Genomic DNA, 70,990 nt, shown 5'->3' on the forward strand with positions numbered 1-70,990 from the left:
ATCGCAATCTCAACACCTTCTTTAACAAACTTGGGATTTCACATCGTGTTTCTTGTCCTCATACACATCAGCAGAACGGTGCGGTTGAACGCAAGCACCGTCACATAGTTGAAACTGGCCTTACTCTTCTGGCCCATGCATCTGTACCTTTTCGGTTTTGGAGTGATGCTTTCTCCACTGCTTGCTTCTTGATCAACAGATCTCCCACTAGAGTCCTACACATGAAAACACCTCTTGAACTATTGTTTAAGGAAATCCCTGACTATACGTTCTTCAAAGTTTTTGGTTGTGCTTGTTGGCCTCACCTTCGGCCCTACAATAATCATAAGCTTGAATTTCGTTCCAAAAAGTGTGTTTTTCTTGGGTATAGTGCGCTTCACAAAGGCTACAAGTGCCTACACGTTCCTAGTAATCGTGTTTATATCTCTCGAGACGTTGTCTTTGACGAGAATCTGTTTCCCTTCTCAAATATGCCATCATCTCATTCTCGTGCCACCCACAAACTCCACTCTTGTTAGTCCTGGCCAATTTGATGATGCTGCATATTCTCCGCATTATTGCCTAACCACGGTGCGAGTACTTGTTCGCGGCGCTCGCGTGGAGGTTCTGGATGCTCCCGTCGACGCTCACGTCGATCGGTGCATGGCACATGCACCTGCACCACGCCCCGAGGCGCCTCCGTCGTCGCCTCTGGCGCCCAGGTCGCCACGGCCTCCCTCGCCTCCTACGGGTGGGCCGGCGCCTGTGTCGCCCCGGCCTGGCTCCCCGTCCGCCTCGCCCCCGCCGGCTGGGCCTGAGCCGCCCTGTGCGTCGCCGTGTGCGTCGCCCTGCGCGTCGCCTACGTCCTCAGCCCAAGCTGGGCTGTCTTCACCTGGGCCGCCACCAGCGTCGCCCGCGTGCTCCGCACCACCACCTGACGCTGGTCTCCCGGCCTCAGCTGCATCGTCGTTGCCGTCCTCCCGGCCGACGCTCCTCCACCGCCTCCGGTCCAACGCCTCGCTGCGTCCCCACACTCGCGATCGCGAGTGGAATTCATCGACCCAAGACACGCACCGACGGCACCGTAGCATGGATTGCTGCCCGCTTGGCTCAAGCGCAGTCCGATCCAAGCCGCCGAGCCCCGTCACTACCAAGCTGCAATGAGCATCCCGCACCGGCGTGCTGCCATGGACCTTGAATTTCAGGCTCTCCGTCGAATGGCACTTGGCAGCTGGTTCCTCCTCGTTCTGGTGTCAATGTCATTGACTCCAAGTGGATTTTTAAAGTCAAGAAGCATGCTGATGGCTCTATTGAGCGATACAAGGCTCGGCTGGTTGCAAAAGGCTTCAAGCAACGGTATGGGCTTGACTATGAGGATACGTTCGATCCGAGTAGTTAAACCCACCACTATTCGGCTGCTTCTCTCACTCGCTGTCACTCGAGGTTGGGATCTCCGCCGGATGGATGTTCGGAATGCTTTCCTTCATGGCGTTTTGGAGGAAGAGGTATACATGCGACGGCCTCCTCGGTTATGTTGATTCCGCTCGCCCTCGGCACCTCCGTCGCTTGGTCAAGGCACTCTATGGCCTCAAGCAAGCGCCTCGTGCATGGCATGCACGGCTTGGTGCTGCTCTACGCTCTCACGGTTTTGTGCCCTCTACGGCTGACACTTCATCGTTCCTTCTTCGGCGTCCGGAGGTTACCATGTATCTTCCGGTTTATGTTGATGATATTATTCTGGTTAGCTCCTCTCGCTGCAGCTACGGATCGTCTCATTGTGGCTCTTGGTTCGATTTTGCTATCAAGGATCTTGGCAAGCTAAACTATTTTCTTGGGCTCGAGGTCACTTATCCTGGTGATGGCCTTGCGCTTTCACGGCAGAAGTACTCGCAGGACTTGTTACGGCGTGCCTGGCATGCTTGAGTGCAAGGCTGCTACTACGCCTATGTCTTCCACCGACACTCGTCTCGCTACCGATGGTACTGCTGTCTGCCGATGATGCTACCGAGTATAGGAGTGTTGTTGGTGGTCTCCGATACCTCACCATCACTCGGCTCGATGTCTCCTATGCGAGTTAACCGTGTCCGCCAGTATCTTCATTCACCACGGGACACTCATTGGATCGCGTCAAGCGCATCCTGCGCTATGTTCGGTCTACTATCACCTTTGGACTTCATCTCGGGCCGGCGCCTTCGCTGTGCTCTCGGCTTTCGGTGATGCGGATTGGGTCGGTAACCACGACGACCGGCGATCAACGGGGGCCATGCAATATTCTTTGGTCCTAACTTGATCGCCCGGAGTGCACGTAAGCAAGCTACAGTGTCTCGGAGTAGTACTGAAGCTGAATACAAAGCCGTTGCTAATGCCACCGCGGAGCTCATTTGGGTTCAGTCTCTCCTACGTGAGCTGAGGGTTGTCCAGAGACAGCCACCTGTCCTTTGGTGTGACAACATCGGTGCTACATACTTATCCTCAAACCCAGTATTTCATGCCCGAACGAAACACATTGAAGTTGACTATCACTTTGTGAGAGAACGAGTTGCCAAGAAGCTTCTGCAGATCAGGTTTATCTCATCTAAAGATCAACTTGCTGATATCTTCACCAAACCATTGTCGCTTCCACTGTTCACGGGATGTAGACGCAATCTTAACTTACTCGAGCACTTCAGGCCACGAGTTAAGATTGAGGGAGGGTGTTAGACTGTATATCCTGTATTTGTAATCTGTAACCTGTACGTACCTCTTGGTACCCATATATATATTGAGGCAGGCCACGCCCCAGAGCGTTGAGCCAATCCCACCCAAACCAACCTGTGTCTCTACGTTTAACAGTGCGCAATATTTTACTTTATATATTTTTATTTGAGGGGAACTTTCCTTCTACTTTGTATAAGTTGGGTTGTGATGATCAGATCGGCTAGCTAGGCGGGTTGGCCATATAGGAAAAGCGCTAACGTGACACCGTTTTTTTGACGACGCCCGTTTGCACCTTGTGTTGTGGGTTACTGGGTGGGGTGGCGAGGAAGTAACCGGTGGTACCGGATGCGCGCATGGCCCATATCAGAATCTGTGATCCTGCCTTGACTCTGTCCCAATTAATCAGTAATCGGTTCAGGCAAAGCCAAAACTCTCCTGTTCCATCCCTGTGAGGACTATGGAGGAAATGCACATGCCGTCACGTAGTATTTGCGAAAATACCCTTCCGGGTATTAGTAGCAGCAGCTTCGAGAGTGCTCGCGCTGCTTCTAATCCGGCCTAGCTTCTTTGATTGGTTTGCAGCCGCTGGTCCCGTCCATGCTGCTGACATGTTGACTACACGGTGCACGTAATCGGCGACGGAGACGGAGACGAGACTGGCGTCCTCCTCCAGCTCGCCGTGAACTGGAACCCAATTGCTACTGCAATGCAACCTCCTCCATTTGCTCACCATCCGCTGTAGCTGCCCACCACACTGTACGCTCACCCAAAGCTGCAGCAGGCCAGCTGCAAAACGCAATGCAGCGGGCGGTACTATAAACCGCTCACTTCTTCAGGATGCCTCCATTGGCCCAGCAGCTGCCTGCACAGGATGCCCCGTCAGCCCAGCTAGCTAATCTAATGCCGGGGTGCGGCCTAACTAACAATCACCAGGCCCATGTACCAGAGACGAAAGGCCCGGTATAACGACCATCGTTCAGCGTCGCCAATCCCCGTAGTAGCCGCGAAAATAAAGCTAGTGCACTTACTTTTTTTTTTTTTTTTTTTTTAGAGTACGCGAACGCGTACCTTACTTTTATAGAAGATAGAGTATATTTACAAGAGAGGCATGCTATGACAAACAAAGCAAACCAAGCACCTCCCGAACACACGCACACAACTACTCTCTAGCCATTATCGAACACTCCCTCCCCTACCCTATGAGCTCGCCTAATTAGCCGAAACTCCTCCGAGATTCGAGCAACCAAGGTATGAACCGTGTATTGCCTCCGCAAGTTGCGAAAGCAATGACGCGTTCCTGTTCTTCCAAACTCCATGGCGAGACGGTACAAACCAAGCCGTCAAACCATTTCCCTGTCCTTGTAGCTGAACTTTGCCCTCTCCCTAGTCCACCAGTTTTGTATCGTGCTATCCGTCGTGGGAATCTCGATATTGATCCTGAGGGCCTGGCGGCAGAGATGCCAGACCTCCCTAACGAACACACATTGCACCAGGATGTGCTCGGCGGTATCTTCCTCTTGGAGGCATAGAAAGCAAGGGGACGAGTGTGCCTGCAAGCCGTGCCTCGACCTTCGATCCGAAGTCCAGATCCTATGCTGAGCCGCCAACCAGACGAACAATTTACTCTTGGGCGTACCCTTGCTCTGCCAAATGATTTCCCCCAGCTCCCACCTGATGCTCCCCTCCATCATCATGCTATAAGCCGAGCTCGCTGAGTATTCTCCACCACTCGTCCAGGGCCATCTGAAACGATCTGGACTGTCCACCTCTCTCACCACCGAGGAGACAGCTAGCCAGAGGCGAATGCATTCTCTAGCACCCAGGGTTGCTACATTGCCCTGGATGTCCATAACCCAACGGTTGTTCCGCAAAGCTTGCCTGGACGAGTTCTCGCATTTTTAGCTCTCGTAGAGATGTGCTGCGTAATCCCGAGCGCGAACTCACCGGCCGACCGACCGTGTATCCAGCCGATCTCTCCAAAACGAGAACCTCGCTGCCAATGCCAGCCTGAATATGCACGAGACTGTCAAACGCCTCTCTCGCCTGAGCGTCCTTGATCATCGGTAGCCCCTGCCAGGGCCTAGCAGGGTCAGTCCTCCTCAACCATTCCCATCTGATGCGCAACGCCAGGCCCTGCGTTCTCAAGTTCCTGATCCCAAGCCCACCAAATTCCTTTGGCTTGCAGATGCGGTCCCAGGCCACAAGACATTGCCCACCATTGGCTCTTTCCTTGGCAGCCCAAAGGAAACCCCTAAAGCTCTTGTCCAGCTCCTCTAACACCCAGACTGGCGCCTCCGATATGAGCAGATGATGAATTGGTCTTGCTGCCATCACAGCCTGAACAAGCACAAGTCTGCCTTGTTTGGACATGAGTCCACGCTGCCACGCCGGCATGATCTTAATGGCTGCGTCGATCATGGGTTGCCACTGTGCTTTGGTGAGTGGCTTGAGAGCTAGCTGAAGCCCTAAGTATTTGATCGGAAATTCTGCCATCTGACAGTGCAGCACATCGGCTACCAGGTCCCGCTCATGTCCATCTCCTCTGATGACAGTTGCCGTTGTCTTCCTGTAGTTGACCCGGAGCCCTGTCGCCTCTCCAAACACCTCGAGTAATTCTCGAGTTGTAACTAGGTCCGTGATCGTTGGCTTGATAAATAGAACCACATCGTCAGCAAAGATAGATATCCTCTGTATCTGTGAGCAATTCCCTACTGGCGCAAGTAACCCCTGGGCAGTGGCCCGACAGAACAGCATCGTGGCAACCTCCATTGCTAGGACAAACAATTGCGGCGAGAGAGGGTCTCCCTGCCGTAACCCTCGCGCATGCATGATTTTCCTTCCAGGCGTTCCGTTCACCACAACTCTGGTGCTCGCAGTCCTTAGTGCAATGAGTATCCAACGTAGCCAGGCAGCCGGGAACCCCATTCTCTGCAAAACCTCCAGCAAAAAGGACCACGATAGCGAATCAAAAGCTCGGGAAATATCCAATTTGAGAAGCACGCCAGTTTCCTTCCTGCTGTTGACTTTCCTAGCTAGCTATCGCACCAGGATGAAGTTGTCATGCAGGTTCCTCCCTTTTATGAACGCAGACTGGTTAGGACTCACCAGTTGCTCCATCTTTGGTCTCAGGCGATTAGCCAAGATCTTGGCAAAAAGTTTTGCGAAGCTGTGGATTAAGCTTATTGGCCTAAAGTCGCCCACCTCCTGAGCATCCGCTTTCTTTGGAACCAACGTGATTAGAGCACGATTCAGTTGCCCGAAGCCCCTTCCATCGCCAACATATAATTTCAGGATTGCCGCCATAATTTCCGGCTTGATAATAGCCCAAGATTTGTGGTAAAACGCACCCACAAAGCCGTCTGGCCCTGGGGCTCTATCAGCAGGGATTTCCTTAATAACGTTCCAAACTTCCTCCTCCGAAAAAATGCCTCCCAAATCCTCCAGAATATCATCCTTATTCGGCAAGCCAAGAGCCTGGAGATCAAGGCTGAAATCTCTGTTGTTGATCTGCCCAAGCAGCCCGCTGTATGCCTCAAAGAAGATCTCCTCCTTTCTATTCTGATCCGTGATTACCTCCCCGTTATGTTTGATGGAAGGAATGAAGTTTCGTCTCCTTCTACCGTTAGCCACCGCGTGGAACAGCTTGGAATTGGCGTCCCCATCCTTGATCCATCTCATCCTCGATCTCTGCCTAGCCATAGTCCTTTCCAAGGAAGACAAGCCCAGCACCAAATGCTTGAGCGATCTTCTGAACCACCATTCCTGAGCAGTGAGAATTCTGTTATCCTGTGCCGCATCCAGCCTGTGAATCACCAGATTAGCCATAGCAATCTGGAGCTTGATATTCCCCACTTTACTAGCACTCCAAGCTTGCAGGTGTGTTGCCAGATTCCTGTAACATTCATCTAATCTGCTGAAGGGGTCTGTAAACCTAGCATCACATCGCCAGCCCTCCTTGACAGCATCTTGGAATCCATCCAGATTGAGCCAAAAAAGTTCAAACCTAAATCTCCTTTTGGCATGATGGCCAGCATTCATCGACAAGTGTAGGGGGGCATGATCTGAAACTGCTGAAGAGATAGCTTGCAACAGCGAGTTGGGGTAGTTGAGATCCCAATCAACAGATACCAGGGCCCTGTCAATCTTGGACAGCGTTGGGACCCTGCGCTCATTGCTCCAAGTGAAGGTTCTACCATGCATATACACCACCTTTAGTTCCTCCTTACCGACAAAGTTCCTGAACACAGCCATGGTCCTTCGATCCAGATTCTCATTATTCTTCTCGCACGCATGCAAAATCATGTTGAAGTCTCCTATGATCATCCATGGTCCAGGGCACAGAGATCTCCTGACCGATAACTCATCCAGAAACGCTCGCTTGTCATGAGTATCCTGCGGTCCGTAGACCACCGTTAGCCACCATCTCCCATCCTCCCTAGTGTGCACTTCCCCAGTAATGGAGTAGGAGTCGTGCGAGATATGTGTAACTTGCAACACCTCCGAGTTCCAGGCTACCAGGATACCACCACGGGTTTCCTCCGCCGGCAGATAATCAAACCCATCAAAGGACGGGCCTAGGCATTGATTAACAATAAAACGGTCAATTACAGCCATCTTAGTCTCCTGCAGACACACCAAACTAACTCTAAGCGAATCTACCACCTCCCTCACTGAATCCCTCTTGGCAGAGTCATTTAAGCCACGAGGATTCCAACATAACACTTCAGGGTTTACTTCCATGGAAACAGAAGGCAAAACTCTCTCCCAGATGCACGCCTAAGCGCACATCCTGATCTCCACAGCGCCTTGGCGCTCCATCTCCTGGCGACTCGGCATTGTCTTACCAAAAACCGAGGCCAGGACCTTGATGTGTTGTTCTCTCACAGGCGAGTCGAAGAAATGCTTGAATTCCTGGAGCGCCGCTTCATCCACGGTTAAGTCCGCTGGCGTGATGCCAAGTGCCTTGAGGAGCACAGTCTCCGCCGCCGTGGCCTTACGAGGTGGCTTGCCAATTGGAGTCGCAGGGGGTGCATGGTTCGTTCTGCCACTCCGGCGTGGTGTGTATGGTTCTGCCTCCGGGCGCAACACTGAAGCAGCCTGAACCTCACGCAGTAATGGCGGCGCCAGAGTCTTGAGGATTCTAGCACAAAACGCTTTCATACGCCCCAGAGCAACCACTTCCGCCTCCTTCATTGGTACAGCAGCTGGCGGTACCTCAGCCAAGATCATCTGCATGTCGCTGTCATGCGCCAATGGGGAAGGCCCACGTAGTTCTCCGGGCGCGGCTTCCCGCTCAAGGTTTGAAACGAGGCCACCATCCTCACTGGGCTGGGTTTGCACCGTCGGCCCAACCCCAGGCTCGAGGTCAGGAAATTGAATTCCCGCATCTCCGGCCGCGGCTTCCCGCTCAAAGTTTGAAACGAGGCCACCTTCCTCACTGGGCTGGGTTTGCACCGTCAGCCCAACCCCAGGCTCAAGGTCAGGAATTTGAAATCTCGCGCTATCACCACATGACACAGCGCTGTCGCCATCCTCCTTGTCGCTAGTCGCACCCTCCGGCACTGGGCCCGCATCCACAGGAGCGAATATGCCAACAAGATCCTCAGATCCTTGGACCGTTGGTTCCTTCTCCAGCAACTTTCCAGCCAACCCGTTGTCGCAAGGTGCAACAACGATCTCCTGCTCCACATGCTGCCCCTGGTTGTCTTGTTCCACCACGGGATCCCCAACTCCAGCCGAAGGAGCCTTGGTCAAAAGCTGGATTGTCGGCTCAGCCACGACCTCTTTCTGCACGTTGCTAGCTGGGCTCCTTTGCACGACCTCCACCAATCCGCAATCGCCACGCACCTCCATTGGCGGAAGCCTCCAACTCGCCGATGGGGCCGCCGCCACCTGGCAGTACGATCTTGGTTGACCGGCCCCACCAATTGTTGACCGACTTCCTCCCCTCTGGTCCTGGACGCCCGACCGCCATGGCAGCCGCCTCACCGTCCGACCAGCCGCTCCGCCGCCATACCCTCCAGGGGGGCTAGGCATACCCTGGTCACTGATTGGCGACGCCGGCCACATGAGCAACTCCGGGTCCGGATCCTCCTCCACCGTGTCAACATGGATGAGCACCTTGTACTTGAGCATCAGTCTCTTACCCTCATCGGAGAACACACCCTCCGGTTCCGGCACCGCCAACATCCTCGCTGGCGGTATTCTGTCGAGATCGTCCGTCCATGCCGAAGCCTTGAACACCGACAGGTTAGCCCGCGATGCCGTCTCCGGCGCCACCTCGACGATGGCGCAGGACGTGCCCAGCAGATTCTGCACGACCTCCTGCTCCCACGCGTGCGGCGGCACTCCTTCGATGGCCAGCTGGACCTTGGTCCTCCAGGACACAGATGAAGCCTGGGCCTGACGCGTCCACTGCCTGAGCAACAGCTGAAAACCATGGTGAAGCACCTCCGGCCTCGACGAAGCCCTGTTCCTGAATTCCGCAGATGCAAACACCACGAGGAAGTCCTCCGGCTGAAAGGAATGCACCGAAAAACCCCCCGCCGGAATCCCCAGCTGCTCCACCAGCGCCTCCTTGACCATAGCCGGCGAAACCGGCGGTCTGTCGCCGACCACGCACGCGACCATGGCAAACTGAAGCCTCCGTTCCAGATCCTGCATCCTTGTGGTGCGGCGCACCACGCAGAGAGCGGGTTCTTCCCCCCTTGCCATCGGACTCCGTGCACCAGATCCCAGGGGTGCGGCGCACCACACCGCCGTCGATGGATCCAACAGATTCCTCTCTGGCTCCCGACGGGCCAGCTTAGCCAAAGCTTGCCTCCTGAGCGCATCTTCTTCCTCCCCGGGGCTGCGCGGCCTCTTACAGTCCGCCGCAGGATGGCCTTCCTCCGAGCAGCGCAGGCAAATCTGCTGAAAGGTGCAGTCTTTCTTCTTGTGCCCCGGTCTTCCACAGTTGAAGCAGCGCCCCCACCACGGCGACTCAGGTGAGGCCGACCGCCTTCCAGCCGCAGCAGCCGCAGCAGCCGCCCGCTGCTCAGCCTTGCGACGTCTCCACTTCGTCTTCCTCGAAGGCCCTTGCTCCTGCCATTCGAGCCTTTCCTGAACTGGGCGGCGGGCGGCTGTGGCCACCCCCGCCACCACCAGATCCCGCGCCGGGTGCTCCGGTGTTGCCGAGCGCGACGACGCCGTCGAGAGCCCCAGCCCTGAGACAATCGGGCGCTCACCACAGCTGGCCGACGAGGCCGATCCAGGACTCACCGGCTGCCAGCGACGACCTCTGCCGTCACTAGCGCGCCCGGTGCCTGAACCAGCGGAGGAGGAACCAGCCATGGATCTTACGGCCAGATTTTGAAGAACACTATAAATACCCCTTCTTCTCCTAGTGCACTTACTGATTCCCGATTATTGCCGTTGAGAATGTACAGAAGAGATCGTAATTCCTGACAGCGGTTCGTATTTGTGTTGGACCATTCTTGAATGGCTGATCGCGCGCGCGGATATCAGTTTGGCTCAACTTTGAGTGAGAGATGTTTTCGTGCCATGAGAACTGCGGAAACATATTTTGCACAGCCTTTTTATGATCGCGTCTCCTTCGGAGTAGAGTCAAAAGGAGAAAGGCAAAATGAAGAGTGTCACACCTAACGTGCTAATTGATCGGCCAACGCCAAGAAAACAGCGTAGATATGCGCATAAGATGTTATCCAGCTTTACGCATCTTAGACAATTTAATTAGTTGAGAATAAACATGTGGTTGTACGGCTAAGAGATCTCTAGAAGTTTGATCTTTTGATGTCTCATAAAAGATGGAATATTATTCAGCGGGAGATGATGTTTCCGTCAACAGTGACTAAGTCAATCTCAAAAATCACCGAATCAGTTTTTTGGACTTAGTCTTTCGAAGATGCTCAGAAAGATAGGGGGTGTGTGTCTTCGTGAAGGTTGAGTGTTTGCACGGACTTACGAGCATCTACGTTTTGCAAAAAAAGAGAAGACAATTTAGTTCATTTTGTTCCTAAGCGATTTTTTGTAGGCAATCAAGATCAAACATTATACCTGGAAACATCTCAACCGATCAATAAAATTTGGAGTGACACTTATTTTCCTAATCTATTATGTATAATACTTGTATGTAAACCTATAACTTAATTGGCCTTCAAGTTCGATATAAAACCCTGGAACTCCTCGTCATCATCCTTGCGAGCCTTCCAGCAAAACCACCCTCTGTTTCGTTCTATATGGTATCAGCCTAAAGCAGATCTCAACCTAGTCATCGCCATCCCTTATGTTGCCCACGATGTCCCATCTCGCCTCTCTCACAACACTCATGGCACATCGTTTCATCCTCCGCCGACGCCCCACCACCCCAGCATGGGTGGTCTATGGTAGAGCGCTCTAGTCATCCTCTCTTTCCAAGCCAACTAGACAAAGTGGGCAATTTACATGTGTGCCTCTCTATATTGCGCCAGCCTCCTCGGTCCCATCGACATCACGACGGCGGCCGCTCCTACCAACACCGCATGGTGTTTCGAGGACTACACCGTCCTCAACACCTTGCATGCCGCCATCAATGAGGAAGCAACTGACATGATACTTGCTCGGGATCAGACCGCACACCACCTCTAGCTCGGCGCTCTTGAGTTCTTCACCGCAAAAGAACAACATGGTGAAAATCATAGTTGGTAGTTCGAGGAAGCTTCATTTAGTTGTAGCATAATTCCCATGACATGGTAAATCTTTTCAAGGACAAGTAGTTCAGAACATTTACACACACGCAATCTTTTGTAATTTGAGAGGTATCAGCAATGGGTGTTTTTTGCCGTTGTACCTTTTTATTTTTGCAGTTAATGAACAAGCCCTAGCATCTTTTATAAGATGCCTTGCAAGCTAATCACCTCACATGTATCTCGTTGGGACTAAATTGCCCTCCAATCCGTTCTCTTATGGCTAGCGTGCAAGAAGCTCAAAGTATATCCCAAATTATTGACCATTTCTGTCGTGCCAAACTCTGAACTCTGAACTGGAGCAAATTGGGAATACTTTATAGCAAACATGTCACATCATAGGTTAAAGAAGATATCCGAGCAATCTTCCCTGCCCTAGATATAGACAATTCATTTATCCATCTAGGTCATCCTCCTACTTTGTCCTCGAAAAATAGATTCGCAGCATATGCCTTTATCTACGACAAATTCAAATCCAGGGAGACTGAATAGATTGAACCGGCCGACATTTGAGTTTGGATATCTCGCCACACAAGTTGCCTCGTGATGCGAGCCGTCGTTGACTACGAAGGAAGCGGGTACGGGGTTGCCCTACAAGAATACACCGCGGAACAACGCTATTGAGTACGGACGTACGAGGTTAATGGGCATAAAGCTGGGCTGCACGGACCGATGGCAGTAGGTAAAGGCGGTACCTGTCGTCTGGTGAAAAGAAAAAGCATTTACCTGGGCTCTGATTTTTACCAGGTCCTGGGCGATACATCTGCGGACGCACTTGAGCGATTGGCCCATCGCCGTTCCCACTTGACCCTCGCCCACCTACCTTGGCCTTCCTCGACGCATCTGCCCCCTTGCATCCTCTTCCCCAGCTTCAGCTGCACCGTGCCGCCATTTTTAGCCGGCAAGATCGTCCACAGTGCAGCCTGGGGAGCAAACTGTTTTGACACTGAACCTGGGGAGCAAACTGTTTTGACACTGAACCTACAATCTGTCTACCAGGTGATCGTGGGGAAGAAGAACAGTTGTGCTCTTCGGCAGAGAGAGACTGTCCTTGTCTACGGAAATGCTCATTGCTGCCTGTCAAGGGATGGAGACTGCGATCTTCTGGCCGCCCTCCGTGCCGGTCTGCCAGACTTTGGTCTGGTCGAATTAATTAGGCTGGCGGTGGGTGAGTGCTGCAATGGCAGTCCTTGTACCCCATCTGCACCCCTCATGGCTTAGCAGTTACTACAAACAGTTTGCCTTAAATCACTACACCAGGACCCCACCTATGGCTACGTGTATGTTACAACGGTTTGGCCATGCGCTGCTACGGAACAACTTCCCCCACTTCCCGAGCGAGCGAATAGATAAGACGTGACCCATAACTTCCCTTAATCCCAATCCTTCTCCTTCAGCTAGTAATACGCACCGTCCGCTAATAGCACCCACCCCCACAATTCCGTGCGAGCATCTCCGTATCGATCTATCTCTATGGCTGTCTCCGTCTCCGGGTCGCCGGTCGTGCTATGTTCTCATATTGTATTCAGATTTCGAGGATTAGGCAATGATTTGCGGCGGCGAGACGAACACCACTGCATCACCGACCATTGGCGAGCGAGTAGGTTCAGCGGGACTGCTGGAGGTCCGGCAATCCAATTCGGAATTGGACATCTTTCAATTTCTCTCTCACCCCATCCAATTTTCGTAGTCTTTTTTTTCGAGATCTATATACAGTATATTTTTTGCAGTCTTTGTTTGGCTTGATCTGTTACTCATTATCCTAGGTCATGTGCTTGGTGGATCTGTGATTCTCCGCCTGATGTTCCTGCCTGCCTTCATTTATGGACGCTCGCAGCTCCCTCCCGGGTACCCTGCAACAGTGCCAAATTCCCTGCCCTCGCCCAACTTCGCCTCTCTTAATCAGGTCACTAAGTCTTACAGTACATTGTCCTTCTTACTAATTTCACTCACGCTGCTTTCACCCAGCATCGCCTCCCTTAATCAGTACATGATTTGTTAAACTAAAGTTTATATCATCGCAGGTTCTGTTGTTGGCGTTATGCGATATGCATGTTGTGTCTGAACATCAAGTTGGGTTTATGGTTTGATTAATTTGATGGTGGTATGGTTGATTACCTAGTTATCGTTTTGTTTATCTGGTAAATATTGGACATCCCCTGCTTATGAGGTGCCAGACAATCCTTCGATTTGATATGTGCAGAAACACAGATCCGTTCTTACCTATATATGCACTTGAAGAACTATCTTACCGGACAAGTTTCAGTCTGTTGGCTACGCATGTGGAGAACAAAATAATTTCTCAGCTCAAATTCATCTTGCATTTGATGATTTGTGTATGAATGTCAACGGTATGCAACTTTCAGGGCTACGCTGACTTCTAATATTATATTAAATAAAATCCTTACTACTCAAGGAGGGAGACCACTGATATCTAAAATTCTTTTGACTGCCTAGATTATGTATTATCTATCTGTTTTTGTCAGGTAATCTTTAGATGGGGCTATATACAATAGTTTCGAAATTTATGCTGGTTTCTTATGACAGCGTGTTTTGTGCTTTTGCAGCTTCAGAGCAGAGTCAAATCTTCAGTCTTTGTGCACTGCAACTACGAGAAGTATAAAGCCACGGTTGTATAGAAGAAAGGTTCATAAAGTAATCAGAGCATGTGGTGCAGCCTGGTGACGTCCTTTTTTCCTGAGGACTGAGGTACTCATGGCCTCAAATATATCAGTCTAGGCATCTCACATACGTGTGCATATATATCTGAATTTAGTTACTTCTGAATAATGATGCAGTCTATGAAAATTTACTACTCTTTTACTAGTAAACGTAAAAGTTTTAGTCAAAAGAAAATTATTAGGCAATTACAATGCGACATCTTTTATTATGTCTTCTATATTCATTTAATCTTATACTCCGTGAACTATAAAAGGCTTTAAGCTACTTCGTGTAAATCAGACTGCACTCCCAATAAAAGCTCCCTCCAACGAATGCGGTAGTCTTGGAAGATTAATAGCATCTAAAAAGAAGAGTTCATGCAAGAATCTAGTCATACGTGTGCACATATATATATCTGAATTTAGTTACTTCTGAATAATGATGCAGTCTATCAAAATTTACTACTGAAGGACGCACATGTAATCGGCAAAGCAGATAAATGCTTAGCAGATTAGGATGCGACATCATTTAGTCTATCTACTATATTCTTTTAAATATTTTTCTAGTGCAAGTAAAAGTTTTAGTCAAAAGAAAATTATTAGGCAATTACAATGCGACATCTTTTATTATGTCTGCTGTATTCATTTAATCTTATACTCCGTGAACTAGAAAAGGCTTTAAGCTACATCATGTAAATCAGATTGCACTCCCAATTAAAGCTCACCCCAACGAGTGCGGTAGAACCAAGAGATAATAATGTATATATGACTAAAAATATTCTTGTTTTCTTGTTGTTTGACCTTGCTCTTGAGAGGGAATAAACAATAACTTCCTTATTTGTTTAGAGAAGTGGTCATGCATGAAGAGTAATTACCTCATGGCCTTCATCCGATGTATCTTGCAGCTATTATAAATTATACTATTTTGTTAACTTATTGCTTGACTTGGTAATGTTATGTTACTTATCTCAATTTGTTCTGTTGTTGCAGATTCCCAATACAAGTGGAGGTGATGCAAGGCTGAGAATAGTGCTACTACAGATAGTTAGAAATTAGTGTTCAGAATTTGATTTCCAATGAAATTAGTATTCATTGGATCGTCTTCTTTGTAAAGCTACAAAGTTAATTTAATATATGAGGTCTTTCCGTTTATAATATTCGGGCTAATGTGCACTCTCTGCTAAACAACTAATCCAATATATGATCCACCATTAACGGTTACAGCTGTCTAATAACTCTTCTAAGAATTTGCAATGATTACTATATCATTTCAAAATCCATTTATGCAGGTTAGCCACCAACGCATATGAAGCGTTGTTTGGCTCTAACTGTATACGTTGCTATCTTACAACGTTGCTATCTTACAACGCTTCTTTGTGTCGTTTACCAACGCATTTATATGCGTAGTTGTAGACCCTTGCAACGCCACCTACGGCAACGCATACTAAATCCGTTGGTGTAGAGGTTACCAACGCTTATATGGACATTTGGCAACGCAATGATGCGTTGCTGAAGGGGGGTTCCTGTTGTAGTGAATTTTGCGAGACGTTTGTCCGGCAACGGCTGCGAATTAATAGTCAACGCGGTCGCCTGCAGTGATCGTGTGCATATTTACTTAAACGGCACTCGGACAAGCTCCACCACCACGACTGAAAACTAAACTGCTTCAACGGATACATAAAATGCTTAATCGGATTACAGTGCTAATTACTTTACAAACGCCATCGCGGATTGGCTGCATAGTTCGCTCTAACACACATGTTCTTAACGCGACATCTACGTAGCTCTGTGACAAGCCTCCAAATTATTTCAAACTGTACCATCTACGAGGTGGCCCGCGGTGTCATCTCTCTAGTCAGATCCGGTCGTGCAGCATCTTCAACGCCTGCGCGATTAGGATGAGAGCGCAAATGCACCAGGTCGTGGTAGCAGAAGCAATCGTCCCGTGTATTCCACCATCTCTGCGAGGCGAGAAGGTGCCACCGGCTGCGGCTATCAGCAGGTTGATGCCGGTGCCGGTGATGTAGGCCGCGTACTCATCTTCCCACCACCATGAGTCGCACATGCCTTCCCCTGCCTGCAAAATTATCGTCGTGATCGCATAAGAATAGTGCGATCGGGACCTCAGGGAACAGGAGTAAAAGATTGATTACAGATTCGAAATGATCGTTAGAAAGCAAAGAGCTCACACGCTAGTTGGGGCACTTGTAGAACCGAATGCCGGGGTTGGCATCGGTGCCTGATACCCACCATCGAACCCTGATGTTCCCACATCTTGGACACATGATGAGCGGCAGCGGCCCTGGTGGTGTGCGGCTTCGGCGCGAGCTGGAAGAAGACTGCGACATGGAGGCTGAGCTGCTGCACATGCGGCAGCGCGGAACAGCTTAGACTGGTTCGTGGAGGCTGGCTATGGAGGGCACCGGCGATCAGTAAACCTGGAACGGGAGGTCGAGAGTTGAGAGGACGATATGATCTTCCAAATCGCCACAACGCTGCTTAAATAGTGCTGTCTCGGTAAAAAATCTTGCAACAAACGCCCGTTATACAGTAGTCGTACTCGCAACGGTCGTCTGCCACCCGCTAACGCCGCCGGGCTTCAGTAATTGACGCCCCGGGGACCATGGTGTATAGCTGTACCTCCAAATACACGACGCGTCCTATACGTCCTTTGACTGCTTCTCATACTGCTCGTGGTCCTACTATAAGCACAAATCTTGAAACGTTCTCAGCCTTGGATGCGGCCGGCTCAAATGCCGCGCGGTTCATCTAGGAGTTTTCCCCAAACTATCCACTTATAAAGCAAATTGACTCTCGCAAGTAGCCAGACTAACACTCATTAAATCAATGTTCTCCTCTATCCATGTGATCTACTACATGTCCAATATCATCTTCTTAGAAAAATTCATTGCAAAACTCATGGCAATCATCAGGGACTTCTAATGGACATGTGTCCAAGATGACCAAACAACTAAAAGCCTTTTCCTTTGGGCATGGGAAGATGTTTGTATTGGAAAACATATAGGTGGTCTCTTGGTATTAGGAATTTGTAGGCAATCAATCAAGGTCTCATCCTTTCAACATCATGGAGGTTGGCAAAGGAACCACCTAGCCAAACAGCTCAAATACTCAAGACACTTCCATTTGGAAAGCCAAGCCAAACAAACTAAAATAATCTTCCTGGTCCGCTATACTTAAGGTAAAACCTCTTCAATGACTACGTGTCAAATTGTTGATGTGACTAGTTTCATTTGGAGCTCTCTTTGTTTTGATGGTTGGGAAATTATCTATGGTAGTATTATATTACAACAACAACCTTTCACTTACCTTTCTCAAGTTAAGGATCTTTGGATTCCTCGCGGATTTTTTTTGGAAAAGAACCCACAACTGCAAATGAAATCCTCGAAACACACAATATAATATAAATGGCCAATATACTTTGATTTGGAAACTAACCCATGCAGGTGAGTTCTCACCCATGAGTACTTACTAGTACTTATTTAACAATCTTCAACTTCCCCCAAGACAAAGACCCAAAATTGTACGAATGCAAGTAACTTCTTTACCCAAGTAGGTATGAAGCGAAAATGGATGGAACCAAGAGCTCAAACTTTTGCATGGAGATTACTTTGAAAAGTGCTTCCAACGGGTAAGAGGGAAGATTGTTGTTCTAGGCGTGGAAATCTTGAAAATGAAATGCATATGCTGTTTTGCGCCCTTTTTCCAAGGTTGTTGGTTCAGCTATCCTTGTTGTATCAAAACTGAATGTATTGCATATCATCATCGATCTATTCCAGATTTGATCCAAGCTTTGATCACCTTGCAACATCCGCAAATTACCTCAAACACTCTTTACACTTTCCCATGGTGTCTTTGGAAAGTTTGGAACGACACTTTCTTTTGCAGGAAAGTGTGCAAACCTTCTCAAGTGTTTGCAGCAATAAATGGAATTATTTTAGGAACCAGAATGGAGGTCAAGGAAACCATAAAGAGACAAAGAGATGAAACATATGGGCTTGCAGAAATACACGCCCCTCCCTCCTTCCATACAGGAAGCACAACACACATCAGGAGATGCAACAATGTTAAAGCCGACCACCTAGCTTCATGGGCGGCCCCCGGACTTTGACAATGGGTATTCAAAAAAAGATACAAAGAAAATTCGAAAAATAGGGACAAAACCAAGACTTGAACCTAGGACCTACTTGTGCAGGCTCACTTACTCTTGCCAACAAACCAACAGCTAGTTTGTATCAACACTTGGATTAGATTTTATACAATGTAAACGAAAATTGATAGCTGTATCATATGATTTAAAAAGTTTGATTTTTTTTAGGTATACACCTGCATACCTATGAATACATGTAGGCCCGCCCATGCCTAGCTCGTCTAGCTCTCAGAGTTCAAATTAGCTCTTTAATGATCTGTTGGCTAGGTTTAGAAGCAAGTCCATGTCCATCCAGGGACATCTTATATGTAACCAGCATGCTTTCCTTCACGCTGCTATCTGTAAAATGCACTTTAGATGAATAAAGTATGATGTGTTACAAAAAAAAACCCCTCCCTCAACACGAGTCTCCTCTCCCCATCGTGTCAAAGAAATCACAACTTCATGTTAAAGAAAAACAACCCTCCTGTCCCCACCGCCGCCAAATGTTGTCAACAACGCGCCGGCCCGCACATCCCCGATGTGTCGGCCCGCACATCCCCATCGTGACCTGTTCTCCCCAAAGCGCTAGCTCGCCCTTTCCCTCCAAAACCTACGCATCCCCCTTCACTACGAGAATTTGTTGGAGGCGCCAACATGACTATCAGTGGCCAGTTTGTTACAGTCGTTGACTAGGACGCCCTTCTCTCCTCGCCATTGCATCTGTTATTGTCTTGGTCTTCCTTCTTCAATGACACACGATGCCAGACGAGGTTCATATAGTGTCATCCTTTATATTTTTCACATGTATTAGGTAATTTTGAGATAGACTGTTGTGAATTTTAGGTTTTGAAGTTTTATGGTTTGACATACTATTTGGTACGATTCGGGTCATGGATTTTGTTTCAACATGATTCCCAAGTGCACTTTTTTTGCAAGGCCTCATTTTTTCACATGCACGCATGTTCTGTTGCAAGGAAATAAATTTGTTTGGGTTGTATCAAAAAGATATTTCATAGCACAAAATATTTGCAGACCATAGCATAAATATTTGTGTTTGTCACAGAAAGAATGTTCCATGATGTCAAGAATATGTTCTATAGCACCACAAAAATGATGCTTCTGTTAATCTGTTAATCAAGAGGAATGCTTCCTCTGTCAAAACGTGTTGCCGTCGCTAAGGAATACACACGGGAAAAAAAATAGTGCTACCATCGATAAGAAATGCTTCCGATGGGGTGGTTCAGATCAAGGAATGCACACTCAAAAATAGTGGATCCATCTTGTGGGTACAGCCTGGTCCGATCGGAAGCAATCCATCCGAAGCCGATTAATTCCTAGCGGTACCTGGCATGCTATCAAGAATCAAACCTCATGTTTCACACCATGTGATCATTGAGGCAGATTTTTAGTGGAAGAGAACAGTATCATTGATAGCTAGACCACAACAGTCGATCACTTAACGAATATCGAAATCTCACTACTTTGGGTTTCAGTAGACGCACTATATTTGTTTAGGTTGTACTCAACTTTTGCAGATCTCTCATTTTATGCATAAGGTGTCAAGTGGGTCCTGGCAAAGTCCCAATTATAGTGTATCTTGTCATTTCTATCACAAATTTGAGACAAAATTTTAAATTAAAATTTAAAAAATGATAAAATGAACAATAAGAGAGATTCTGGCGGGATCGCGCTTATCTCTATATTTGTATGAGACCGACATTGCAACGTGCAGCAACATGCATGCAACAACGACCCGGTGCCCACCCACGTCCTCACACGAAACACGCGTGACCGCGACGTGCCTAGCTTCCGGCACTAGCGTTTTTGTGTTTCTGGATATGGAGCACGTACGTGTAAGCATTCCTGGCATCCGAGCGCAGCGTCTCGCAAGGTTAAAAGGAAGGAGACGATCGGCCGGAAGCACACAGCCGCGCGCGCAGAACCTGGTTAGCTACTACTGTATTTTCTCGGTGGAAAGGGTGAAGCGGCTAGATTGTTTCTCGCGCGCGAAGCAGCTGCTCGATCGGGCTCGGAGAAAATGGCCGGCGATGGAGGCGGCGACGGTGGAGAGCGCAATACGGACGCACTGGAGGGCGTGCGCGCCATCCTGTTTAAGCCGTCCGATTCCCTCGACGACTCGCTGTCCACGAGGATCGCCGGCGCCAACTTCAACGACGCCGGCCTCGGCCTAGCCGGGCTGCTCGCCTCGCTCGCCTCCACTGGATTCCAGGCGTCTCATCTCGGCGACGCCATAGACGTCGTCAACCAGATGGTACACACCACCCGCATTTTCACCACAGTTTGCCTTTTGAGCATGTGATCAGATCAGTAGTAGCCGGTATCTATTCTTCCTTTACTAACTCTCCTTACATTTTACTGGCGCTTTGTGCACTGAAGTTGGATTGGAGGTTGTCTCACGAGAAGCCAAGTGAGGGCTGTGATGAAGCTGAGCTTCACCCCAGACACAAAGAATCTGTCAAGTGCAAGATATTTCTTGGTTTCACTTCAAACCTCGTGTCTTCTGGCATACGGGATGTCATCCGGTTTCTAGTTCAGCATCACATGGTAAATACTCCAAGTTTGCACCACTTAGAGCATGTCTAACAGGTCCTGTATTCCTATGCCCCGTATAAAGCTCGCGTTTCGTCCCGTATCGAAAAATTGCTAACGGAAGAGCCATTTCGTCTAGCAGACCCCGTATTTCGCCCCTTATTTTCAAAAATTAAAACCCCGGGAAGTTCATCTTCATTGATCATACTACGGATCATACATACATTGCGATCATACCTACATCTATCCTACATCTATTCGTCAAGGATGACGAATGGGATGAACACGATGGAGGCCGCCTCCTCCTGCGCCTCCCGCGCTTGGAATTCCCGGACGGCGGCGATGGCCGCCGCCTCCTCCTCTGCCTCCGCCCGAGCCTTCTCGGCGGCATCCTTCTCGGATGCGGCCACCGCCTGCAGGAAGACCGCCTCCTCCTCTGCCGCCTCCGCTTCCTCCTCGCCGGCTCGCGGATCTCCTCCGCTTCCTCCGCCGCTGGTGCTGCCGATGCGAGCCGCCCATGCCGCCTTCGACGCGCGGTCACGCTCCCAGTCGGTGCGCCACTTCTCGAAGGCGACGCCGCTCATCGGCTTGAGCGGCGGGTCTTCTCGGTAACACCGCCCACCCGCGGCGAACTCCCGGAGCGAATCCGGCCCGTAAAGCGCGCCGGCGTACTGGAACGCCGCACGGCGACTCCCCTGGGCGGAGCGCTTGCACTGGCGCCGCCACGCCTCCTCCACGGTGTCCGGCGAGCGGGATCGCTTCGATCCGCTCGCCGGCGAGGCGGTGCTGCGGCCGCGCGCGTACATGCCGGAGCTGGGGTGGAATGCGGCGCGGGGGAGTGAGGAATTGCTCGACGGAGCTAACTACGGAGGCGGCGGCGCACGGCGGAGCTAGGGTTGCGAGTGAGGGGTTAACCCCTCACTCGCACCTGCGCCCAGTATAAGTAGGGGGCGACGGGGCCGATTTCCTGGGGCCCGTATTCCGCCGAAACGGGCCGGCCCGAATACGGGGCCTGCTAGACGGCCCATATCGCGCCTGCCCGTATCCCGCCGGAATTTTACGGAGTGGGCTGGTTATACGGGGCCTGTTAGACATGCTCTTATGTATGCAAACCTGAAAACATACGAAGTTCACATATATGTCCTGCTAATTTAAAATCTGTTAGTACAAGTACGACAAATCTATTAATATATTCTCTTTATCGAAAAAACAAGTACGACAAATCGCCTAGCTAGAGATGTTTGCTCCGGTTACTATCATATACATATACCTATAAGAATAACGGAACATAAAGTATAAGCATCCAAGTGTCAACCAACATAGCCATTGCTTACTCATGTACAAATCCGTTGATAGTTAATTTGAACAAAATCGTTTTCTTCAGGTGGATGTTATTGTTACGACTGCCGGTGGAATAGAGGAAGATCTCATAAAATGCCTTGCACCGACGTACCGAGGTGATTTTTCTCTACCCGGAACAATGCTGCGCTCAAAAGGACTGAACCGGATAGGAAATCTGTTGATGCCCAACGATAACTATTGCAAGTTTGAAAAATGGATCGTGCCACTCCTTGATCAGATGCACCTGGAACAATCTACCAAGGTATTAATTCCACTTGGCTGAGATTCGCATCAGCATGTTTGAATAATAAAAGTTTTTTTATATAATTAAAATGTTTATACTGTTTCATATAGATAGCATGAGCTGACGTTTTCCTTTTCACTTATTTCTCACTGATGTTCCTGTATAAACTGCGACAGTTTCATTAATAGAAATCGACGAGCGCAGATCTCCCATTATTTGGGTACCCTACTTTATGTGCTTGATTATGTGCACATGGAAGATTCTGATGCATAAATTAGAAACAAATTAGCTGAAACATGTTTCAATTAACTGAAATATTTGGAAACAATTAAGTCAAATATTTATCAATATTATGGAAAAGACTATTTTTTTGAAGCAAAACCGCCATTGCACAGAAGCAAATTTCCAGCTAAAATATTTTTAAGTATTATAAAATATACAATTTTGTTGGAAGAAATTCTCCAATCTATAGCTTCATTGTCGACAGTCTTTATGTTTTTGTAATCTTCATGAATATATCTTACTATCTGCAGAATGTTTGGACACCATCAAAGGTGATTGCTCGCCTCGGCAAAGAAATAAATGACGAAAGCTCCTACCTATACTGGGCACACAAGGTGACATGCTGAGTTTTGACTAAACATATATGTTCTTCCCAAAGTATCAAAAAGTCTACATGCGTGTCTATATAAATAGTTTGGTTAAGAAATGAGATAAAGTAGGTTTGATGGGGAAAATGAATGAATACGCATGTTTTTGTTTAGATTTTAGGCTGTGCAAGATTAAAAATTATACTGTGCTGACTTGTTAAAATTGACCAGAACAATATTCCTGTATACTGCCCAGCATTGGCTGATGGATCAATCGGAGATATGTTGTTTTGCCATGCAGTTCGCAATCCTGGTCTTATTATTGACATTGTGCAAGGTAAGTTCCACTGTACCTGCTCTTTTGCTTTCGTTGCATTTCAAATGCTTGAAAGTTTCCTGCAGATGTAAGGCTGATGAATGGTGAAGCAATTAATGCAACCCCAAGGAAGACAGGGGCTATAATTCTTGGTGGAGGCCTTCCAAAGCATCATATATGCAATGCCAATATGCTCCGCAATGGTGCAGATTATGCAGTCTACATCAACACAGCTCAAGAGTTTGATGGCAGTGACTCAGGAGCACATCCGGATGAAGCTGTTTCATGGGGAAAGATCAATGGTTCAGCCAAACCTGTAAAGGTATATGTATACACACCATCACTGGTTTCAGATGCCTTTTCAGTTTTGTGGTTTGCATACTGTTAGACTCTAGTTACTAAAAAGTTCCATGTGTTTATAGATCCTGAAACACATGCCAATTTTTATTGCAACTGGTTTGTAAAAAAAAATATGTATCCATGTCTTGACCTGGCGTCCAATTTCTAAGCCATCTTCATTTATGGTTTTTCTACGCACACGTTCTGCATTGCAGGATATTGTTGTGTATGGTCTTCGGGTCCGGTTTTCCTTATTGACTAGATCATTTCCCTTCTTCTTATAATGCAATGCGGGAGGTCCCCGCTCTCTCACGAGGTTCCGTAAAAAAAGAATATTGTTGTGTAATGATGTCAACATATCCTATTGGATTATTATTACAGCAATCTAACGTTTTAGCTTTTTGAAATGTAGGTCCATTGTGAAGCGGCGATTGCTTTCCCCTTACTCGTTGCCGCAACATTTGCACGTAGGTTTCATGGCGCAAATTGAATCATTTGAATTCCTGACGGCGAAAAAAGGACCTTGATTGAATTGTTATTTATGCATCTATGCTTTCAAACCACTCATCTGGTTCTTAGTGATTTCAACTTTCATTGTACCTGGAGGTTCCATTTGTATGCTCAAGTGAGACTATGTATGGACTATGGAGTGTCATGTTGCATTTGTGCCATTATACATTTTTCATCATCATCAACAACAATAACACTAAAGCCTTTTAACCAAGTAATATGGTAGGTTAGTGTTATCACCAGAATTTAACCAAGTCTGGAGATGGGCCGTGATTAAATGCGCTTAGAAGATATGCATGGAAAATATTCCCGAACCGGCCTTGTACAAGAAGTTTGGGCAAGATTGCCCGTGTATCTGTAAATTATAGTAGGTTACGTGTCGGTTAGAATTAAGTGATAGAGTTTAGCTCGTACACGGTTGAGTTTATTCCCAAGTTAGAAAGTCTACGGACTATAAATATGTATCTAGGGTTATTGAGAAAGGAGGACGATCACGTTCACAACAAATCAATCTAGACGCATCGCCACCCCTTGTTTCGAGGGTTTCTCCCGGGTAAGCAACATGCTGCCTAGATCGCATCTTGCGATCTAGGCAGTATCAGTTTATTCGTTGTTGGTGTTGCTCGTGCTGAAGCCTTTTTTATGGCGAGCAACACCCTTATCTTAGGTGTTTTGGGGTTGACGTCGATGTTTTCACGATGTACTTGTTTAGCTACGCTACCCCTTGATATCTAGCTGCCCTTACACCTATTTTAGGTGTAAAGGCAGCATCTTGCTTGTTCTTTATTTAGTAGATCTAATCCGTTATAGTTGCTCCTTGTTCTTCAAGGATTGGTTTGATATCCGTATGGTTAGGCCTTATAAACGGGTTGAACGATCCGGTAGTGCGTGAGGTGTGGTTTATTAAGCTCTAGAGGGATTGTTCCGGGGATCAACTTCACGTTGGTTTTTAGGCCTCTTTAGGGTTGGTTTTCCATCATCTTACGTATCTCGCTAGGCTCAATTACGCATAGGATGTTCCGATTATACGGTGAAAACCCTAGACTATCGTAGATTAGTTTAGCTTGATATTGATAAAGCATGATCCCCATGTCATTATAAATCTAACCTGAACCATGGGGCAATCGGCTCTTTGAGCCGATCCACAGAACAACTTAAGAGTCGATCGGGGCTCGTATTTAATGTTTACGTGTTTGCCATACAGGAAACTGGTCGAAGCAATCCATCACCTTCCTGACCAGGTATTGGTCAGGTGGCACGCCCCCGTAAGCACCAGGACGTGTGCCAGAAGGCATTGCGGGCCGTCGCCCGAGGGACCAGGGTCCACCGCAATCCTGGGAGCCTCCCGGCTCTACGGTGTTGCCCGTCGATACTCGCCGGTGGGTTTTTGACCGCAACACATTCTGGCACGCCCGGTGGGACATTCTGCAACAACAACAACATCGACATCTGCAGCAACCATGTCAAAAGCTGCGGATGAGATGGTTGGCGAACCAGTCACGTACGCAGATCTGCCCGAAGAGCAAAAGAAGAAGTATGATGAGATGAAAGCCATCTTGGAAGCCGATCTCATCGGCTCCTTCGTGAGGACCCGTTCACATGGCGTAAGGTGGAAGGGGTTCTCCCTCGAAGGTGTTCTTGACGGAGTGGACCTGTCTACCCCTTCGGAGGAACGTACCGAGCTCGCGCCGGAAATCAATTACATGGCGGCTCATTCTCTACACCGCTATTCCGAAAGCCTGGTGAATACTCTCGAGCGCATCGCGGTCCGTGTGGTGCGAGAAATCATGAAGCATCAGTACTCCCCGTCAGGACCTACCCTAGGGACTCACCAGGGAGAGATACCGCTCCAAATCAGACCGCCGCTACCATTCGCGCTTGCAGCACCAGAGCCGCCGGGTTCATCGGCGTACGTCGTCTACAAGGTTGGAGGCGATCCTACCGATTGTCAGTTCCTATATGAGCCGCCTAAGGAGATCCCACATGGATACATGTGCACGTACGTGCCGGACTGCAATGCCTTGGCACGAACGAACCAGATTGCACCAACAGGGATTTCTGGAGCAGACGCTGACAAACAAGCATGGCTAGCTAAATATGCTACTGGAACGAGTCATGAGGGCTCGGTCCCTACAGCTAATACCATGGAACAGATCATCACCATCTTGAGAGACCAGTTCGGCATCTTGCCGAAGAGGAAAACAATCGGCTATTCCAAGCCGTACCCCGACGAGTACGATCTGATCCCGCTGCCACCCAAATATCGGCTCCCTGAATTCTCAAAATTCAATGGAGCAGAAGGATCTAGCTCAATAGAGCACGTAAGCCGATATTTGGCACAACTGGGCTTGATTTCAGTATCAGACCCGTTACGTGTGAGGTTTTTCGCACAATCTCTTACGGGATCAGCCTTCGGGTGGCACACCTCGTTGCCACCAAACTCAGTCCGCACATGGAAGCAGCTAGAGGAGCAGTTTCATGTGCAATATCACTCAGATGCTACCGAAGCTGGCATTGCCGATCTAGCACAGGTGCGGCAGAAGCGAGGAGAAACGAGTGTCCGAATACATCCAACGTTTCGAGATCTGTCGGGAACCGATGTTATTCGGTTCGTTTATCTGAGAAGGAAGCAATCGAGCTGGCAGTACTGGGCCTCGCAACGCCGATCAAGGATCTGACTTCCCAAGCAGAGTACAGTTCATTGTCGCACATGGTGCAAAAACTCACATCGTATGAGCAGCGGCACCCTGAATTGTACCAAGACAAGTTCAAGCATCCGGTAGGCCTGGTTGAGATGGAAGAAACTGAAGATCCTGCACCAGACCTAGAGGTGGCTGTAGCTGAATGGGCTCGGGGGGCAAACCCCGTGTCCTGCAAATGGGTAAAACCACAAGGGCCTGCAAGAGGGTTTGACTTCGATTTGAGCAAGGCTGAGCAGATTTTCGATCTTTTGCTTAAGGAAAAACAGCTGAAGTTGCCCGAAGGCCATAAAATCCCTACAGCACAAGAAATGAACGGGATGCCGTACTGCAAATGGCATCACTCGTTCACCCATACCACCAATGACTGCAAGGTGTTTCGTCAGCAGATCCAAATGGCGATAGAACAAGGCCGATTGCTCTTTGGGCAGTTTGCCATGAAAGTGGACACACATCCGTTCCCTGGCGTCAACATGGTGGAACCTAACCACTCCGCGAGGCGGCGACTGGATTTCTCGTTCGATGTTAACATGGCAGGGCCTGTGCGCCACCATGGCAAGGATAAAGAGGAAAGCAGTCACTCCCGCAACAAGGAAAAGGAGGAGGCCGATCCACGCGACCGGCCCCGATATGATGACAAGCGGTACCTCACCAAGGAACAAGTGAGAAGCGTGCGATACCAAAAACCACTTTCCACGCACCTCCTCAACAAATATGAATATCGGTATGACCGACGCTCGGCGAGTACTGACGAAACGACGAGAGATACAATCGGTCCGATGAAGATAAAGGAAGGTACCGTCGGCACGACAGAGACGACGAAGGACGTGAGCACCGCGCTAAGGAGAGTTCAAGGGAGCAGGAAGACATGGACAGACACTGGGACTGTCCCTTCTTTAAACACTGCTGGGATTCAGGGATGAGCCGATTGCCTACAATCGACAACTGCCCGGAGTGTAGACACCGCAAGAAGGATGCAGGGGAAGTTTCAGTTTTCAAGCGTCTAGGACCTCTCCCGCCACAGAACAAACGTGCTGAGTCCTCTCAAGATGAAGACTTTGAGGAGTCAGAAGATGAAGAAGAGGATAGGTACCACCGGCCAAGGTGGTGCCCCGATGGACTCGGCCACTCCCAAAAGCGTAGGGTTCAGCGGCTACGTAGCTTGGAGCAAGCCGAAGCACGATACTTGCACACGTTAAGGAAAGCGCGGCCCGATCTGGCCGTGAAAATTCAGCAGACTTTGGACGAAGAGACTCGTCCACCAAAGAAAGTTTGGCGTCCCAAGCAAGAAAAAGCCGATGTGGGTACATCGGCTGGCACAAACATGGTGTTCTTCCTTCCATCAGAGTTTCGTGCCCCAGGAACTGAGGAAGTGCCGATAGCACAGTTTGACTGCGGTCCACAACCCGTCATCTTTGAAAAACCACGGGAGAAGGGCTACAAACACATGAAGGCCCTGTACCTAAAGGGTTATATCAATGGGCAGCCCGTCGGCAGGATGTTGGTTGACACGGGAGCAGCGGTCAACATAATGCCATATTCCATGCTACGGCGTTTGGGACGCTCCAGGTGCCGATCCGATCAAGACCAACGTCACACTCAACGACTTCAACGGCCAAGCATCGGGGACGCAAGGTGTCCCGAACGTGGATCTAACCATAGGCCGAAAGACGATCCCAACGACATTCTTCATCGTCGACAAGCAAGAGCACCTACGCGCGTTCGCTAGGAAGGGATTGGATTCACGCCAACTGCTGCATTCCATCTACAATGCACCAATGCCTGATACAGTGGGATGGAGACGACGTAGAAGTCGTACATGCAGATGACTCGATCGACGTCTCGATAGCCGGCATGAACATTTGGGACTCGGAAGACCAAGAGCCGCTCTCTGGAATCAGTTTGGACGGCTGTGATCGCATCGAGGTGACAAAAAACGGGGTGAGGCTGGTCTTATCCACCGGCCTGATAGAGTAGCAAGAGCAACATCCATCGACATACGTGGCAAGGCCGATCCCTGCGGTCGGCCCCAAAAAATAAAAAGCAAGGATCTCACTTCAAACATGTCACGTAGTCGTGGTAGGGAGACTCCCTCTTGTAAGGGAGCACATACAAGTTGCAAACCTTCATTGAGCAATTCAATCAACATGGAGGCCGATTCCAGCAATCGGCCAAAATTATCCTCGCCATACGTTCTGCCTGTGTTCAACGTCGATCTAACAGGCGACGGAAAGCTAGGGTATGGGTTTGCGTCAGCTGATGAGCTAGAAGAGATTGACATTGGTCCTGGGGATAAGCCACGACCAACATTTATCAGCAAAAAGTTAGATCCGCATCCGAGGGGCCCGATGATAGCTTTGTTAAAAGAGTACCCGGATTGTTTTGCTCGGGATTATACGGAGATGCCCGGGCTAGACAGAGCATCATTGAGCATCGGCTACCTCTTAAGAAAGGATTTCGGCCGTTCCGAAGCAACGAGCACGGCAGATGAAGGCCGAAATTCTAGAAGAAGTCAAGAAGGAGATTGAGAAGATGTTGAGCGCCGGGTTCATCAGGCCATGCGGGTATGCTTGAGTGGATATCTAGTATCGTACTCGTGGAGAAGAAGGACGGCCGATGGCGCGTCGCCATAGATTTTCGCGACCTCAACAGAGCCACTCCGAAGGATGAGTACCCTATGCCTGTAGGCTGAGACGTTGATCAATGCAGCGGCTGGTCATAAGGTTTTAAGCTTCATGGATGGTAATGCCGGTTACAACCAGATTTTCATGGCTCCGGAAGATATACACAAGACTTCCTTCAGAGTACCGGGTTCGGTGGGCTTGTTCGAGTATGTGGTCATGACATTTGGGCTGAAGAATGCCGGTGCAACGTACCAACGAGCCATGAATTACATCTTTCATGATCTGATCGGCAAGTTGGTAGAGATCTACATTGATGACGTGGTGGTCAAGTCTGTCTCAGTGGAAGGACACCTGGAGGATTTGCGACGCATCTTGGACCGAACTAGAAAGTTCGGACTTAGAATGAATCCAAAGAAGTGTGCTTTTGGTGTGACGACCGGTCAATTCCTGGGCTTCCTAGTTCATGAACGTGGAATTGAGATCGGCCTGAAAAGTCAAGAGGCAGTGCGAACAATGAAGCCACCTACCACCAAGAAGGAACTCCAAAGTCTCATCGGCAAAATTCATCTCTAATATGTCAGGACGAATTGAGCCGTTCATGGGATTGGTAAAAATCAAACCTGATGAGGAGTTTCACTGGGGGGCAGAGCAACAGCGAGCGTTTGATGAGATTAAAGAATATCTAACGAAACCGCCCGTGTTGGTTCCGCCCTGACAAGACAGAGCCATTCTATATTTACTCGTCGATGAGCCGATACTTCTATCGCCTTAGTGGTAGTGCAAATCTATGATGGCATGGAAAGGGTTGCTTTCTACCTCAGCAGAAGGATGTTGGATGCGAGAGACGAGGTACCCGGAGATCGAGAAGTTGTGCCTCTGCCTATTTTTTACCTGCACCAAGCTTCGTCACATCTTTCTGACGGCAGAAATCGTCATCATTTGCAAATCAGACGTCATCAAGCACATGCTGTCGGCTCCTGTTTTGAAAGGCCGACTCGGTAAATGGATGTTTGCGTTATCGGAATTGGATCTCCGGTATCAACCTGCGAAAGCAGTCAAAGGACAGGCCTTGGCCGATCCGATCGCCGAGCGAATCAACACTAATATAGCAAGCACTTGTCTATACGTGCATGGGCCATGTTCTTCGATGGGTCGGTTTGCGATGATGGTTGCGGCATCGGCATCCTACTCGTGTCGCCCGGGGGCAACCTACACCTTCTCCATCGAGGCTATCTACCCCTTGCACCAACAATGTTGCCGAGTATGAAGCGAGTATGTAAGGAGATGGAGTTGCTAATTGAAGCCGGGGCAGAAGCAATGGAACTTTTTGGAGACTCAAAGTTGGTGATCTCCCAGCTCACGGACGAATACAAGTGTGAGAGCGAATCGCTCTTCCCGTTATGGATGCATTGCCGTGAGCTGGTGACGCAGTTTAGGTACATAAACTTCAACTGGGTCCCGAGGTCGCGGAATACGGAGGCAAACGATCTCGCACGAGATGGCGTCATGCTATAAGGATACGAGTGGAAGGAGCCGATGTCCGGATACATTTCATGGAGCCGGATGATTGGAGAGCCGATATCTTCAATTACTTGAAAGATCCGGCTCGGGGGGCACCTAAACGGATAAGGTACAAGGCCATGAAGTATGTCCTTATTGGAGATGACATGTTCTATAGGACCTTGGAAGGGTTACTTCTCAAATATTTGGGAACAGCCGAGGCAAATCGGCTCTTACACGAGGTACATGAAGGCGCCTGTGGAACTCATCAATCGGCTCATAAGATGAAGTGGTTGATCAGGCGATCGGGTTTTATTGGCCCACCATGCTTGAGGACTGTTTCAATTACTATAAAGGGTGTCAAGCCTGTCAGAAGTTTGGGAGCATTCAGATGGTACCCGCATCAGCAATGAACCCCATCATCAAGCCTTGGCCATTTCGATGATGGGGCATGGACATGATCGGCAAAATCCATCCTGCATCGAGCAAAGGCCACGAGTGGATCTTGGCCATTACATATTATTTCACTAAATGGGTGGAGGCCGTCCCTATGAAGTTTGTGGCATCGAAGGACGTTATCAGTTTCGTGAAAGAGCATGTCATTCACAGATTTGGGATTCCCCAGACCATCACGACCGATGGAGGTTCGGTTTTCGTTTCTCGCGAGTTCAGAGATTTCTGCGAGGGCATGGGAATTAAGTTGATCCGATCATCTCCATACTATGCTCAGGCAAATGGGCAGGCTGAAGCGTCCAACAAAAGCCTTATCAAGCTGATTAAGAGAAAAATCGACGAGTACCCTAGGCGTTGGCACGAGGTTTTGTCGGAGGCTTTATGGGCTTATCGCATGTCATGTCATGGGGCGGTAAAAACCTCGCCGTACCATCTGGTCTATGGACAAGAAGCCGTGTTACCCTGGGAGATCACGGCTGGGTCGAGACGTGTCACGTTTCAGAATGACTTAACAACTGAAGAGTATGCAGCCCTGATGAGTGATAGCGTTGAGGATCTGACGGAACTTAGACTTTGGTCACTTGAGAAAATTAAGGAGAACAAGGCCAAGGTAGCTCGTGCATATAATAAGAAGGTGAAGCCAAATGAGTTCCATGTTGGTGATCTGGTATGGGAAGCCGTGTTGCCGTTGGGGACTAAGGACAAGGCGTATGGTAAATGGTCTCCAAATTGGCACGGGCCGTACAGGGTTGACCAAGTTCTAAAGGGCAATGCATACATGCTCGAGCAGTTGGATGGTGTGAAGTTCCCAGTGGCCGTCAATGGCCAGCATCTCAAGAAATATTTCCCAAGTATGTGGGATGATGGGCAGTGAAATACGGGGGCCGATTTTAAATCGGCCGATAAAAAAATTTCATCAACTTGAGCAGTGGAATATGGGGGCCGATGTATGAAATCGGCCGATAAAAAAAATCTAAACAAAAGCATAGCCGTTGCACTGACCATCGACTTTAGAGCTGAAAAGCCGATGCGGAGCCATCGACTATAGAGGGACAACTGTTATTTCAGGTCACCATTCAATTTTACGGCCGATGTATGAAATCGATTGTGGGACTGGCCTTGCTGGCGTTTTGGGCAAAGACCGATGTATTGCCATCGGCTACTCGAGCAATGATTTATTTTGATAATCGGAAGAATTAAGCATGGAATCCTTCTTCATTAATTTAAAAAGGGGGATTTTTTACAAGGAGGAGCCGATTGCTCAGGAACGGAGGAACAAAAGGAGGACAGATTGCTACTACTAGTCCTATGCTAGTGGTCCCTACTCTAAGGACCGTCGCTGTCCTCGTCGTCGCCGTTGTAGCCGCCGCCGGTGCTGCTGCTGGCGAGCTCCTCGTCGCTACTGTCGTAGCCCTCAATAGGGGCTTCTTCTTCCTCATCATCGTCGTCTTCGTCGTCATCTGACCAGGCCCAGCCGCGGAAGCGCTTCGCCGGTGGCTCGTCGGAGGAGGTGTCGTCCTCCTCTTCCTCCTCGTCGGAGGAGGCGTCGTCCTCCTCGTCCTCCTCTTCTTCCTCTTCGTCGGAGGGGGTGAAGTTACCCCAGGAGAGGAGGTCATCCTCACTCTCCGCCTCCGAGTTCCCCGTCGATGAGGAACCGGAGGTCGTCTTCCCCATCGGTCGGGGGTAAATCACCATCCGACCCTACGAGGGCCTCGGGTGGGCCATTCGGCACGAAGTCGAAGTCCCACTCCGGCTCATCCCATTGGTTGTGCTCTGGCATCGGCTCACTTGAGGAAGAAGATTGGAAGGAGAGAGCCGATGCAGCAGAGGAGGAGGATGAGTCCATGGCGGAGGAGGGCTTTTCGGTGGCTAGTACTGAGCAAGGGGATGAAGAAGCGAGTTGCTTGATGCGGTTAAATAAAAGGGGATATAGTGGAGATTTAGTGCTGTGGCGGTTTCCGAGGACATGGTGCCGAATCTGTCAAATCCTGCAGAGAAGCTGAGAAGGCAAGGCATCATGATGAAAGATTCTGCGACGGTTCTGCTCTGCCACGACGTGACCCTACGAAGCAGAAAAAAACATAGTGGTTTTGAAATTATCATTGCCAAAACCAGGGGGGCATGTGTTATCACCAGAATTTAACCAAGTCTGGAGATGGGCCGTGATTAAATGGGCTTAGAAGATATGCATGGAAAATATTGCCGAACCGGCCTTGTACAAGAAGTTTGGGCAAGATTGCCCGTGTATCTGTAAATTATAGTAGGTTACGTGTCGGTTAGAATTAAGAGATAGAGTTTAGCTCGTACACGGTTGTGTTTATTCCCAAGTTAGAAAGTCTACGGACTATAAATATGTATCTAGGGTTATTGAGAAAGGAGGACGATCACGTTCACAACAAATCAATCTAGGCGCATCGCCACCCCTTGTTTCGAGGGTTTCTCCCGGGTAAGCAACATGCTGCCTAGATCGCATCTTGCGATCTAGGCAGTATCAGTTTATTCGTTGTTGGTGTTTCTCGTGCTGAAGCCTTTTTGATGGCGAGCAACACTCTTATCTTAGGTGTTTTGGGGTTGACGTCGATGTTTTCACGATGTACTTGTTTAGCTACGCTACCCCTTGATATCTAGCTGCCCTTACACCTATTTTAGATGTAAGGGCAGCATCTTGCTTGTTCTTTATTTAGTAGATCTAATCCGTTATAGTTGCTCCTTGTTCTTCAAGGATTGGTTTGATATCCGTATGGTTAGGCCTTATAAACGGGTTGAACGATCCGGTAGTGCGTGGGGTGTGGTTTATTAAGCTCTAGAGGGATTGTTCCGGGGATCAACTTCACGTTGGTTTTTAGGCCTCTTTAGGGCTGGTTTTCCATCATCTTACGTATCTGCTAGGCTCAATTACGCATAGGATGTTCCGATTATACGGTGAAAACCCTAGACTATCGTAGATTAGTTTAGCTTGATATTGATAAAGCATGATCCCCATGTCATTATAAATCTAACCTGAACCATGGGGCAATCGGCTCTTTGAGCCGATCCACAGAACAACTTAAGAGCCGATCGGGGCTCGTATTTAATGTTTACGTGTTTGCCATGCAGGAAACTAGTCGAAGCAATCCATCACCTTCCTGATCAGGTATAGGTCAGGTGGCACGCCCCCGTAAGCACCAGGACGTGTGCCAGAAGGCATTGCGGGCCTTCGCCCGAGGGACCAGGGTCCACCGCAATCCTGGGAGCCTCCCGGCTCTACGGTGTTGCCCGTCGATACTCGCCGGTGGGTTTTTGACCGCAACAGTTAGATATGAAACCCAACAGAAAAAGGGAGCAAAACAAGGAGAAAAGAAGAAGAAAAAAAAAAGAAATTAAGGTTCCGGCACATGGATCGCTGATCTTCATCTGCCTTGAGAAATTTTAACTTTATTATATAAGCATATATGGCGAGGATCAAAAATAACATTGAATTGAATTTTCAGTTTCTCTTTTAATAATAGGAAAACTTGTGATCTGCGGACACTGAGCCGGATCCTCATGTCCGCGCAAGCCTCAAAACACCGTGCATTTGTGCTTGTTCTCCAGTTTCTGTACAAATGGTTTTTTCTTGTATGGAGAAGTTATCGCACACCATTGAGTCGGCAATATGAAGATGTTTGGATAGATCATTTCTCAAAAATCCTTAACTATACAACAGAGTGCCGGCATACATAATAAGGGTCCCTTTGACTGAAATGATTTGCATAGAACAATTGGAGGATTCAAATCCGTAGGGCATTTTTTTTCCACGTTGGTTGTTTTGATTTTTGTGATTAAATCCCATAGAATTTTTTCCTAGTCATTTGCGCTAAATTTAAGAAAAACTAACATCCACTTAAATCTCTTTCTCAGAGTCCTTTGATTTTCCTACAATGACATTACATAAATTTTGATGCATATGAAATCCTGTAAAATTAGAATGAACATGACGACATGGCAATACTACGTTTTCCTAAGTCTGTATTTCTTCTATCTGCGTGGGTGGAACTGCTGCGGCATCGGTGTATTTGAGGCGGAGGAGAAAATATCTGGGCATCGAAGACGGTGGGGAGAAATAGGCCACGAGCCACAGAACGTGCTGGGCTCTCCATGTCGTTTCCTTGCACCACGATGTGCAACGACAACCCTAACTCCTTCCTCCCCCGACACGCGCATAGGTCCCGAGGAACCCTAGCGCTACCGCCACCATCTCCACCCCGCCGGCCGATGGCACCCCCAACTCCACTCCGCTGTTATCCTCCTCCTCCTCATGTCGCCCCTCGAAGTTGTCCCTTTCTCTCTCCCCCCTCCCCCCCGAGCTCGTGCACGCCAGCACAAGGTCCGACCGCTGTGTTCTTGACCTCCCCCTACCCCAATCTCCTCAAGCAGCAGTTTCCCGCTAAAAAAAAGGTTTGTTACTCGTACTACCTTTGTTTGGGATTATAAGGCCCACATGCATATATAGATCATCAATTTGACCAACATAACATGAGTTTTACAAAACAACAATCATATCATTAGACAGTAGAACATCTAAACTTTATAACAATATACACTATATTTTAAAATATATTCTTTCTATTATGTTCCCTAAATTTACAACTTGGGGACATATGCCAGCCTCATAATTCTGAACGGAGGGAGTAATTGATTAGATTAGTTGGGCCGTCAGCAGCTCAAAATGTTTAGCCCGAAAAAGCCCAAGAGAATATCCACCTCAGCAAAGTAATAATAAAGGAGAAAGAGAACCGACCGGGGGGACAGCCGCCGCGCGGAACCTGATTCGGGAAAGCCAAGCTTGTTTCACTGCGCGGCGGCGGCGGCTCGGGCTCCGGGGATTCGCCGGAGATGGCCGGCGAGGGAAGCAGCGGCGGAGGGCGAAGCACGGACCCGCTGGAGGGCGTGCGAGCCATCGTGCTGAAGCCGTCTGAGTCCCTGGACGAGTCGCGGTTCACGATGATCGCCGGCGCCGGCCTCGGCCTTGACGGGCTGCTCGGGTCGCTCGCCTCCACGGGGTCCGTGGCGTCCTACCTTGGCGACGCCACCGACGTCGTCAATCAGATGGTACGTGCGGTGCGCCACCCGCGAACCTCAGTCGCGATAGATATCCGTTTGAGCGTGGGATTAGTCGTAGTTTGTAAGTGGACATTTAGCTTGCAAGCCGAGGTGAAGTAGATAATTTCATCCGGTATATTTCTTCTGCGCGTGGGTAGTTGGATTAGTTGCGAGATGAAGCTGATGACACTACGGGTGTGTTTGGTAGCCTGTGCCATCTCAGAATAACTATCTCACCTCACACATGGTGACCTCATACATGCCCAACTGAGATTTGCTCTTTGTTTGGTAGCCTGTATCAGTTGAGAGATGGTGAGTTCAGATATTGTTTGGCATAGGTTGTATTGGTTGAGACGTGATGGGTCAATTTTTTTACACAAAGGTCCTTCAGCAGGAAAACGAAAAGCAATCGGGTCCTTTGTTCTTCCTAGAGGTGCGTCCTGCCCGATACGGGTCGACATGGCGGCGCGTTCTGGCCGAGCGCGGCGTCCCGACGGCGCGTTCTGGCCGGCGTACTGGCGGCGCATCGAGGCGGCGTCCTGGCGGCGCGTCCTGGTGGCGCTCGAGGCGGCGTCCTGGCGGTTGGCGGCGTATGCGGCGGTTGGCGGCGTACTGGCGGTTGGCGGCCAGTCGAGGCGGCGTACTGGCGGCCCTTGGTCCTGCTCCTGCTGGCCCGACGGGAGAGGAGGAAGGGAGGAAGGCGGCGGCGTGGTTCCGTGCTCCTGCTCGGCCGACGGGAGAGGAGGAGGCTGGGGCGTGGGAGGAAGATGGCCTGCGGGAGAGGAGGATGAGGGAAAATGAGTGAAAGAGAGAGGTGGGGGTGAGGGTCGGGGGTCCGCCGGGAGAGTGCTACAGTATTTTGCGGGATGTAGTCAGCCTGGTCGAGTTGCGAAGCTCGATTCGAGCTTCACAACCCAGCCTAGCTGAGAGGCTGTTTTCGCACGAGTTCGGCAGTGTTGAGATGGACCGACCCAGGCTAACAAACAACAAATAGTTGGCTGGGCTAGGTTGAGATGAGAATATCTGAGTTCGTCCGGGCTACCAAACACACCCTACGGGAACCAGTCAAGGTGCCGACGGCCAGATCCTGTGCCGACGGCAAAATATCGGGACCGTCGGCATAGGACTCGTTCTGGCCAGACCAGCCGGTCAGCCATCGTATCGTGTTTTCCCCCAAAATGTTGAACTTCGAACCCTGTGTCTTCTGGCATACGCAATGTAGTCAAGATGGGATCGGTCCGGGTCAACCCGTCGGGCCACTGGCCCGACCCAAAATTTCGAGGCCGTTGGGTCGGCTGGGTCGGCCTCGTTTAGAAATCGGTCCAACAGGGCCGGCACCTGTTGACCCGTTGGTTCCCTGTGGTCGACCCAATCTTGGACGCCCTAGTCGCCGCCCCGAGGCCCCGACCCCTCTCTACGGCGGCGCCATCCCGTCGGGCCACGGTTCCATCTCTGCTGCGGCGGCGCTGTCCCCGGCTCCTCCCTCTTGGCTCCTCCTCACCGTCCAGGACGTCCAGCTCGCCATCGTCCTCACCGTCCCTCTCGCCTTCCATCTCATCGCCGTCGTCGTCTCTCTCGACCCTCCAACTCATCGTCCTTCTCACCGGCCCTCTCACCCGTCCAGCTCCTTCTCCGTCTTGTGCTGCTCTGGTGACCTTCCCCTTCCACTAGCCGCTGCTGCGCTGCAAAGCACAGGTGAGAATTTCCCCCACATGCCCCGTCTCTTGGTTGTGGCTGATGTGCTTCTTGATTCAGCTTAGTAGATCATGGTTGGCCTGAAATTGTTCAGTTGTATTTTCTTTTTTTAGTATGAATATGACATAGAAGTTGTTCTCTAGTAGCATTGTAAACTGCAGTGTACTAGCTTCCAATGAGTTAATCATGCCTCCTCTCGGTTAAGATGGCAAAGCTCATGTAGATTTGCTGGGCATGTATTTATACTGACGATACTTATATGTGTAATTTTTACTGGACTCTTCCAACTTGTCCTGCAATTAGTCACAGGTCCTGCAAATAACCATTATAATTGTTACCGTCTAGTACTATTTGTCTAAATGCATGAACACCTGAAAGTGCAAAGCAGATTTGTCTAAGTACATGTACCGTATACTGATGTTACCTCCTACATACTTGCTCTGTAATGTTCCTATATTTCCCTCTGATCAGAAACATGGAATTGGAAGAAGGGAATCCTGAAGCTCAACAAAGTGGTACCTCAATATTGATATCTGGTGCAACAAGGACTGGGCCTGTGCTGTCTCCTTCTTTGATAAACCGCTCTAGAGCTTATGTTGGTGAGCGTTTTGTCAATCTTTCTTTTATACGGATGCAACTTAAGAGTTGATTAGTTCTTATGTAACTGCAATGTTAACTCTTTAATCTTTTTTTAGCGGCTTGGTCTGCACGTGATACTCAAATGGATGATTTGGAAGAAGATGATGCCGACGAACAAGATGTCGACTATGAAGAAGAGGAAGAAGAAGAGGGTGATGATGATGATGAAGACGAAGCAGAGGAAGATTTTGCTGATGAAGAGGAAGGAGATGAGGATGTTGACATGGGAACATTTTCTGAACAGGGAAGAAAATTTTTGTCCAAAGTCTGGAGAGAATATGAGCCTAAGCGTGTTGATGGGATAGTGATAGCTGCTGAGTGCAAACATTGTGCAAGGAATATTTGTGCTGAGCGTAAACATGGAACAAGTTCACTGCGCAAACATTTGAAGAGGTGCAAGGAAAGAAAGAAGGTTCTTCGAGTTTCTGGCCAGTTGAGTGCTTCCATCATGAGCCCTGATGGAGTTTCAATAGGGCATTGGACATTTGATCAGGCATTGGCACGTAGAGAGCTCATGAGGATGATAGTGTTGCATGAATTGGCATTCTCACTGGTGGAGTATTCTATGAAGCCACGAATGTGGTATCAGGCACAAAGTACCCTACTGCTAACTTGTATTTCCATGAAATTTGGAAAGTGAAGCACACATTGGAGCACCAACATTATGAAGAGAACAGTAAGTTTGGTGATGTGGTCATGTACATGAAGAGAAAGCTAAAGAGGTACTGGAAGCTGTCATGGTTAAACCTTTGCATTCCTGTGATTTTGGATCCACAGTTCAAGCTGAGATACATTAAATATCGATTTCGCTCGGAATTTGGTGATGAAGCTGAAGCAATGATTGCTAAAGTAGAAAATTTGTTTCAAGAGATGTTCAAGGAATACCTTCAATTGAATGGTTCTAATTCAAACCCCATGACTCAAGGAGGTGATGATGAAGTAGTTGTAAGTGATGACCCCATGGCTGACTGGGACAACCATATCATCGAAAGTGCTCAATCAACAAATGTGGATTCTTCAGAACTTGATTCATACTTGTCAAAGGTTCCCATCCGTCGAACCGATCATTTCGATATCCTTTCTTGGTGGAAGACAAATTCAGCTGAATACCCAACGTTGAGTCGTATGGCAGCAGATATCTTGGCGGCCCCTGCCTCTACGGTGGCATCTGAGTCGGCTTTTAGCACAGGAAAAAGAGTACTACCAGATTTTCGAAGTCGAATGACTCCTAAAACAGCTGAAGCGCTTGTTTGCCTACAAGACTGGGATAAGAGCCACAGGTAAAGCTATAAGACAGAAGCTCTTTTTTGTTCTAATTAATGATTAAAGTTTACAAAATCATCAAATGACCATTTTTTCTGCAGCTAATACTGAGCGTAGCATGGCTTCAGTTCATGACATAATAACGGAGTTGGAAGGTATTTGACATGTCCCTGTATTGGTTTTCTCTTCACTGCTGCAACATACTTTATCTCTGTACTTGACTGTTTTTTGATAATTGCAGATGATGATGACAGTAATCTTCAAGTCTTTCCGCAAACCCGTGGGAACAATGGGCAGTAGCTTCTCCAAGACAATCTAGAATGTAAGAAATTCAAGTTGCCTAATTTTTGATCCATTCTTAAAATCAGTTGCACGACCCAACCAGTCTATTTTCTATTTTCTGTTTGAACCTGACATCACAGATTCATATTTCTTGATTTCTCTCTGAACTCTGAAGTTTACTTCGACGACTGAGGTAGATAGATTGATTTTAATTTAGTAATTCATGTAATTCGACCAAAGTTTAGGTAGATAGATTTTATTTGCTAGTATATCTATTTTGTTGTCTCATCTCTCTCTCTCTCTGAACTCTGAAGTTTACTTTGATGACTGAGGTAATATATATAGCTATGTTGTCGTACTTAATCGAATCTGAGCCTCAACTGGACATTACTTTGCGTTCCCTAGTTGGTTAATAGTTGATCTAAAACAAGTTGATCATCCTTTCCCTATCTGCTGATGACATATCTTGTACCAGGCATACTGAATGTCATGTCTTGCTTCTTATGTTATTAATTCCTTGTTTGGTAGTAAAAATATTCTTCTCGATGTTTACTGAAGTTTTCTTTACCATTTCCTGATGAGTACAGATGACAAGTATTGAAGCATGTGGGAGAGCGGATGGTAACCTTCACCTGATGATGAAGCATTCACATGAGGAACTGAGAGTTAACAATGAATAAATGTAGTCACAACTTAGACGGAAGAAATTTGTTGTGTTGTGTTGTGATGATGTGACTTTGCTATCAGGTTCTAGATTGATGCCGTGAGTTTGCTGTGTGCTATATATATCTTTCCTCCGTCCCCAGCATTTTGTCATATCCAGAATCAAAATCTGAAGAAGTAGATTTCATCATGTTAGTAACATGTAACCACTATTTTTTGGCTCGCTTGTAATTTATTTATATTATATTATCATCTCTGGTTAGCTAGCAGTTTGCTTCATAGTAATTTATTTGGACAATGTTATTTGTATAAATAAAAGCTTATGCATCGTATTTGTACATCAAGAAATACTGCACTGGATGTTCTCACTTCTCAGCAAGCTGTCCATCAGACTTTTCAGCAAAAAACATCAGCAAACGAGTGAAGCAGACAAGCAGGTGAGCGTTTACAATGACGGAACATCAGCGAATTGGCGCGCGTGGACTGGCCGTTTGGGTCGGCCTTGATGACCCAATGGGTCAATGGGGCCAGGACCTTTCTCTGAAATGGGCCGACCCACGGCTCCCCTTATTGGCCTTGGGGCCACGGGGCCAGGTCCGGGGCCAGGTCCGGGCCGACCCAATCCCATCTTGACAATGTAGTCCGGTTTTTAGTTCAACATCACATGGTAAATACTCCCAACTTTGTATCGTGTATATCTTTATAAGAATCTATCTAGTAGAAGTATGCCTAGTCGTATAGAGACATTATTTTCCAGTTCACTAACTTCACTGAGTACATAGCCATTGATACTAATTTCCTTACCCATTATTTTCCCACAAGAATGTGTTCTTGAGGTTGATGTCATTGGTGCGACTGCTGGGGGTATAGAGGAAGACCTCAGCCTCGCACCAACGAACTGAGGCAAATTTTCTTTACCTGGGGCACTGCTGCGTTCAAAAGGACTTAATCGGATAGGAAGTCGGTTGGTGCCCAATGATAACTATTGCAAGTTTGATAACTGGATCTGATAGGATCTGTTATCCTACTAGGCCGGTTACGTAGATTATAGGATTGCAAGTGTGCTGGACGAGGGAGAGGAAGACGGCGCCGGCGGCTGGCCGCCGTCGCGAGGTTGGAGGAAGGTGGCGCAGAGCGGCGGCTAGGGCAGGGAAGACCGACTCCTCAAGGAGTCGTCAATAACGATATGTACGATCTGTTTATTGCTTGCTTTCTCACGTACGTTTACAGCAGTATAAATAAGCTAATGAAAAGATAAATGGGCTAAGTCCCTAATTTAGGCCCACTAATGGGCTTCCTCCTGCTATAGGTCAAACCGGTCATAACATCTCTCCCCGCCTTCTCAAACAGCTCGTCCTCGAGCTGGATAGCTGGAAACTGCTGGCGGAACTCATCCCGGAACGGCGTCGGCCTTGGAGACGGACGAGTCAGCCAGCCCAGCTGCGACGACATCAGCCGCAACGTCGTCTACGGTCTCCAAGTAGAACATGCGTGGACAAACATGGCCCGGTACATAGAGCTCGTCGCAGTTGAAGCACAACCCTTTACGACGACGCTCGAGCTGTTCGGCCGTGGTCAGCCGACGGAAAGGCCGCGTCGCGGCTGGATCGGAGTGCCCCGCATGAGTCACGGGCTCACGGCTGTGAGCGCCTGGCCTGGTGGTGTCGGTGGAGGGCAGGTGACAAGGTATTAACTTGTCAATGCATACAAGTAGTAGACTAGGGTTTCGTTGGATGTAGAGGGCAAGTAGATCTCGAAGGTTTCAGCCGAAAAGTACTCGACAATGTAAGAACTAGGGTTTGTGAGACAATGATTCAATTTCTTTCTTTGTCCCTCGGCTCCCCCTTATATAGGAGGTGGAGCCGAGGGTTTCATAACATACAAGTTTACAGAGTCCGTAAAAACGCCTTAGCTGTGCCACGTTTCAGGGGTTTTTCTCGGGAACCCCTGTCTTCTTATCATTGATCATGTACGCTCCTCCTTCGATGACTTCCGTGACGATGTAAGGGCCAAGCCATGGCGATTCGAGTTTTTCGGTATGTTCTTGATTGAGTCGCAGAACCAGGTCTCCAACTTGAAAGGATCTTGGTCGCAAACGTCGACTGTGGTAGTTTTTCAGGTCCTGCTGATATTTAGTTACCCTTGACAATACTTTGTCTCGAGCTTCGTCGAGTGCGTCAACGTCGTCTTCCAATGCTCTCCTGGAAACTTCTTCATTGTACTCCGTGACTCTAGGAGAGTCGTGCTCTATTTGTACCAGCAGTACTGCCTCTGCTCCATGGACTAGGAAAAACGGAGTCTCCTGTGTCGCTGTATTTGGTGTTGTTCGGATGCTCCATAACACACTCGGCAGCTCCTCTGGCCAAGTATGTCGAGCTTTTTCCAGTGGTCCTAACAAACGCTTCTTGATGCCATTGCAGATGATACCATTGGCTTTCTCGACTTGGCCGTTGGTTTGAGGGTGTGCAACTGACGCAAAGTGCAATTTGATGCCTATCTCTGCGCAGTATGCCTTGAATTCCTTGGATGTGAAGTTACTGCCATTGTCCGTGACGATGCTATGAGGTACTCCAAACCGAAAAACCATGCTCTTCACGAACTTTATTGCTGACGCCGCATCTGGTGAATTTATCGGCTTCACTTCTATCCATTTGGTGAATTTGTCGACAGCGACGAGCATGTACTCGTATCCACCTGGCGAAGCTTTGTGCAATTTTCCTACCATATCAAGACCCCACTGAGCAAAGGGCCACGATAAAGGTATTGGCATCAATTCCGCTGCTGGAGAGTGAGGTTTTGCGGCAAATCTCTGACACGCATCACAAGTTCGCACTATCTCTTTTGCGTCCTCAATTGCTGTCAACTAGTAAAATCTGGCTCGAAAAACCTTGGCTGCAATAGCTCGACTGCTTGCGTGGTGACCACATATTCCTTCGTGTACATCCTTCAGGATTGTCCTTCCTTCTTCGGGTGTAACGCACCTTTGCAACACACCCGAGATACTTCGCTTGTACAATTCCCCTTTGACCACCGTGAAAGCTTTGGATCGTCTAATAACTCGCCTTGCTTCGACTGGATCGTCGGGTATTGTTTTCTTTAGGATGTATGATATGTACGCCTACATCCATGGAATTTGTACCATTAGTACTAGATCCTGTTCCTCTTCTTTGTCCAATGTTTCTTTCGCAGCCCCCGAGGGTTTCTCATCCTTCTCCTTCTTTGTTGATTTCTTCGGCCTCGTTGATCTCTCTGTTATCTCCTCCCAGAACACGCCCGGAGGAATCGCGAGACACTGCGACCCGATGTTTGCAAGAACATCGGCTTCGTCATTGCTGAGCCTGCTGATGTGGTTTACTTCGCATCCATCAAATAGTTTCTCGAGCTCGTTATATACCTCTTTGTATGCCACCATGCTATCATTGGTTCATGACTTGCTGAGCCACCAATTGTGAGTCGCAAAGATTTTTAGTCCAGTTGCGCCGCAAGCTTTCGCCATCTTCATCCCGTGTATAAGAGCTTCGTATTCTGCCTCATTGTTAGACGCGTTTGGGAACGTCATCCGTAAGACATATTTTAGTTTGTCACCTTCAGGTGATATGAGTATCACACCTGCTCCAGCTCCCTCTAATCGCTTATATAGGAGTCCGCGGATAACTCAAAGGATATGTCGCTGAAGATCTTGGCGAGTTTCTCGCTTGCCTTGGTGTCGATGAAGCGTGGCGATGAAGTCTCCTCGTCGCCTGACTCGATGGATGATGATGAGCTTGAAAATCGGGATCGACCGCCGATAATCCCGACGAGATCGGAACTTCGAGACGATACGTTCCTTCTTTCTCGACGCGGAAGTGGTACTTTCCGAACGTCATCTCCATGGGCTCCTCCAGATACGCATATGCATCCAAACGGGAGGGCGGGTGAGGAACAAAATCAACAAGACCAGTTTCGATCTGTTTACCTCTGTCCATGATGTTGCTTGCTATCGACGAAGTCGACGATCTTGAACGTGCCATCGAGATCAGCTCGTTGTCGCCTCTAAATCCCACAGACGGCGCCAATTGACAAGGTATTAACTTTTCAATGCCTACAAGTAGTAGACTAGGGTTTCGTTGGATGTAGAGGGCAAGTAGATCTCGAAGGTTTCAGCCGAAAAGTACTCGACAATGTAAGAATTAGGGTTTGTGAGACAATGATTCGATTTCTTTCTTTGTCCCTCGAATCCCCCTTATATAGGAGGTGGAGCCGAGGGTTTCATAACATACAAGTTTACAGAGTCCGGGAGGGTTTCTAACCCGTCCCGCAAGATTACGAATAATGCTTCCTATTACAATTCTAACTTTCCTTAACAGTATCTTGGGCTTCCGAATCTTCTTATTCTTCGGGTCGTGGGCCTTTAGTAAACCCTGGGTATCTTCTTCGGCAGGCCCATTGGGGCAGCCGGATGAACGTTGCTGGCCGGGAATTCCTGCTGCATTTCCCGCGCGCTGCTCGAAGGCGCGGGCGTAGTACATGGCCGACTGCAGGTCCTGGGGATCCCGCATCTCCACGTCGACGCGAATGTGGTCCGGCAGTCCGCCAATGAAGAGTTCGGCGCGCTGGCGAGCCGTCACGCCAGGCGCATGGCATGCCAACGTCTGGAAGCGATCGGCGAAGTCCTGGACCGAGGAGGTGAAGGGAAGGCGGCTGAGCTCGGCCAGCCGGCTCCCGCGTATCGGGGGCCCGAACCGGAGGAGGCAAAGGTCGCGGAAACGCTCCCACGGAGGCATCTCGCCCTCGTCCTGCTCGAGGGCGTAGTACCACGTCTGGGCGGCGCCGCAGAGGTGGTAGGAGGCAATCCACGTGCGGTCGGACGCCAGTGTCCGCTGCCCCCTGAAAAACTGGTCGCACTGGTTGAGCTAGTCCAGGGGATCGACGGTGCCGTCGTAGGTGGCGAACTCCAGCTTGGTGAAGCGGGGCGGATGCTGGCCGTGCGGGGCGACGGCGACGGCTCCCTCGTGACGACTCATCGCGGCGGGGGGCGAGTAGTTGGGCACCATGGGTCCGTCGGCTGGAGCACGGTCGGCTGGGCGGGCGCGGTCGTATATACTGGCGTGGTGAGCCAGGTCGGGAGTTGGGACGGCGAGGGCGGGAACCTGATCTGAGTGATCGAGACCCCCTGGTAGGAGGCGGCGGTCGACGGCGAGGGCGCGGGGGCCGCGGGCCGCGGCGGTGGTGGCGGCGCGGTGGCCGCCTGGCTCAGCGGGGGCGGCGCGTAGGGGCCCTGGAGGTACGTACATAGGTTCGCGACCGCCAGGGAGAGATCGCGGATAGCCGTCGACATCTCTGCCGGAGAGAGGACGGGGGACGGGTCGGTGACCGGCGCCGACTGACCAGCGGCGGGCGCGGCGGTGGTTCCCGGTGGCGCCGCCATGGAGATGGGCGGCGGCCCGGTGGTGGCGGCGATGGAGGGAGAGAGAGGGAGGGTGAGGGAGGGAGGGAGAGGGAGGGGGAGGGAGAGAGGGAGAGGGAGAGAGGGAGAGAGGGGGAGAGAGGGAGGGAGGGAGGGAGGGAGGGAGGGAGAGAGAGAGAGAGAGAGAGAGAGGGAGCGCGGGGGGGGGGAGGGGGAGCGGGAGAGGGAGCGGGGAGGGGGAGAGTGGGAGAGGGAGAGGAAGGGAGAGAGAGAGGGAGGGAGAGAGGGAGGGAGAGAGGGAGAGAGGGAGAGGGAGAGAGAGGGAGAGGGAGCGAGAGAGAGAGAGGGAGACGGAGAGGGGGGAGTGGGAGGGGAGGGAGAGAGAGGGAGAGGGAGAGAGAGAGAGAGAGGGGGGTACGCCGAGGATACAAAGTGCTGCTGGCTTGCTGGTTGCTGCCTCCCATCGGCTGCTTGCTGCAGTCGCAAATTTTGATGTTCTATGGATACAAGCTATTTAATGTTCCAAACGCAAAATTTGTGGATTCTGGATCACGAGAACTCTTTATTTTAATCTGTATCTTTTTACCGGTAATAGGAATTGATATTTATCCAGATTTTGTTCTCTCCCTATCCATTGACAGGGTGGAGGCTCTCGTATCCAATTATTATCCTAAATAGGTTTTTTACCAGTCCGGTCTATTAATGAGGAAGTCTAATTAGATCTATCTTGAATTTTTGAGAACGCTTTGATGAGGCGTTCAAGGGGTTCTCAAATAAAACATAAAGGGTTTTCTTTTATCTAATCATTTAGATGTTAATATAAACGAACCATAACTATGTAAGAGTGTGGATTTGGTGTTCAGGGGGGTACGTGCGCACCCCCTGGCAACCACACATTTTGCGTTGAGATTCGGTTACAATTAGGGAGGCAGCTGTCCGATTGCTAGTTAAATACACCCTAATCTAAACAGCACGTGGCTAGCAGGGACCCACGTCCCAATTATTGATCCCGGGAATGATTAGTTCCATGTTTTGGCGCCATGATTCTTGGAAGGGAATCTCTTCCCGCGAAATTTTTGGCGCCAGCCGGATGTTGGGGCGCGTAACTAGGTAAGGAGATCCTTATCTTTAGATTGGTTTGCCACTTGCCCTAAAGCTGCTGCTTTCGTTTATAAATATGTAGGTGCAAGAGAAGCTTTGGGCTGAAATAAAATACAGATCATAGAAGCAATGGCTGCCCTCAACGCCGGAGCTCCAGGAGCAGGCCGTGGAGATATCGTGAATGCTGTAGCTGCTAGGACTGCGGTGGTGTCATCTGCGGATAGGAGGCTTAGCTTGCATGGCGTAGTCGCCGTCGTGGGAACTATGCAGCCGGCCATGGGAGTTGGTGTGGTTGCTGAGCTTTTTGCAGCTCGTTTTGGCGAGCCGCCGTCGAGGGTTGAGGCGACGGTTCATGCCCTGGTGAGTTCCTACTGTATTTTGCAGATCCTGCTACAAGACGGGCTGCTCTAGCTGTCCAGGGGCCGGTTGTTATGGGCGGTGCATCATTCTTGCTCACGCCGTGGGATCGTCTTCGTGGAGCAATGCCTGCTATTCTGCCTTACAAGGTACGGGTATGCATTGAAGGAGTCCCGGAGCACGCTCGTGACACCACCTCCGTTGCCCCGATTTTCGCTGGTTCAGCGCTAATCGACGGCGTCGACGAGATGGTGCAATGTGATCAGGAGACAGCCTGCTTCTGCCTCTGGATTTGGATGGAAAATGTACACAGATTGGCTATCAGGGGTGTCCTTAAGCTGGAGGAGCCTGTGGAGATTGAATCCCCTCTGGTTCACTATCCTGAACTGGGTATATACGCCGATATACCTTCGAGGTCGGGGCCTGTTTCTGTTTTCGAGCATGAAGTGCTTATCCATCTGGACAAGGTTGTTGAGCACAAGACTAGCAATGAAGGAACACCAGACAGCCATAGGAGCTACCACAGTGATGTAAGCGGCATACCGTCTGAAACCTCTTCCGGTTCTGATGGTGTGGTTACCTGGTCGTACCGTTGGACCTTAGGTCAGGAAGACTGATACCATATCAGTCTAAGTGTAAGGAGTGCTGTAATAAGTATGTTTCTGTAAGGAGTTTAAGTGCAATAAAAAAATGTTGTTCATCTTTGGTACTTGATAGACATATTTGTAGAATTGAAATGTTTGTTAGAAAATTGGTATTCAGATCAAAATTAATTGTTTTCAAAAAAATTCTAATGTGAGAGGATTCAAAATAAACCTCGGATTGGTACAATCGGAACAGAGAGTTTTAGTCTATTGGCCAGTGAGATTGACGATCACATATATATCAGTTTTTTTCATGTACAATTGTTTTCTGATAAACATAATTTAAAAATATGTTTGCCCCACGTGTTGCGATAAACAGCATTATAATCCACCTCGCCAATGATGTCTTACAGGAGTCGAACAGAGAAAATGTTTGCCTGGTGAGGCAGCATTGTTTCCTCATGGACAACTACCATTTATTATTTTTGTTGCCAAAGATTGTCAGTAGGGTGGACCGTGTGGTTGAGTCGACTCGTGTTATCGGATACATTCAACAATGATATATTGTACAACGACGAGGGGCAACAAATTATTATATTATTAGGAAACTCAGTACATACATGATGGGCCGATTACACCAATATTTAGCTAATTTTTCTGCCATAGTTATGACATTCTGGAGGTTCGGTTAATTAGGATGACCATAGCAGCAACTGCAAGCAGTATGAGTATAACAAGCAGAAATTGTGTTTCACGAATGGCTCGACTAATGTGCTCTAAGCTTCCACCATTCAGACGGTGCAGAAGAATAGCCCTTTTAATTCCTGGGACAGCAACCACATGTAGACTCCGTATTCATGCTCGCTCTTGATGAAATTGCATGACCGATCGGTCGGTGACGGAATCTGCATGATGATTGGGAGAAAATTAGCTATGCAAGTAGTAGATCCATAAAAAGAATAAGAGATTAGGCTTGAGAAGGGCAAGAACAAAAACGAAATGGAAGGTAGGTAGATTGGCAGCGTGAGCTTACGGTAGTGAAAGGGCACTTGTAAAATCTTTGTCGTAGTGTAGCCGGAGCGAGAGAGACGAATGTATGGATCTTAACTCGACGGCATTCAGGGCAAGTAATTACGGGGTAGGAAGGAGGTGGGATTCTATGGTTGGCGTTATCGGTCTGGGAATTCATTCTTGTTGGGTAGAAGATTGGATCAGAGAGGGAGCCTATATGATCTATGTGAGAGGTACGGTTCTAGAGTATGGGGTGTAAATAAAAACCTAGATTCCTTATAAATATATTGCTAAAGAGTGAGGGGATAAGAAGGAATCTGTAGGAACACTATGGGAAGCGCGTGTGGGTTGCAACACTATGGGAATCGTGCATGCTCAGAAATGTGGTGGGGGCTTTTGATTTGACATTGTTTTTGCTGACTTTTGACATTGCCTGGCAGTACATGAAGTGCTAATCTATATTCTACTACCCACTTGCAGAACAGCTGTACAAAAAGGTTATAGAAAAATTGCGCTGTGTACTGTTTATCATCTTCAACCTCTGGATCGAGCTAGCTGTAGCCAGTGTTTATGTTATGCTGCATTCGGTGGATCTGTGTGCAAATGGGTAATGGCATGTTTTTTTTTTTTGAGATCAATAGGCTGCATATATTAGGCACACTCCGATGCCAAAAGAGTCACAATACATCCTGGCGGGGAACCCAGCCATGAATTACACAAATTATTACTACAGCCTAATTTAGCTAAGCAATGCGCCACTCCGTTACCAGCTCGACGCACATGATTGACCGAGTGATCCTCGAAGCCATTAAGCAGAGTTTTTATTTCCTCCAGAACCGGACCGTATAGAGACCGATCCAACTCCCTACTCCTAAGCTTTGATACCACACTCAGTGAGTCTGTCTCCAAGCACACTTTTGCCACTCCCATATTCCTTGCTAGCACCAGCGCCTTCTTGCATGCCGCCACTTCCGCGCCCTCAAGATCCGCAACAGAGGTCAAAAAATGGCTAGCTCCTGCCAAGAACTGACCATGGTGGTCCCTAAGAACCACACCGCACCCTCCATTACCCCTCTCCGATAAGAACGCTCCGTCAGCATTGACTTTGTGCCACCCCTCCGCTGGTACTTGCCACCCTTCGGTCGGCTTTACTGGTTTTGGAACCTGTAGGGGTTTTAGTCCTGCCCACTCGTCCACCAAGAAAATTACCCGCCGGGCAACATCCAGAGGATCTATGATCGGCGTCCCATCCCTCGTCTCATTCCTTGCTAGCCAGAGCTGATACAAGGCCATCACTGCCAAGGCGAGCTCCTTATCATGCAGTTTGCCCAACCAATCCAGACACCAACCACGCAGCTCCCTCGGTGTGTGCACATGGGAGGGAGGGGCAGCCAGCGCGAGGCCCGTTTCTTCTCTCAGCAGGCTCCAAAAACGAGCAGAATGAGGGCATCTCCAAAACCTGTGCATAAGAGACTCCTCCCGATTACACACAGCACACAATATCCCTTGCTTGATGTTCCTACGCTGCAGCTCGTCGCCTACAGCAAGCCCATTCTCCATTAGCCTCCACACATGAACTTTAGCTTTCCCCGGTACATCAGCCGCCCATAGAGCCAACCAGCCCCTATGTTGGTCACACGATGATGAGGAGGTCGCCTTATCTCTCTGGCTCCGCTTCAGTTGCATCTTGAGATGGTAGGCTGACTTTACCGAAAATAACCCGTTTTTGGTGTAGTTCCATGCAGAATAATCACTGGTGCCAGCACGACCCACGGGTATCTTCACAATGTCAGTCACATCCGCCTCATAGAAGCACTCATTTAGCTTCGCCAAATTCCACCCTCTACCATCAGGGAGGAGAAGATCAGCCACCTTGGCCACCTCAGAATTTGGTCTAAGCCCCAGTGGGCGTTTTAGACCAGTGCGAGGGATCCAATTATCCTTCCAAACATCTATATCTTCCCCATCTCCAACTCTCATGATCAGACCATCTGCTAGGAGTTCTCTGCCATGCAATATGCTTCTCCACGTGAAAGAGGCAGCCTTAGGACAGCTTGCCGACATAAAGCATCCATTCTTGAAATATCTGGCCCGAAGCACTCTAGAGCACATGGATTCTGGGTTCGTCTGAAGCCGCCACGCTTGCTTAGCCAGTAGCGCCTGATTGAATACAGCGAAATTCCTAAAACCCATCCCGCCTCCCCTCTTCGGCACACTCATACGATCCCAGCTGATCCAGTGCACCTTCCGCTGCCCGTCCGCCGCGCCCCACCAAAAACGTGCAGCAATAGATTGTAGTTGATTGCACATTTTATTGGAGAGGCGAAAGCAGCCCATCGGGTATGTCGGGACCGCCTGCAAAACTGATTTTATAAGCGTTTCCTTTCCCTCCATTGATAAACCCTGCCCTTTCCATCCATGCACCTTATTCCATGAACGATCCGGAAGATGTTTAAAGGCTCCATCCTTGGCTCTCCCGACCAGTGTCGGTAAGCCCAAATACCTCTCTGAGAGCGCCTCACATTGTATCCCTACAATATCCTTGAGCTCTTGCTTAGTCTCCGCTGCACAACCTTTACCAAAGTAAACAGATGACTTCTGCAAATTTACTCTCTGCCCTGACGCCGCCTTATAATCCTGCAGAATTCCCCGTAGTGCATTGAGGCTTGCGTTGCTCGCTTCCAGAAAAACAATACTGTCATCGGCAAACAGGAGGTGAGTAATAGTAGGTCCACCAGTCCCAAACGAAACCCCCTCGACGACCTTCTCTAGCTGTGCTTGCTTCAACAGAGCGGAAAAACCCTCAACACAAAATAGAAAGAGATATGGTGAGATTGGATCTCCTTGCCGCAGCCCCCTTGTTGGAAGAAAACGATCTGAAGTCTCCCCATTCAGCTTCACCGAGAGCCTCGCTGAACAAACACATCTCATAACCATCGACACCCAACGCCTTGAAAAGCCCATGCTCAACATCATTTGCTCTAGGAACCTCCACTCCACCCTGTCATAGGCCTTCATCATGTCAAGCTTTACCGCACACAAGGGCCGCTTCCTTTTCCTCTTCCGAATAGCATGCACACACTCATACGCGATAAGCACATTATCCGTGATAAGCCTGCCGGGGACAAAGGCGCTCTGTTCTTCCGAGATCAGAATTGGAAGAACTCGCTTAAGCCTATTCGCCAGGACCTTTGACGCTATCTTATAAAGAACGTTGCATAGACTGATCGGGCGGAATTGAGTGAGCAGCTCAGGTAGCTTGACTTTGGTAATGGCATGTGGTATATAGAAAAATGTGTGTTCATGAAAGAGAAAAGAAGATTGACTATAACATTTTCATGACGAAGTGGCGAGGATAAAATAAATGTGTACTGAATGTTTTGGATGTAAGACTAACCGGTGTGAGACTGAAAGTTAGCGGTGAGTACGTGGACCATGGTACATGAAATATAAAGGTAGTACGCATGAGGATGTTAAATAAGGATATGAGCAACAAAAATCATGCTTGTTATTTCATTTACAAAAGGTTATTGCTTGAGAGGTGATAACAATGGGTGAACCAGACTACACATGTGTTTGATGAGGGGTGGGGGATTGTATAGGGTAGAAGAATTTACAGGGAAAGAGTGTGGTTCAGATCATGGGACCCATTGTTTGAATTCAAAATGTGTAGGTCCGGTCGGTGGGGTCCACATTTTGAATTCAAATGTAGGGCCGGGGTGTATAGTGCCAACCGGGGTCCACATTTTGAATTCAAATATGTGGGGTACCACTGGATTAGGTATGTAATGATGTAGGCTGAACGAAATTTGAAGATAACCAAAAAGGACTAATAGTGACACGTGTCGGCTGTTGAAGGCGTGCTCACATACCCATGTGATCACCGGGCTTCTTTTGAACTATGTAAACCTATTCCTAATAGATTGATACCAAAATAGCAGATCCAAATTATAAGAAATCCTATCGAAGCTACAAGTGCAGAATTCGTACCCTTCCAATTTAGGTTTGTTCTACTATGTAATTAAATTGCAAATATGGTTCAAGTAATAAATGCCCAAGTTTCCTTAGGATCCCAATTCCAATAGGACCCCCACGCGTCATTAGCCCAGTCGAGCTGCCGCTTGTCTGCTTTCCGCACTGCTTTCCGCTGGTGGGGCGGCGAGCTGCTGCTTCTTGGCTCCAGCCATTGAGGCGGAATAGTTGTCAGGTCGCCGCCGGCTACCTTATAGCCTGTTGCTGGGTGCGGATCAAATGGTGCCGCCACAAGAGGGAGGAGGCGAATAGCACACCAGATAGATTTCTGAACTCATAATTCAAACCTGGCCCTCGCGACTGTCCAAATGCCATAGAGTATCGAGCTTTGGACGTCGCCACCCTACCACCTCACCCACGCTTCATGGCCTCCCCTGTCGACCAATACCTCGACACCCTACAACTCGCCTCCAGCTAGTTGCTTCGATCTACTGGGTGTTTCCCATCGCAGCCATCTGCTGTTAATTAACCCATCATCAACGATGTTCAAGGACCAATAGCATGTGCCATCGATCGATCATTGCATCCTTTAATTAAGCTAAGCTGATCAAGCGGCCATAATTTACATTTTCCATGTCTTATGGATGGCTTGATCCTCGGCTAGCGATCCTCTAATTAAGCTAAGATGATCAAGCTGCAATAATTTACCTTTTACATGTCTTATGGATGGGTTGATCCTTGGCTGCCACGGGCTCGAGACTCGCCAAGAGGAAGAGAACTGGAGGGTTATTTGGTGAGTTGGGTTTCTCTTTTATTCTAAACAATCTTGCAGCAAGACAATACCCATACTTCTAAATATTGATTAGTGGAGTGTATGTGGCGAGGATTTATTCCTTGGTATATTAACAATTATTGGTACTCCCTCCCTCTCACAAAAGTTGTTTTAAATTTGTCGAAGTTCAGATGTATCTAGACACTATGTAGTATATGTAGATACATTCAAATTTCGACAAATCTCAGAAAAGTTTCATAAGACGGAGGGAGTACTTCTTTTGGTGGTATCCTATTTTTTCCTCTTTAATTATAATAAATATCTTATACTCGATTTGTCCAACATGAACCAACTAGAAATATTAGTATATGATGCCTTTTATGACTTCGTTTTCCTTGACCATTTTCATGGCTGCATTTTTCAAATTGTTCAATGTTCAACTACAATCATTCGTGTCACTCAGGTAGCAGTTTTGCAGGATATGTTACACTATTATAATTTGACCGAGCGACAAAATTACACTATTACAATTTTACCCAGAGACGAAAGAGTTCAAACCTTAGAAAATTACACTATTACAATTTTACCGAGAGACGAAAGAGTTCAAACCTTAGAAGATATTTGCGTTGAAATGAATTATTTTGTTATTATGCTAAGATTGTGCGTTATTTTTGCAGGCGTTGCTACAAATATGCAGAGGGATAAGATGTACAGTGACCTCCCAATCTGCAATTTAATTTAGTGGTTAGATCTTTCTTCAATTGACACTGCACAGCTACGAGGTTTGCAGATGTATATATCCACAGGGCTTTAGACATCAGATGGTGTTGGTGTTGAGAGAGATTGGCTTCATTTTTGTTGTAATAGTTAGATTTGGGAAAGGTATTGCAAATTGTTCATATGGGGAAAGGCTAGAGTTATGGTTTCTCAAGGTGTCTTCATAGTAAATGATTGGTGCCATCTACCGTGGTCATATATTTGGTTCCGAGGTCTACACTGTAATTCAGATTAAAATCAAGGCCATCATGGTTGGTCCATCGACAGCCGAGCAATGGGTGCATGCTTATAATTATTATTTGGTGAGTTGGATTTCTCTTTTATTCTAAACAATCTCGCAGCAAGACAATACCCATACTTCTAAATATCGATTAGTGGACTGAATGTGACGAGGATTTATTCCTTGCATATTAACAACGCTACTCCCTCCGTCCCATGAGGGAGGATTTATTTCTTGGAATATTAACAATGCTACTCCCTCCGTTCCATGAAGGTTGTCTGAGATTTTTCAAAATTTGGATGTATATAGATACTATTTAGTGTCTAGATACATCTAAATTTTGATAAGTCTCAGACAACCTCGTGGGACAGAGCGAGTACTACTTTTGGTGGTATCCTATTCTTTCCCCTTTAGTTACAAAATCTTATATTCGATTGTGGCGAGGATATTCCTTGGAATATTAACAATTAATGCTACTACTTTTGGTGGTATCCTATTCTTTCCCCTTTAATTACAATATATTATATTCGATATGTCCAACACAAACCAACTAGAAATATTAGTATATGATGTTTTTTTATGAATTTATTTGATCCTCAATTGTCCTCATGGCTGTCGTTCATGGTATAAATACATGTCTCCTTCACAACACTTCAACGTGACAGTACCAAATCCAGCAACTCCCTTAACTACATAGGTAAATACATTATCTTGGACTACATACATCCTTCCTAACCCGTATGTCGATAATGTTATTCCTTCTTATTATGCTGACATAGTGCCATGGTCATGACTCATGTACTCTTGATGTGGCCCTCGGACAAATTCTTGACATCGACAAAGATGCTTCATTTGGAGTATATATTGTTTGCCTGAATTATTGTTTCTGTCATCCCTGTCATGTAGAAGCCATGCTAATTTGCACTGGTACAAACGTTCGAAATATGCAGATCAAGTCATAATTTAGGTTGATATATTCTTATGCTTTTCTTATCACTGTCAAATAACATATTTCATGCTTTCAACCTTTGAGTAATATTCTGATGGTAAAACATCGATTGGCCTCCGGTCAAGCTTGCAGGCTATTGCATATTTAGCAACAGGTCTTCCAATACATGAGATGTGGAACAAAATATTAATACGCCCACACTACAATATTTTAATGTATAACTGGAACACTTTTAGGTTACTATGCTTTAATAGAAGGAGGCTGTAATGTTTGGAGTTTAGATTATACTTTGTTTCACTGTGTTTTACAGGTTTGTGGTAGTTGTACCACTGCTATTTCTACAATTCAAGGGGTGTTTTATTTACTATCTCCTCTCAAATTTATATAACGTGTTTTTGTCGGTTGCCTCTTCATTCTAAACCAATTTTGTGCAGTACACGCCAGTAGTAGTGTAGGCTAGAAACTAGTGTCTCTTGTATTGCCAAACTTTTCTTGCATCTTGCAATTAATTAAGTCAATGCCAACGTTTAAACCGACTATATACAGAAAAAAGTCACCACAACGGGTGCGGCGTGCCAGCTCCTAGAGTATCCCATGGACAAGAAGCACTAATAAAAAAGGATACAACATTTAGTAGGGTTGATCAACTGACCAGTTCATGAGGCATATGTATCCAATTATGTTCTTCACACGCCGAGCCTGCTTTTCAGTAGCTCTAAAGAACAAAGTATCATCGGCAAAAAGAAGGTGAGAAAACCCCGGAGATCTTCGGCACACCTTAATTGGGGTAGATATAATTTTGTTTAACCTGATTTTTGTTGTTATAGCCAGTGATGATGCAATATTGTCGAGTGCACCGCGGCGAGGATCGTAGGTGCCTTATTGACAAATAGGAGCTTGCAGCGCATGTGAGATCATTCATTAGTTGTTGTTCTAATAGTGTTTTACAAGGTTTTACGAAATCAAACTAATTTATTCATTGTATCGTGCTTCATGTGTTGTGCTTCCACATATTTCCTTTGTGAAGTATTGTTATGAGACTGAAGTTTGTTTCTGTCGCATCACATATCGCTAAGGAATTCACACTGAAAAAATAGTGTGCTTCCATCGATCAAGGAATGCTTTCGATCAAGGAATCCAGACCGAAAATATAGTGGATCCATCTAGTAGCCGATTCCCTAGCAGTACCCTTGGCTTCACACCATGTGTTCATTAGGAAGATTTTTAGTGGAGGACTACAGTATCGTTGATAGCTAGGCCACAACGGCCAAATATCGAAATCTCACTACTTTGGGATATAGTAGAACGCACCATTATTATACATTTATAGATCACTACTTTTTGCATGAGACCGACATGGCAACACCGACCCGGCGCCCACCCAAGTGCTCCCACGAAACACGCGTGACCGCGACGTGCCCAGATTCCGGCCCTAGCGTTTCTGTTTCTGGCCCTGTCGGTCTACTAAATCCCAAAGTAGTAAGAATTACAGATATATATTTTTCCGATAAAGAATTACAGATATTTCACACCATGTGTTTCTGGAAAGGATAAGAATTACAGATACGGAGCACGTGTACGTGGAGCATTCCTGGCATCCTGGCGCAGCGTTTCGCAAGGTTAAAAGGGAGGAGACGTTCGGCCGGAAGCACACAGCGCGCGGCGCACAACCTGGTTAGCTTCTGTTTTCTCGCTCAAGCTTGTTTCTCGCGAAGCAGCTGCTCGGGTTCGGAGGAGATGGCTGCCAATGGAGACGTCAACGGTGGAGAACGCAGTGCGGCAGCATTGAAGGACGTGCGCGCCATCCTGTTCAAGCAGTCCGAGTCCCTGGACGACTCGCTGTGCACGAAGATCGCCGGCGCCGACTTCAACGACGCCGGCCTTGGCCTTGCCGGGCTGCTCCGTTCGCTCGCCACCACTGGGTTCCAGGCGTCCCACCTCGGCGACGCCATCGACGTCGTCAACCAGATGGTAACCCTTACAAGTACTAGCTAATTCTCCTAATGGTTTTACCAACTGACAAACTAACTCTTCCTGCACTGTATTTTTGGCTGCTTTGAAGTTGGATTGGAGGCTGTCGCACGAGAAACCAAGAGAGGACTGTGACAAAGCTGAGCTGGACCCGAAATACAGAGAATCTGTCAAGTGCAAGATATTTCTTGGTTTCACTTCAAACCTCGTGTCTTCTGGTATACGGGATGTGATCCGGTTTCTAGTTCAGCATCACCTGGTGAATACTCCAACTCTCTATCTCAAAAAAAAAAAATCGAAAACAAAATAAGTTTAAATTATCAAACTTCATGCACTAGTCAAAGCAATCAAAAATCCGAACTGATATAAAGAAACAGTACAATCCACTTATACACTTCAAAACAGCCCTCGCACGTATAACGGGAAAGATAAGTCAACATGTGTAGACTCGGAGGTATAGCACAAGAAGCATATACGTGGACCGGTGACTCGAAGGTATAACTCAAGAGGCATATAAACGTTTGCTCCGGTTATCATAAGAATCCTAAAAAGTACCAAAATATCTCCAGTTACCTAGTAACTACTAACAGTGCATATTGACGACTAATTTCCAAATCCATAGCTAATTAATTTTGAACAAAAAATATGTGTTCTTCAGGTGGATGTTATTGTTACGACTGCCGGGGGCATAGAGGAAGATCTCATAAAATGCCTCGCACCAATGTACCGAGGTGATTTTTCTCTATCTGGAACAATGCTGCACTCAAAAGGGCTGAACCGGATAGGAAATCTGTTGATGCCCAACAATAACTATTGCAAGTTTGAAAAATGGATCATGCCGCTCCTTGACAAGATGCTACTGGAACAATCTACTAAGGTAGTTACTTCTATCGGCTCATGAGATTGGCAACAACATGTTTCAATAATAAAATAATTTTTATATCATTTAAAATGTTCGAAAAGTGTTTCTGTATATGCCATGACCAAATCTCCCCACTAATTTGGAAACACCATCATATCATTTTTAAGCAGTTAGCTGAAATATTTTTCAATGTTATGGAAAAAACTATTTGTTGGAAGCAGTTCCCTAGTCAATGGAAACAATTCTTCAGTCTATATACATTGTCCATCATCTTAATGTTTTGCTTATCTTCTTCTATATCTTATTATTTGCAGAATGTTTGGACACCATCAAAGGTGATTGCTCGCCTCGGCAAAGAAATAAATGATGAAAGCTCCTTCCTTTACTGGGCACAGAAGGTAATATGCTTTTGACTACACATAAGTTTCTTACAAATGGTCAAAAGATCTACATGCCTATGTAAACGTCGATCACACAAAACTCTCTGTAAATAAATAAATAAACTTTGGTTTCTTGGTGAGGAACAATAATGAATACACCTGTTTTTGTTTTCATGCAAGACTGAAGTTACACTGTGCTGACTCGTTAAAATTGACCAGAACAATATCCCTGTATTCTGCCCAGCATTGACTGATGGATCAATTGGAGACATGTTGTTTTGCCATGCAGTTAAAAATCCTGGTCTTATTATTGACATTGTGCAAGGTAAGTTCCACTGTAATTTCTCTCTCGATGTGTTTGTATTTTCAAATCCTGATGTTTTCTGCAGATGTAAGGATGATGGATTGCGAAGCAATTAATGCAACCCCAAGGAAGACAGGGGCTATAATTCTTGGTGGAGGCCTTCCAAAGCATCATATATGCAATGCCAATATGCTCCGCAATGGTACAGATTATGCAGTCTACATCAACACAGCTCAAGAGTATGATGGTAGTGATTCAGGAGCACATCCGGATGAAGCAGTTTCATGGGGAAAGATCAATGGTTCGGCAAAACCTGTAAAGGTATATATACACACCATCACTGGTTTCAGATTTTTATTTTTATTTTTGTGGTTTGTATACGGCTAGACTCTAGTACTAAAAAGTTCCACATATATATAAATAATTGGACATGCAGATTTATATTGCAATTGGTTTGCAAAGAAAATCCACTCATGATCTTGACCTGGCTTCTGATTTCCAAGCTGTCTTGATTTATCAGTTTGCTAGGCACCTGTTTTGCATTGCAGAATAGTGTTGTGCAATGATATCTACATCAGAAATTTGTTTTAGAGATCGAGCTAGCGGCGAATCTAGCCCATTTTACTAGGGTGGGGTAGACCTGATTTGGGTTACGTACTTTTACCTTATTTTCTATGAAATACGTATGCGCTAGGCTAAATCTTAGGGTGAGGCCGCCCCACATTTCGACCATGCTGGCACCGCCACAGTGAGCTACATGGAGCTAGCTTTTTCAAAATTTGAAAAACTCATTTCACGGTTTCAAAAAATTCTAAACAAAAATCCTTAATATAGATAATGATAGAGTCTACAAACATACAAAATCCCAATCCAAAATACCTTATATTCAGGGCTTACCAAAAATGACAAAATCTGGTAGAATTTGGAGGATTGAAATTTTGCACTGTTTCACAACTTTATATGCCAGATTTTGTTAGTTTTGTGCAGCTCAAAATACGGGTATTTCGAGTTGTGACTTTTTCAGGTTCGTAGAGTACACTATTTTCTAGATCTAGAATTTTTTTGAAACCTCAAAATGCAGTTTCTGTATAGTTCAAAAAACGAGCTATGTGTAGCTCGTGCTCCACACGATCTGCTGTCAACATATCCTATTGGATGATTGTTACTGCAACCTAACGTGTCAGCTTTTGGAAATGTAGGTCCACTGCGATGCAACCATTGCTTTCCCTTTAGTTGTCGCCGCAACATTTGCCCGTAAATTTCATGGCCTGGAATGAACCATCGAATTCCTGGCGGCGAAATGAGGACGTTGATCAATATGTTGTTTGCTATGATATTCCTTTTTATGTGGATGCCTATAACCTCAATGTAATCAAAGCTATAACCCATGTGGCATTACTAGTGTTAACACTCTTTCATATATCTGTGTAACTCTTACAAAATAAATCATCCCATGGCTATATGTGGATGACTTTGTACGCATTGAGAGGATATAAATAAGATGATCAAGTTTCGTTTCTCACTACCTCCGCTTTTGGAATGTTCCGACATTTAATTAGTACTCCCTCCGTCCCAAAAATGTAAGGCGTCTAAGAATTAGTTAAAAGCCAAACCTTTCTAACTTTCACCAAATATTTAGAGAAAAATATTTACATCTACAATATCTAATGGACACATTAAGAAAATATACTTTATGGTGAATCTATTGATACTGATTTAGTATTGTAAATGTTTATATTTTTGTATATAAATTTGGTCAAACTTAAATTTTTTTGACTTTTAACTAATCCTTAGACGCCTTACATTTTGGGACGGAGGGAGTAGTTATTATATAACACGTTACTATCACGATCATCTCATTGTCATGAACATCATGTCCTTTTTTATCAGCGGCAGGGATAATATTCTGACCACTCTTTATTTGTACACAATAGTATTAGTGCGATTTATATTTTACATTTTGAATATTGTAGTTCTCTATTTAAAATCTTTCCAAAATTGATTTTGTGGCTTTGGGCATTACTGGCAAGAACTACTTGCCATGGGTACTATATGCCGAAATTCCCTTGAATGTCAATGGGCTTGGTGAAACAATCAAAGAAGAAAATGAAGAATCTAGATAAAATAAAACTAAGGGTATGATCTTTATTTGATGCCACCTCCATGAAGGTTCAAAGTCTGAATACCTTACATGAATATCCACTTGTTCGTTGGAACAAGTTGGAAGAAAGGTATGATCACTAGAAAACAATGATTCTCCCTAAAGCTCATTATGATTGGTTGCACCTAAGGCTGCAAGATTATTAAAGTGTTTCTGAATACATTTTAGCCATGTTTATAATCACTTCACAATTAATATTATATGGACAAAAAGTCACCGATGAGGAAATTGTAGAGAAAACATACTCTACATTCCACTCCTCAAATGTGTTGCTTCAGCAACAATACCGTGAGAAAGGGTTCAAGAAATATTTTGAACTTATTTCTTGTTAATGGTGGCTGAAAAAAATAATGAGCCTCTAATGAAAAGCCATAAGCCACGTCCAAGTGGTTCTAGTCCATTCCCTAAAGAGAATGTGACAAGATATGATAATCACAATAGAGGATGTGGATGTGGCTATAGTTGTGGTCGAGGTTGTGGTCCTGGATATGAATACGGACGAGGGCATGGTAGAGGAAATTATGGTGTTCATTTCTAGAACACAGCTAGGCATCAGAACAGGTCCGAGAAGCGAGAGACAAAGAAAAAGGTAAAATGGATAAAACTGAGCATGCAAGGAACCGTTGTGGAGGAGGAAACCATTGGGCACATAACCATCGTACACCAAAATACCTTGTTGATCTCTATCAACAATCACTTGAGAAGAAGCACAAACGTATATAGACCAACTTTGCAAACGGCAATGGTGATGGTACATATGGTGTTTGCACGACATCTTTTGAAGAACATGGAAGCCATGACGTAACTCATTTGGATGTCTCTGATTTCCTCACACAAGAATAATTTACCTCGTTGTTGCTTGTTACTTCATATCACAATAAATGTATCTTAACTGTAATAGGAAATAAAGCATGGTATTTGCTTTCTTTATTATACAAATTACCATAAGTTTTATTGTTTAGTGCTCCCGCATGTAATCTTTCACAATTGCACAAATCCATTTCCATACACTAATGTTTACTAGTATTTTCTTTTGAAGTGTATAGATAATCATATGGATCACGATCTTCTAAATGAAGATGATATATGTCTTGTAGAAAGTGCAACAATCAAGCCATACCAAAGAGTAAAGTGTATTTCTCATACCTAGTGGTATATGATGCAGTTGCTAATACAATCTCTAGAAGTGTAAAATAAATTGACGACCCACGAAGAGCCGTAATCATATTACCTTGTGGAACAAAGATAAACACAAATGAAGCATTGTACTCCAAAAAGTCCCAACCAATTTGTTGAGTTTTAAAGATATCTGCTTAAATGGTATCACACTAAGACAATATGCGAGTACAACTTAGAGTATCTCAACATTACAAAAATATCCTCGGAGATAAACCACGTGTAACATCCCAGAACTTAGGACAAATGCGGGGTAGATTTAGAAAAGGGTTGTGCATTTCATCGCAAAACGGGGGAAATTTTCGCGCTTAATTGCATAAAACCTAAGAGGGGTTGAGGCTTCTCTCTCGTTGCTATTAGGGTTAGAGTAGTGAGAGTGCTATAAATTTTGACATGATCTCTTTTGAAACTAGGGTTTTGGAGAGGCATTTGAATTGGCATTTGAATTTGAATTCCAAACAAATATGAATATAATTAAACAATAATTCAAATGAATTCATAATTCATAACTCAAAACAATATAACATTTATACAACACAATTCATAAATGAATTATAAGAATTACAAATAGCTCATAAGAAAAACTTGAGCTTTATTGATTTAACACACATATTACATTGTCTTTACATAATTCTTTTATATTACAATATATAGGAACAAATACAAACCAGAAATAAGTAAATAAAAAGAAGATTACAACATGGAATATTTTTCCTACACTTAGTCTTCTAAAATCTTCATTTGATCTTCTCCATTCCTTGATCAAATTGAAACATGCAATATATAAAGAAAAGGAACCAGATTGTCCAGTAACAAGTGGCAAGGCCACTTGGACAGTGAAAATAATGAGAATGGACCAAGTAAGCATTGGTTGGGGGATCAAGTCCCAACCAAAGCAAAGCAAGGCATAGATCTTTTCCCCATCACACACCATGGTGAAACCAGGGCAGGACACCACATCACACAGCCATGGGTGTGTTGTCGACCAAGAAAAGCATCACCTGATGCTATAAATAGCACAGTAACAAGATAGATATGAACTTCACAGGAACATCAAGATCACCAGTAAGAACACCATGGTAGTCACATTTATCTAGTTAATCCCTCCAACCCAAACCAAACCAGGATAAACCAAGCAGTAGATCATGGTGACATAGAGCAAGATCATCCAGGAGCTAGGGGTGAAGGCCAGTTGATCAAATCAACTAGCAAAAGCACTTCATCAACAAAAAGAAACCATCTAGGAGCTGGAGCAAGGTATAACTCATAACTGGAGAGGATCCAAGGATCCAATCCATCATAAGCATGCTCATACACACACTTGGTGTGGAGCAGATGCTCCATAGGGTTAGTCATCACTTGGTATAGACCAAGTGATGCTGGTAAGAAAGAGGCCAGATACTAGTGCTAGTGAATCTAGTAATTGTACATGCACAAGTAAACCCAAGTACCCAGCTATCCAAAGTAGCTAGACAAACCAGACCTAGTGACCAACTAAATTACCTAGCACCACATGGTGTTCAAACCATCAGTAAGACCTATTTTTCATCAAAAGATTACCACAGGGCATTCATATACATGATTCCCAACTATGGATATTATTATTTTCATAAAACCAACCAGTTAGCCAATTTACTTGCAACCAATGTCAGTAGCAAGCTACTGAGGCCACAACACAAGCTAATCAAGCAAGCAAGTCACACAAGCAAGCAAGCCCTCATTACCTAAAGAGGTTCAGACATGTATTTAATTCCAATTCATCATGGAAATCATATAAGCATCCTTTAATCCAACTAAATCATTACCAAAACATGGTTCATCAAGTATATTTGACTGTAAACCATCACAAAGCAACAACATGACATGTACAGGTTATCTTATTGAAGCCAATGCTTCAGTAAAGCAAACCAAGCTATCAAATATTGTTTGTGAGGTAAACACTGCAAGCAAGAGCATCATAAATCGTTTACAGGGCATACACAAGTGTCACTGGCATAGCACCAGTAGCACCACAAGGCACATATACTAAATGACCATATACCAGTAGGCATCCTAGTTCACCAATCGGTGACCATCAAGTACTGGGAAGCTTAGCCAATGGCTAATGCTTCAATTACGCAACAACATAGCCTAGCAGTAGAGTAACATGGCAATCAATAGCATCACATGCTCCAGAAGGAACCATGGGAGCAATTAGGATCAGTACAACCTAGCAAGAAAGCACATACATCAATTATAGCATGCCAACACAAGCAAATCTTAAGCAAATGGTGTGCATAGGAACACCAGATGAACTGAAAGGAGTAGGAGCAAGATAGGCACATACTCCCTCCGTCCCGATTTAATTAACTCGGCGGTAATTTTACGCAAAACCCCCTATCATTTTTTAACTGCTACCCGCCTGTCCCCGCCGCTTGACCCGAGTCACAACCACGTGCCCGCGTCCAGTCCACGCACACAGCGAGTCGTAACCCGTCCCCATCCACTCCTCGCGTGGCGACCTCGTCCCCGTCGCCGGCGTCCCCTTCTCCTCCTCCTCTCTGACGCCACCTTCTACCCACGCGTCTCCACCGATCCCCACTTCCTTCTCCTCCTCCCCACCATCTCCAGCACATCTCAATCTCCATGCCCCGGTTGACCAGGAGCAGAGGCGGTAGGCGGAGGCGCTGGATGGAGCTGGCAATCTCCATGCCCCGGTTGACCAGGAGCAGAGGCGGTAGGCGGAGGCGATCTGGATCCGACGCGCGCCTCAGCCAGGCGAGCAGCTGGCGATCTGGATCGAGCTGGCGATCTAGACGGAGAATGGATCGTGGACTGAGCGATCAGATCTGGGAAATATGTAGGACTGGATTGTAAAATTACAATTGTGAAACGTCTTCCTCCCCCAAGTTAATTAAATCGGGACGGAGGGAGTAGCAAGCACCAGCAATGCACATGGCAAGCCATACAGAGCAACAACAGCAGCAAAGGAGCAGCACAAGTAATGGCATGACATTGCCAGTGGTCAGTAATGGCAACATCTGGCCAGGGCAAGCCAGATAGAGGAGAATCAAACACAGTAACACAGGAGGAGCATTCCTGCATGATCTATTGATCATCAGGAAGCATGGGAAGAAGAAGAGCAAGACAAATCAATGGAGGTGAGCAGAGAAAGGAGAAGGAGAAAACCTTACCTTGCGCCTGGGAGCAGAGGCTACGGCATGGCGAGGCAGTGCTCGCGCGGCCGCAATAGCTGCAATCCCAGGGAAGTCGTCGGCGTTACACCGACAAAGCCAACATCACCAAAGGCACCAGCAAGCCTGGAGACGATGACACAGGTGGCGCCACAGCACCAACCGCACCAAGTCAATCTCCAGGAATACGACTTGTTGACGGCAGCGGCCTCATCGCGCCGAAAGCCGTGGATCGACGAGGAACCGTTGGATTCGATCGAACCATAGATGCAGTGAGATGGCGATCTGGAGAAGGAGGCAGCGAGATTCGAATCTACGTGGATAGAAAGGTGGAGCATTGCAAGGGGAATCGTTTGCCACCGGCGGCGAGGTCAGGCGACGCCGGAGCTGGCCGGAGTGTGGTGGCGACTGCTGCGGCGACGCGAGTCGCCAGAGCGTCGCGAGAGGTTAGGGTTAGGGTTCGTGCGTGAGAGAGAGAGAGAGAGGGGAAAGTGGACCAACTCGGTCGATCTGGGCCGAACCGGTCTGGTCCAGTCCCTGGTGGGCTGACCAGTGGGCGCAGGTGCAGTTTAGTCCTTTTACATTAGGATTTAAACCATTTCAATTTTAAATTTAACTCTTCCACTTTAAAAATTGCAAATAAATTCAGGATAACTCCAAAATATCAAGAAAAATAATAAAATATAAAGTAAAATAAACAATTTAAATTTAAATTTTGGAAATTTGAAATAAATTCCAAATTGGAATTTAAGATTTGAAATTTTCCTTTGATATAAAAATCAAGGAAATTTCCAAATGACTTTAAATATTTGCTAAATCAAATATTTTCAAAAGGAGAAATCCTAATATTCTAAATCCTTTCTTTTGAGGAAAATCCTCATCATAATAATATCAAAGTATAATAAATTATTACTTAAGGAATAAATATTCCAATTACGTTTTAATCACACAAATCTTAAGAAATACTCCGGGGAAAGGGATTCAACCAAAAACAAATCCATCATGCATATATCATTTGGATTTTATAACATTGTCCTTATCAGACAATGATGCTTCTTTTCAGAACCCGAGGTCCAGGTTTCATCGAAACCCTCGAACTGCACTATCTCGCAGTCTCCAGGCAAGTTCACTCTTGCTCATCTCATATTGATTATTTTCTATCAATTTACTCGCAAAGCAATATACTTATCACTCCTACATTGAAAATAATATGTTACTTTTCCAATTATGAATATGACTATGTGGTGGGCAATGGAACCATGGTATGTGTTGATGGTGGAGGTTCCATTGCAAGGGTTCTATCATCTAGGACTAATCACCAATGTCATCTAGAGATTCTAGCGCCGTACATATCGCGTTAACCATAAGATCTATAATGGATCTGGGAAGTCAGCTGTATCTTTTTCCTTCTGCATATCAACAGACTTGATAGGGCCTGGCTTGGTGTTGCGAGAATACTGTAGTGGTTGGGAAATCCTTTAAATCCCCATCCTTGAGGATGAGTGTGATCTACCGTCTATGATGGATTGTCCATAGTACATCGTGGGTAATGTTGTATGATCGGGAGATGTCTACCAGGGATGTGCGGATGGACAAAAGGGTGGGTATGCAGGGTCGCGGAGAAGGCAGTGATTGGCTTGGTTCTTATATTGGGCCTCACACCAAGGAAGTGTGGATGGGAAGGTACGCCCGGTTGGCAACAAGGATAAGTTATGTTATGGAAAAAAGTAACGCACCTCTGCAGAGTGTATTGAATTGTGGTTGTCACTTCCTGTTCCGGGAAGGAAACTACGAACGCGGCAGGAAAGGAACTCCGTGAAGTTCTGGTCAACCTGTGAAGACTGGCGGGCATCGTTTCCAGAATAAAATAAACCTTTTGAAGAAATGTTTGCGAAACATGCATGGACCTGAGATTTTCGATCAATGGTCATAGCTAGTGCATCAAACACCTTTTATCTTTTGAACTTGCTGAGTACCTCTGTACTCACTTTCTTTCGACACCCTTGCTAGACTGTGACACCGAAGAGGAGGCCTGCACCGGAGCACCAGAAGGGGACTATGAGTTGTTCTACGAGGAGCCAGACCTTTCAGGAGGAGTTGAAGACGTGGACTCTGGGATAGTCTACGGAGCGGATGACACGGAGGCGGAGAAGTAGAGACCTACGTTAGACATCTCGGAGCCGAGTAGCATAGTGACTTACTTAAATAAGTTGGTGAGCTCGTCATGTCTACTTTAGTTTGAAGTTGTAATGACACTTAAGTAAGATCTTAGGGTATTCTCATCGGACCTGTGAGAATGCCAACTTGTTAAGAACCATATTTGTAATAATATATGGAGTGTTATGACCTGCAATGTTTCTGTTGTACCACTCTAAGGGATGTGATATTTGTGAAGAAGCTCCTTCATGAATATCATATCAAGGACTTGTATACTACAACATGAAGTGGTATGCTGGGTCACCGCACCACGTGTTTGGAAAAATTGCCAGCATTATTTCCTGACTTATACTACATGCTTCTCAGCAGAAAGGAATCATAATGGTGGCTGGCCATAAGTTCTCAAGCCATCACATTTTTTTAAAATGCATGACCGGTTATGCCATCCTGGGTCAATAATGATGTGAAAGATAAATTAATAATTTATGTGGGTATATGTTGAAGGACCAGAAAGTTCTTCAATCAAATGAATTTACATGCATTTCATGTCCTCAAGGGAAATTTATTGTGCGACCATCATCAGCTAATGGGTTATGAATCCCTTGCTTTAATTTCTAGAGCGCATAAGAGCCTACAAGAAGATATATGTGGACCCGTTCATCCAACAAGCGGACCATTTAGATTTTTGTAGTTTCATTTGATGCGTCAACTAGATGGTCACATGTCACATTGTTATCAACACACAACCTACCGTTTGCTCGTTTATTGGTACATATAACCCAAGTTACAGACACAATTTTCAGATTACACGATTAACACCATACGCTTGGACAATGATGTTGAATTTACATCGAAAAAATCAATAACTATTGCATCTCTGTTGGAATAAGTGTTGAACATACTCTATCACATGTTCATACAAAAAAAGCCTTGCAGAATCACTAATCAAATGGCTCCGGTTAATAGCAAGGCCATTACTTATGAAGTCAACTCTCCCAACATATGCCTGGGACCATGCTATTTCGCATGCGGAAACATTACTTTGCATTAGATCAACAAGTTAGCATACATCTTCCCCAATACAATTGATTCATGGAAAAGAACCAAATATCTCCCATCTAAGAACTTTTGGGTGCATTGTATATATATGTCCCAGTTGCTCCACCAAAACACACTAAGATGGGGCCCCAAAGAAGGTCATAAATATATGTTTGATGTGAATCACCGTCTGTCATCAAATATCTTGAAACGTCAACACGGGACGTACACTAATAGGAATAAGCCTACTAATGGCGTACCCAAATGCATTATTGGTGGTGTACCCAGGTATGGCATTAGTACCACGCCACTGGTAAGTGGTTACTAGTGGCTTACCCACCATGTATGTCATTAGTAGTTGAGATACTAGCGGCGTACTCCCAAACCCCTATGCCACTAGTAAATAACTCACAAAAAAATATAATTACATGATTATAGATAATAGGCTTGACTAACATGGGTATGTGCGATCCCGAAAGGAATAGGAGAATCCCATGAAGAACACCGCACGGAGTCGAAGCCCAATGACTATGTAAAATAGGAAGCCTAGCCCCATATCAGGTAAACCGACATAAGCAATGTAACCGACCCTAAGGTAGACTCTGAGACCTAGCCCACTATGTAAGGGCTAGGAGGAGCCACCGACAAGGGATCTAGATTCACAACCCGTAACACCCCTGTAACCCTAGTTCGATAATACAATCTCGACGACTTTCGCCCTTGATCATATTTTTCGTCGGCTATCTAGTTTGGCTGACCGGTCTTTGAATTCACGGGCGCTCTTCTTCCTAAAAACCCAAGTCCATAATTATGGGCATTGATAAGGTTACCCCTTGTCAATTGGCACCATACGTGGGGAACTTGGGCGCTGGAGGCATGAAATCGACAACCTCTTCTTCAAGCAACAACTTGACGAGACAGGTGATCAGGTGCATTTCGGCTCGATAAATTTTCATCCGCACCCGCCCACCCTTCTCCCGGCTTTTGGTGACTTTAGCCGGGGGTGGATCTAGCGATTAGAAGCTTCGACTTCCATGTCGGAACACAAGGAACTATCTGCCGATCGAAACCGATCTATTCGGGTTTGACGGCGGAAGCATCGGCCCCAAAAACTGCAATGTCGACATCATATGTCGGCTCCATGAGCGAAGAACGCTCGACTCAGATGACACAAATCTACATCGGCTCTGCCGCAATCCTGGGAGATCTCGCCGATCTATTTGACGGTGTCTATTTCGGCTCTAGCAGCGACACATCATCTACTCGGATGCTATAGCACACGAACTCGAAGAACATCATCAACGACGAGTGCGACAATGACAACGCGGACTCTAGAATCAGGAAAGTTGACTCAAACCCTAATTTTTGTACTAACGAGATCTACCTAGCACGTCATCAGGTGTGTATGGTTGACATAAGGAGAGTTCAAGAGATAGTAATGTCGAAGAAGAATCATAAGCGGAAGAGGTGGAATATGATGAAAACGGCAACCCAAGGGTAGATCCGATCCGTTTTGCCCCGGATAGGCGTGTTCAACATCCACCCGATGGTACCGGTGGCGGAAACACTGGGAACACCAACACCGGTGCAGGAAGCGGAACTAACGGCAACAATGGTACCCCAAATGCTGATGGTTCGCACAGGCAGCAAAGGGCCACATT

The 70,990-nt window shown here is 46.9% G+C and overlaps 4 protein-coding genes and 1 long non-coding RNA gene across 7 annotated transcripts; all 5 read left to right on the forward strand.

The window, feature by feature from the left end:
• Positions 1-12,819: 12,819 nt before the first annotated feature.
• Positions 12,820-15,214, forward strand: LOC124700509. 3 transcript variants are annotated; one of them, XR_007001750.1, is made up of 5 exons: positions 12,820-13,305; positions 13,424-13,503; positions 13,603-13,750; positions 13,967-14,108; positions 15,050-15,214. XR_007001750.1 is itself a non-coding variant. In XM_047232630.1 (3 exons), the coding sequence occupies exons 1-3, from the start codon at positions 12,873-12,875 to the stop codon at positions 13,487-13,489; spliced, it is 357 nt and encodes a 118-aa protein (XP_047088586.1). In that variant the 5' UTR covers positions 12,820-12,872; the 3' UTR covers positions 13,490-13,932. The 3 variants fall into 3 exon arrangements, 1 of the variants encoding a protein (XP_047088586.1); XR_007001749.1 differs by having other exon boundaries at positions 13,424-13,750; XM_047232630.1 differs by lacking the exons at positions 13,967-14,108; positions 15,050-15,214 and having other exon boundaries at positions 12,820-13,023; positions 13,166-13,305; positions 13,424-13,932.
• Positions 15,215-20,247: 5,033 nt separating this feature from the next.
• Positions 20,248-24,079, forward strand: LOC124700511 (deoxyhypusine synthase-like). Its single transcript, XM_047232631.1, has 7 exons — positions 20,248-20,481; positions 20,607-20,774; positions 22,144-22,362; positions 22,878-22,961; positions 23,166-23,271; positions 23,337-23,572; positions 24,002-24,079. The coding sequence occupies exons 1-7, from the start codon at positions 20,248-20,250 to the stop codon at positions 24,077-24,079; spliced, it is 1,125 nt and encodes a 374-aa protein (XP_047088587.1).
• Positions 24,080-37,859: 13,780 nt separating this feature from the next.
• Positions 37,860-39,942, forward strand: LOC124697397. Its single transcript, XM_047229995.1, has 5 exons — positions 37,860-38,131; positions 38,603-38,730; positions 38,827-39,366; positions 39,408-39,807; positions 39,906-39,942. The coding sequence occupies exons 2-5, from the start codon at positions 38,607-38,609 to the stop codon at positions 39,940-39,942; spliced, it is 1,101 nt and encodes a 366-aa protein (XP_047085951.1). The 5' UTR covers positions 37,860-38,131; positions 38,603-38,606.
• A 90-nt stretch (positions 39,943-40,032) lies between these two features.
• LOC124704259 lies at positions 40,033-41,168 on the forward strand. Its single transcript, XR_007003517.1, has 4 exons — positions 40,033-40,050; positions 40,135-40,188; positions 40,275-40,355; positions 40,903-41,168. It is a non-coding gene; the product is annotated as an uncharacterized LOC124704259 (long non-coding RNA).
• A 16,585-nt stretch (positions 41,169-57,753) lies between these two features.
• LOC124704257 (deoxyhypusine synthase-like) lies at positions 57,754-61,146 on the forward strand. Its single transcript, XM_047236501.1, has 7 exons — positions 57,754-58,078; positions 58,170-58,337; positions 58,737-58,955; positions 59,255-59,338; positions 59,540-59,645; positions 59,710-59,945; positions 60,824-61,146. Exons 1-7 carry the CDS (start codon positions 57,845-57,847, stop codon positions 60,899-60,901), a joined length of 1,125 nt encoding a protein of 374 aa, XP_047092457.1. The 5' UTR covers positions 57,754-57,844; the 3' UTR covers positions 60,902-61,146.
• Positions 61,147-70,990: the final 9,844 nt, after the last annotated feature.

The sequence above is a fragment of the Lolium rigidum genome, chromosome 3, assembly GCF_022539505.1.
Source record: "Lolium rigidum isolate FL_2022 chromosome 3, APGP_CSIRO_Lrig_0.1, whole genome shotgun sequence".
NCBI lineage: Eukaryota > Viridiplantae > Streptophyta > Magnoliopsida > Poales > Poaceae > Lolium > Lolium rigidum.

Excerpts from the sequence above, each read along its gene's own strand:
- LOC124700509 (XM_047232630.1), top strand. The coding sequence starts at position 12,873 with ATGGCTGTCTCCGTCTCCGGGTCGCCGGTCGTGCTATGTTCTCATATT. Across the intron at positions 13,024-13,165 it reads GTTCAGCGGGACTGCTGGAG|GTCATGTGCTTGGTGGATCT; the intron begins GTCCGGCAATCC and ends TCATTATCCTAG. Across the intron at positions 13,306-13,423 it reads ACTTCGCCTCTCTTAATCAG|GTTCTGTTGTTGGCGTTATG; the intron begins GTCACTAAGTCT and ends ATATCATCGCAG.
- LOC124700511 (XM_047232631.1), top strand. The coding sequence starts at position 20,248 with ATGGCCGGCGATGGAGGCGGCGACGGTGGAGAGCGCAATACGGACGCA. Across the intron at positions 20,775-22,143 it reads TTCTAGTTCAGCATCACATG|GTGGATGTTATTGTTACGAC; the intron begins GTAAATACTCCA and ends CGTTTTCTTCAG. Across the intron at positions 23,272-23,336 it reads TATTATTGACATTGTGCAAG|ATGTAAGGCTGATGAATGGT; the intron begins GTAAGTTCCACT and ends AGTTTCCTGCAG.
- LOC124697397 (XM_047229995.1), top strand. The coding sequence starts at position 38,607 with ATGGAATTGGAAGAAGGGAATCCTGAAGCTCAACAAAGTGGTACCTCA. Across the intron at positions 38,731-38,826 it reads CCGCTCTAGAGCTTATGTTG|CGGCTTGGTCTGCACGTGAT; the intron begins GTGAGCGTTTTG and ends ATCTTTTTTTAG. Across the intron at positions 39,808-39,905 it reads TCAGAACTTGATTCATACTT|ATATCTTGGCGGCCCCTGCC; the intron begins GTCAAAGGTTCC and ends GTATGGCAGCAG.
- LOC124704257 (XM_047236501.1), top strand. The coding sequence starts at position 57,845 with ATGGCTGCCAATGGAGACGTCAACGGTGGAGAACGCAGTGCGGCAGCA. Across the intron at positions 58,956-59,254 it reads TACTGGAACAATCTACTAAG|AATGTTTGGACACCATCAAA; the intron begins GTAGTTACTTCT and ends TATTATTTGCAG. Across the intron at positions 59,646-59,709 it reads TATTATTGACATTGTGCAAG|ATGTAAGGATGATGGATTGC; the intron begins GTAAGTTCCACT and ends TGTTTTCTGCAG.